This window comes from Platichthys flesus, chromosome 5 (assembly GCF_949316205.1).
Source record: "Platichthys flesus chromosome 5, fPlaFle2.1, whole genome shotgun sequence".
Lineage (NCBI taxonomy): Eukaryota > Metazoa > Chordata > Actinopteri > Pleuronectiformes > Pleuronectidae > Platichthys > Platichthys flesus.
The window spans coordinates 19,356,810-19,414,200 of record NC_084949.1 but is presented as its reverse complement, the minus strand read 5'-3'; the positions used below and the strand labels follow the sequence as shown (position 1 = coordinate 19,414,200).

Below are 57,391 nucleotides of genomic sequence, written 5' to 3'. Positions count from 1 at the left end.
TTTTATACACACTATACTAACTATAGTGTGTATAAAAATGTGTATTTCAAAGAGGAATGTGTTTTACAGTACTTTTCCACAATTGTCCAAGGTTTGTGGAAGGAGTACTCAGGTACTACTACGAAACTGACGACGTGGTTGTGAAGGACTCTGAGCTGCAGGACTGGATTCGTGACATTTTTGAACATGGATTCCTTTCTCAAGAACAAACAGGTGCCAAATACCAAAAAATACCATGAATCATAGATCACTTTGTCTGGTCATTTTAACATTAGACATGTTCATCGTTTAATAATGCAATTGATTCTCTGTTCTCAGGAATTCCACAGAAATTTTCCACCGTTGCTGAGCTGATCAAGTTTGTCACCATGGTGATCTTCATCTGCTCATGCCAGCACTCAGCTGTGAACAGTGGACAGGTGAATCCTTTTAACAAACTGGGATGATCAATTGTAATGGTGCTGAATTGTTAAGGTGGATGGACATGGATGAATGAATTCTGGTCAAATAGGTGATATCTGACCTTAACAACAACCTTGAACATAAATGAAAAATGTCAGTGGTCAGATCATAGCATTAGGTAATTAGCCCAAATAATGAAAAGTATTGAGCAAAAAAGTAAAAATAAGAATAATTTAGATTGTTATATGAAAACCTAGAGGGTCACCAAAGTAATTGTAATTCATCCTGAAACAATATTGTCTTGTCCAAATTCATTGGCAATCAAGCAGAGCATTGTTTGGAGACATTTCTCTCAAAACCTCCAGACAGCATGGTGCTGCTGTAGGAAAGGTCAAGGGATCACGAAAGATCCATGAATGTTACTACAAAGTATAAAAAGCAACTAAAAAGTAGTTGAAATATTTATTTCTGGAACTAAGTATTGGAACGACTGATCTAGAGACTGACATCCCCACAGCCAAGCCACAAGCATTTCTGAAAACTGCTTTAAATTTTTCATATGGTCTCAATGCTACTGGCTCAAAAAGTATTAACCAGTTATCATTTCTTCATTGTAGTATGACTATGGTGCCTGGATGCCCAACACTCCCACCTCACTGCAGCATCCTCCGCCAACAACAAAGGGAAGAAAAGAAGACATTATGATGCAGACATTGCCTGACATCAGCACCACAGTTAAGGCCATGTCCATCTTGTCTTTGCTCAGCAAGGAGTCTTCTGACTTTGTAAGTATGCAAGACTTCATGAAATATTATATACATCATACCATTATTATATAAATCATATTATTATACCATTTTCTTTTTTTAAATTCACTGAACATCAGGTCCGGCTTGGCCAGTACCCGGAGCAATATTTCAGTGAGGGTTTTCCCCGCAAGCAGATTAAGCGCTTCCAGCGAGAACTTCACAAGTTGAGTGTTTCCATCAAAGCCAGAAACGACAAATTGAGTCTGCCGTACACGTACTTGGATCCAGCCAACTTTGAAAATAGTGTTGCCATTTGAACACTAAAATGAGCAGCCTCGTCAGCTGTTGGCCTATTTCAGCGTCACATCAATAAAAAGGGAAAGAACTTCTATATTCTGTACTTTTCAATCTTACTATATGCTGCTATTTGATTTATATACAACTCTTCAATCAAACTACAAACTTGGGTGAAAAATTTGCTTTAAATCTTTTCCTCATCCAAAATAGAATTGATAGAGATAGGGTTAAACAGAAATCTATCAAAGAAATAAACATTAAAATGTGAAGCTGTTTGCATTGTTTTCTGACTCGACATAAATTTAATAAATCTGATATTAATCTACATCATGTATTAAACCATCTGTGTTGAGATTTGCATGTGAGCTTCATTGCTGAATTAATCAAGTCACTTTTGTGAGTAACAATGGAAATGGGCAATAATGAAAATTGATTTGCTGTTTTCCTTTTGAAGTGTTACTGAAAAAAGGAAACAACTTTCTTTTAAGCTGTTCTTAAATGTGTTTTTGGGATAAAAACATCATGATGGTTTATATGAATATCAAATTCATGTGGCTTATTTACTAATCACAGCAAAAGCCTCTATAAAACCATACAAAACAACATCTTGATACATTGTCTCTTTTCATTGTTCTTATCTTCACAGATGGATCCTTTGGTTGTAATGTGTAGTTTTACATTGTGAATTTCTACGCTCATATTTCTGAGCAACCGTCAGTACACTGTACTAAGATGAGGAGCCAAAAGCAGAAGCCACAAGGCAAGACATTAGGCATCAACATCAATCTATTCTCAGAGTCCTGGTGCTGGTCAATTAATCAACCAATGAAATAATGGGGTTGGGTGGGTCTATACATGAAGCATATTAAATATTGCTGCCTCTTTATGACCTACGACAGCAGATGAGACGTTCACGGAGAAAAAATACCTTTTTCTATAAACTATTGTCAACGTCTGGTCGGGACGGTTTACTCAAGAGGTCAAAAAAATGATTTGTGAAAGTCATAAGCCTCTGTTTAGGCAGAAATGAGGTCTGTGTTTGCAAGTAGCATATTCAACAATTTTATAGAGGGTCTTTTTGTTATTAAAATAGATGAATAATCAGATACAAATTTTCAAATGTTTAGCTAATCTCAAACTGGTTGACCCAACATAATTTAAAATGCCAGTCTTGCATAATTATTATTAATGACAGTGAGGATTTGGATGTTTCAATGAATCTTTCCAATTATTCAGAAAACTCCATCTTGATACCAAGACTTATAAATTAAGCTAGCTGCAACTGTAATTTCAGCAAATATAATCTTGAAAAAAGATTTGAAAGAATAATTTCAAACAAACTAGTTGGGCCAAATCAATGCAAAATAAAGTAGGTTACTGGTTTAATACTGATCTTGAAGAACTTCAAGAAAAAAACATGGGTTAATCGTGCTTGATTGTCCCTCACATATCTAGATGATGTAAGACAGAACATTTATAACACTGAGAGAAATTTAGTCTCACAATCAGACACCTTTTTCTTGCTCGTGTTTCATGATCATTCTATATGACCTGAAAAGATGTTTGATATTTCCTTCTCTTGTTGTGTGCTCTGTTGGTTCATGTATGTTTGTGTGCATTTGTATGTGAAAACACACCAACACTGAGATGCAGGGGAGCACACACATTTGTAGTGGCCATCGCCTCTGCCCCCTTCCTTGTTGCAAGAACATTGGCTGATTTAAATGTTTTCACTTTGGTGTTACTATATGATAAGGTATACTGAAATTAGAAAATGGACAAGGTCACTTCCTGCACAGATTAGGTTATTTTTCTTATATCATGGGTCTGTGTTGCCGTGGAAAACAAGTGGGGGGGTTGTGTTTATATCAATGTGTTCGGTTTGACCCCATTAAGGACGTGGATCTTCATCTCATTTACAGTGGTGATGGAATTAATGATTGTAATGACTTTCTCTTCAGTTTTGTTGTTGGGTACCTGCCAGCCTTCACACACACAAATGCTCCATGGCCATGGTGTATATACAGAAAACGCATCTTTAAATGTCAGTTAGGATATCAAATGTCAACTCAAAGCATGTGTCCTACAACCTTTTATCTGTGGACTTATTTTCTTCTTCTCCATAAAGGAACTTTTGATCTAAAAAAAAACACAGACATTTTCCAGATCCAAGCAGCAGAGGCTGCATCAGACACGGTTCGTCAACAAATGTCAGAGTGGGAACAGTCAATCGAATTTTTTATTTTACAATCTCCAGTTATTAAAACTGACCTCTGGTGAGGTTTTCAGGGCCCATCCTATATAGCTCCTTCACTGAGGGCTTCACCATCCAGATTCTGTGGCTTAGTCCTTGATAATTTTCCTTTTTATTACTCTGTCTTTTATCACTTTACTTTAATGTATTTATTCAAATTCCTTGGATCCAGGTTATCCCAATTTCTCTCTTTAACTCAATCCCTGACTATGCCTTAGCAAATTGTAAGACATGGTTAATACACACATGTCTTACTGTTAAGACATTTAGGTACCATTTTTCTTAATCCTGCACAGTCATTTAACACACCTGATCTTAATAATTAAGCTATTCTAAACTATGTACTGTCTTCACCTTATTTTTTGCCTTTTTCCACTGTTATACCTTTTCTATAATATTGCCCCCTTTTAATTGCGACTTCGCAAATAAAATGTCGCAAGGAGCTTCACTTCAAACACTGACATAACAAGACATGTCCCCAAAAACAGGTCCTTTAACGGTGTGACCAACCCACATAGAACAGTCTAGTGAGAAATACAATCCGTGGTTGAAGTCATCTGAAGATGCCGTAGACACAGCTCGACCAAGTTTGTGACGCCAAGTTCTATGGTATATTCTATGCAGCCGAGATGTTGATGTTGTTGAAGTTGATGATGTTGAGGGAAGTACACCGCAGACTCTGTACTTACAAGTATAATAATGTTTATTACACAAAAGTAATACAGGTCAGGACGAGCTCTAGAACTCGGAGGAATCCCCCAGGCCAAATAGTGAAGTCTGCCATGCCTCTGCAAGGCAAGGCTTTTTATAGGGGATCTTTTGACAACAAAACTATAGATAAAATGATGTGGCACATAGGGTCTCTGCCTAAATATGGACATGTTTTGGTACCTTAAGTTTGAAGCTGCCTGCTAAATCTTTACCCATCAATTAGCAGTCAAAGATCATTCCAAGAAGAGGGAGAACTAACCTAAACATATGGAATAGTACTTACAAAGCCTGAGAATTTCATAATCAACAGACCTAAGATGGTAACATGTCATCATGGTTTATAACCATGTTAGAAAGATCCATCAGCTGAATTTACGACAAAAGTTTTTTTCCACACTTTAACTTCCCACAAAAATAATTCAACACATTCAAATAAAATCAGCCGTATTCTTTTAATTTGCCTCAATTGGCACTTCTCCTTCATATACTGCCTTGTATGCAGATATAGTTATCATCTCTGATGCTGAATATAAAAGTAATTCTTTCCATAAATTTAATTCTGAAAATTTACCAATTTTGGTCAATTGCACTGAATAAAGCATATTGCCTTTTATGAGTAAACAAACAGATTAGAGAAGAAAGTTTGTGAACTGTATTTTATAAATCAGCAACAGTACTTTATCATGATGCTGACATAAACAAAGAGAAACACAGTGATTTGACACTTTGATCATTGGGCTCAGTCTCTGCATAAGGAAAGTGGTTTAAAGTTTTTGGGGCATCATTATATTAAAGGGTTCCTTTTGAGTCTTTACTCTACAGAAATACTGTTTTGTTGGCAATTAATGGGTATTTCCTCCCTTTGCATTTAAAAGAGCCTGAGCTTTTTGTGTTGTGGAATATTCTTCTCTATGTTGACATGAACTCATCACATGATTTCTATAGATGTGTTGCCTGCATGTTTGGGATGTGGTAGAACAGTAGATTGGTATCAGATCTGGTGACTGTGGATGCCAGAAATCAGTAACTCACCATTTTCTCCAGTTTGCAGTCACCTAAACGTAATTTCCAACGTGACTAGTAATCAAATGCTAAAAGTAAAATAGTATTGGGATGTTAATGTAACCAAGAATTTGTAAATTAAACTTTTTTTGAATGTATTTTTTATTCGTGAACATGCAGGGGCTCTACCATCCAATAGAGGTTGCTGCAGTGCCCTCTGCTTTGCTTTGTGTCATGGTGGGTTATCATGCTGGATGTAGCCATTAGACGATTGTGGCAATAATGAGATGCACAGGGTCCGTAACAATACTCAGATTGTGAGTGTGGCACATGACACAGTCATGTTTTGGTATTAAAGAGGAATTCCTGTTAGGTTTTGTTTGGACCCCAAAGCAGAGACTGACACAGGTAGGTAGAAACATAAAATTGTTTATTGCTCAACAAACAGCAAAAAAGAAGCCGGCAGTGGAGGCAGAGAGCAGATTCCCAGGGATAGCACAAGAGCTGACGAATGGAAAAAAACTCTGCACTGAAGACACAAATGCAGGCGGGTAGCAAGGCACACAGGATTACCTGAGCGAACGAAGAAAACACAGGTAAGGTATGTCATAAACACTGAGGATTCACTGAGGAAAAAACCCACAGAGCACTACTGAACATGAGGAACTAGGTGGCAGAGTAGTGGACCGAAGACCAGGCTTATATAGTCAACTTGATGAGCTGAGTGGAAGCAGGTGTGCCTTGTCTGCTGCAGGAGAAGCCAGCCACGCCCCCTGCCACACACATGCCCTGCAGGAGAAAGAAAAGAATGGGGAGAAAGAGAGAGATAACAACAAAGACGTACTGCAAAAACAAAACCGAGTTTACAGTGTTCTCAATCTAGGCCCAATGTTTATAAATGTTGGTTTGTAAATTAATGCTATGTACAAAAAGATCTGGAATCAGCCCAGTAGATCGCCGCCACTGAAAGCTGCAACGTAATCCAATGGGGCAACTGTGACAGTCCACAAAATCAATCCATCAATCCAATATTATTTGAATAGCCCATATTCAAAAATCACAATTTGTCTCATAGGGCTTAAACAAGGTGTGACATCCCCTGCCTGTAACCCTCAACAAGAGTTAGTAAAAAATCCCCCCCCCCCTCCAAAAAACCCATTAATATTGGAAAAAAAACACAGAGAGAGACATGTGAGGGATCCCTCTCTCAGGATGGATAGCAAAAGATGTCACATGTACAAGAAAAAAACAGAAGAATGAGTATTAACAGCATTGATTGGAAGAAACTCTGGATGATGGAAAGTACATAAATGAGAATTTATTGTCAGTAATGGTATCTGAATAAAGACATATTTTATATCAAGCAGAGTTGTTGTTCCATAGTCCAGGATCAGGATCCACCACCACAATCAGATGCCACCATAATCCACAATCATGATCCATATCCGCCATCAGGATCCATCATCAGCTGCCAACACGATACAGGAGCCGCCTAAACTATCGCCATCTCTGATTCGCGGTCAACCATCATAATCCAGCTGCGGCCCTGGATCTGCAAAAAAACGATCGAGCACAGGGACTCTGGGGAAGAAGTCAAGTCAGTAACATGTATTTATGAGATTGTTTGATGTCTTTAATGTGATAAAGAGGGAGAAGAGGAAAGAGAAGCTCCATGTGTCATGCGTCCCCAGAAATTCTAGACCTATAGCAGCATAACTAAAAGCAGGTCTAAGACAAGCTTGAACCAGCTCTAACTATAAGCTTTATCGTAAAGGAAGGTTTTAAGCCTACTTTTAAATGTACTGAGGGTGTCGGCCTCCCGAACTGAAACTGGGAGATGATTCCACAGGAGAGGAGCTTGATAGCTCAAAGCTCTGGGTCCTACTCTACTTTTTTAGACTTTAGGGACAGCAACTAAGCAGTGTCTGCTAAAATGCTTTAATTGTTATTTTGGGCCTTTGCTAAGGCAACATCTCGCTCAACGAGAAGTCTTGAGACTGTTGATGCCAAATTCTGACCCTAATGTCCGCAGCCTCAGAAGGCTAGCCACCTGTTGAGTTCCACTGCCTCGTCAGATTTCTGTTGTTGGCTGACGTCGTCCTCTGATGTTGATCCTCAAGGTTGAGCATTCTGCGATCCTTCTCTGCTCACCACTGTTTTAAACTGTGTTTATCGGAAGTTAACGTTGTCATTCTGATTCCGATTCTGTCTGCAGAGCTGCCGCCCACTGGATGTTTTTTTGTTTCCTCTGCGCTATTCAGTGTAAAAACTGTGGAGACTGTTCTGTGTGAAAATCAAAGGAGATCAGCAGTTTCAGAAACACTCCAACCAGCACTTCTGGCACCAGCAATCATACCACAGTCAAAGTCACTGAGATCACATTTTCCCCTTATCCTGATGTTGGATGTGAACATTAACTGAAGTTCCTGCCTTGGTTTATTCATTGCACTGCTGCCGTAGGATTTGCTGACTGGATAATGACGTGAATAAGCATGCATGCCTAATTAAGTGCTTGGAGACGGTCATAAAATCTGAATTGTTAACATCAGATCGCTGTCCTCTCCTTCTTCTTCCCATTTATTCATCCTTTGTGGCATCTACTGCTGCTGATAGCCCTGTGCTTGTACTGAGTGTGTGTGTGTGTGTCAATGAGGAGCTGCTCATCAAAACATTATACAACAGCATTATTAGTAGTAATAAACTTAACAGGATATCATCAATGTATGTACCCTAGTGACAGGTGTGGCTATTATCAAAGAAGAAGAATCTTGTTGGCTTTTTCAATACTAACAATGGAGAAACACGCTGCCTTGACCATATGGTTCTTTGTCTTTCCTTCTCCTATCTCCTCCTCCTCAGGTGCTGCAGAACCTGAAGCCCATTTACAATTAAGATAAGTGATAAGAGGCTGGAGACGCATAGACGCCTTTCTCTCTCGCCCCAGCAGCAGCCTGCAGCTCACCTTGGTTTGCCCGGAGTTTTTCCCCCGACATACATGTTAGGTCTTTTCTTATTTGGTTGTTGTTTTAGTTTGAGTTGGAGATCTCCAGTACTCTCGTTTTGGTGGTTTGGTTTTGATCTAGATTCAGATTCCTTATTTATTATTAGATTTTGAGGATGTGCTGGGTTCGACTGCAAAACTGCGAGGTTCGCCCAGAGCCTTCCTCATCTTTTGCTCATTTTGGCCCTGACCTCAGTCTCATTTTGTTTCAGTAACTTATTCTCTTTATGGTTTTTGCTTGTTTGCAAATAAATTATTATTCAGTGCATCCACCGGTTTGTTTGTGGTGTCCCTATTATATGTTATGGCCTCATCTGAGACATTGTTTGTTTATAGATTTTTGTGGGGGCGCAATCATACAAATTTGGAGCAGGAGTCTGTGCGCTAGTAGTCGGGGGATGGATCATGACACTTATCCCCATTTTATAGCATCAAATTACGAATTAAACCAGACAGAAACCATCCAAGCTTTACTTAAGTCGTCTTCTACTTCACTTACAAACATTTCAAAAACAAAACATGTTTTGTTTCTTAATATATCAGTCAAATGTATTTTATTTACATACTGGTCTAGATAAATCTGAATTTTGGTGAATGCACCCATGCATACAGAACACCTCTAAATTCCAGCCAATGCCCTTCATTGTCACAGCATACAATACGCAACTACGTGCCTTGCAAGTTACACACAGAGCACTCTACCATAACACATGACATACACATTTTGTGCACTTTAAACTGCCTTGTACTACACAAGGTTTCAATCTGTATACATGTTCTTGAATCAAAAAGTTAAAATACCAACCATTTTAAAATCCAATTAATATCCATGGATGGATTAACATAACAAATAAACCACACAACAAATGGGATTGTAGAGTATGTACACGCAACTACATTTACAATAATACAAGTGGTGAAAAGCCTAAAAAGTTGTTGGTGTCGTCTTTATAACAAAGGGCACTTAATAAAACAAAGCACATACTGTATCGTAGAAAGTAACAGTTTGGTTTGCAAATGTCAGACACGTTTCAAGTATATGAGAAACATGATAGTGGAGCATTTGAACAACTTTAAGAGGCTTCAGAAAGAGAACCAGGTGGACAAGATGCTTTTGTGACTGTTTTCTACCAAACAAGATCTCTGAAATACTGTGACAACAAAAAGAAAAACTGCAAAACTGTGCTATAGAACAGTAATGAAGTCTCAGGCCTGACCATACTGACTGATTCAGGTTTGGAGAAATCACATCATAACACACACATTTTGTCTTTTACACCTTTTCTTTTTTGAATATTTCTTACCTTCACAAGAAAATGCAAATGTATAGTACCTCTGATATTCTGCTGATCAAAACATTTCCAAATTTGCCCCTGGCTGCACGTTTTAACATCAGGCAAAGGAAAAGCAATGGCTCGAGGTTTAAAGGATCAAAGCAAGGAAAAAGCCTACTCCTGAGAGGGGGAACCAGACTCCCTCTTTCTTCAGGGAGAAATTTAGTGAACATGGCCCTCTCACTGGCGCGGCTGAAAGGCTAGCGCTGTGTTAGGTGGAGCAATATCTCCGTGGTGTTCAGGTACGTGCAGGTTTCAGACTAATGCGGTGATGGTGTATGAAGAAGGCTGAGAAGATGGGAGTGTGCCGCTGAGGATCGATCCATCAGATTCTGTTCCGGTCCCTTTATTTGTAGACAGTTGAGAAAGAGAGACCCACTGTTCTGCAGACGCACAATTTTTCGGACATCGTTCACAGGGTGGATGGGGGCGTGGGTTCCTGGCAGAGTGGGGGGGGGTGTCACTACAGAGTCACTTCTCTTTGAGATGATATTCCCTCGTGTTTTCGTCCTGACTTTTCCCCCTGCTCTGTCAGTTAGAGTCTCCTCAGATTGTGCTCCTCCGTGCAGGAGCCTTTCCTCAGGGTGATGTCGTCCACGGCCATCTCTCCACTCCTGCCTCGCCCACGCTCCCCCTTCAGGATCACCTGGGGAACAACAGCACAGTTCACAGTTATGTACTATTATAGACAAACAATAATAATAATAATAACAATACAAAGTGTATTTCTATGGCAACTTTCCAAAACAAAATATGCTTCACAAAATAAAAAGTGTAATGATAGCAAATTTAAAAAAAGCCAAACCATACTCGATGAAATAAAACTAAACAGATCAACATTAAAATTAAAATAAAAAGACTAATCAAAATAAAAACTGTTAACGTGCTAATCTATACAGCTTTTTTTTTTAAAACACTTTTTTAACTGAAGCACTGATTATTCCGATCTAATGTTTATAGATTTTTGTCAGAGGTAAAACCAAAAAGGCATGATCCACTTTATTTCCCGCATCGATAAAACTATGATGAAAACCTATGGAAACAAGACTATAATAATTACAATTTGCGTAGGAGCTGCATGACACATGTGAAACATGTTTGTCGTTACTTACACTTTCCAGGCCTGTGCCCCATAATGTGATTTGGGTGTGCCTCCAGCCGTTTCCTCCTGTCCGGCCCCAAACTGCTGGACTGTACTGCTTCCCCTTCTTCACAAACACCTGCAGCATCCCCACGTGGTGGCCCGCCAGCTTGTGCCGGAACGACAGGCACAGATTGCCATCGTTCCAGGGAGGGGTGAGCGGCAGGACCAGCCGAGCCCCTCGTCCAGTCCTCTTGTTTCCTACATCAGGTATGGTGAGGTACCGTCCACCTGGGGGGGAGGGACAGGGGTGATAGAGTTAATTAATGAAATTAAACCAGTGGGGCACAGTTATTTAGCATGTGTTCCATACATCCTCTGCTCATGTATGTCCAATACATCTATCCTTCACAGCAGGTGGTGAGTATAATAAACATCTGGGGCTCATTCAGTCAGCAAACAACCCAGAGCATTTGGATTTCTTTATCCAGTAATTCTGATTAAAGGGTTCTTCTTAGGGTCATGCCCCGCTGCTCAACAAAGTTTGATGGAAATAAGTTGTATTTTAGAAATCCTGACAACAACAAAATTATGCAGATCCCAGCTTCAAACCAAGTTTCGTTAAAATCAGTTCAGTTGTTTTTTTTCTGAATGGCAGACAAACAGCAATGGAAACATAACCTCTTAGGCAGAGATAATTAAAAGAAGAAACTTTAAAGTGAGCATTCATTAAATTTTTCAGTCAGACACCAATGAGTAGAAAAATCCTGCTTGAAAACCACTTGAGTTTGTGTTAGTTTAAAGCTGCCACTCTCCCCTGAGTGACGTTTCATTTGTTAGTATATTTGAGTGTATTCCATAGACTCACAGTTTTCATTTGAGCAAAGACAACTTTCCATGCCATCTGCAAACAATGTCTGTGCATAATCCTGAAAAGTTGAACTCTTTTCTGTACCTGCACTTGAGTTTTACAAAATGCAGTTATTGGATTTCTTTGAGCAGCACAAATGAAATCTGAACGATTTGGGTAAGAGTTGGACAAAAAAAACAAATACATATTTCATCCTTTCCATCCAACTGTGGAATTTGAAGTGATACAAAAAGAAGTGGTGAAAAAGCCTTGACCTACTTAAGTATGTTTCTTATCCTAAAAATGTAGCCAGTTACCCATGGACATTTTTTCATTAATTCATGCATTAGTTAGTGATGGAGCTGTATAGTTTAAAAAATGTCAAAGTAAAAGTGCTTGTGGCTTATAGGTGATTAATGTTGATGTATTTTGCGTATAGTGGATCAGTGTATGGCTGCTGTTAACCACAGGGGGTCCAGTAGCTACTGTATCTGCAGGCCACACAGACTTTCTGCATAAGTTATGAGCCTCCTCCAAATCTGTGCCAAGCTTTTAAAGCCATGAGTGTCTGCCAGTGGCTGTCCATCAATAGTTACATATTTCACAGCCCACTGAAGATGTAGGTGGACACACACGCACCATAAATAAGACATAATTCAAATATTGCGATTTAACATATTCACCACACGCTGCAGTTGATTGAAATATGTTTTTTAAGATGGATTACTCTCACTCAGACCTTAGTTTATGATTTACTATAAATCATTTTCCAAGTCTGGGCAAAAGTATTTACGTTCACTAATGTGTGAGCACAAACTTGGCGGAAATGAGGCCTGAATGTCTGGAAACAAACTTGTAACTGCAGGCCAGTTGGCTGTGGAGGCCACATGTAGCTAGTGCTGCCTAAACATTGCCAGGACGCAGCACGGTTTAGTCTCCCTCTCTGCCTGTGCTGAGTCGTCTCAGTGTAATTCAACAGAACTTCCCTCTCGCCTGGACCCAAACAAAAGCAGTGTTGTGTTTCCCAGCCACAAGTATGAGAGACGAGTCACGTAATTCACTTGTCATCTGCATCGCTTTGTAAGGCCGCAGAAAACACAGACTACTTCCCGCAAGAAACTCCTCATTCTGACCTGTGATTGAGCAGAACAACGGATGTCGTGGTGCCGATGAGTGTAACAAGGACTGAATCTGTGACATGTGGGTTTATTGCAACAATAACCAGATCAGAATAAAAGCTGTAACATCAGTCTAGGCAGACAATTCAGATTGAAATGCGTATGCAGGGTTAAATGTGTTTGCCAATGATAGAAGCATACATAAGCTCACATCAGGAAACACACCGATCCTCACACACTATATCTTCCTCTCTATGGGGTTCACTGGATCCCCAAACAATCAATGCCGGTGAGGTGAATAACCATCACGATCCCGAAAGCACTCCAAGTCAGCTATATGGGATATCACGTTCTCTGCTAGATCATTATATATATATACTGTCGATATATATATATAAATATACAATGCTATATATGTTGATAAGGAGGGCAACCCTGACTCTTCATAAACTGATGTTACAGCTTCTCTATAAATATATCGCAATAATTCTGATCGGGCTAGTTTGTTGCAATAAACTCATTCAAACCCACAAGTTGCGTTTAAGTATCTTCTGGAGTCACTTGCGCCGCTTAGATGTTCAGACTCTGTGTGTGTGTGTGTGTGTGTGTGTGTGTGTGTGTGTGTCTGCATGTTTGTGCGAGCCAAGAAGTTTAACACAGCTCTTCTCATTTTCATTTTTCTCAATGTAAAATAAATTTGAGTGTGCGGGTTCTGCAGTTACCTGACGGATCAGGTGTCGTCTCCCAGTGCAGGTCTCCGTCTTTGTCCCTGATCCAGCCGCAAAGGCCGTCATCAAAAGAGCAGCTCAGATACCCTGACTCTGAAGAGGATGAAATGTTTTCAGAGGAGCCGAGGGCAGACACACACATACACATACACATACACATACACACAAAGACACACACAGAAAAGGTTTCAGTCTGCTCTCTGTGATGCTTGACAGGAGCCATGCTGTGTGCCTCTAACCTCACCTAAGGCCAAAGGACTGCTGATGCTCTAGTGAATGAGATGAACACAACAGAAGTGTAAATATTTGTTATAATATAATTTCTGAAGAGAACTGATGCCATGAGGGAAAAATCCAGTGGGAAGCTACGTAAACAAGAAATGGGAAAAACATCATCATTATTTGTATAATTTGCTGGCATTGCGATAAAAGTGTATATAAGTGCATTTACATACCATAATAAAATATCTCACGGTTACGACTTAGCCATAACAATGGACTGCTCTGTTTATTTATTTATTTTGTTATTTATCCACCACTCCAAAGTGCAACATTTATTCTATTTATCAATGCATACATTATCGACTGACAGTCTAATGTGTCTCTATTTTGATTCCTTGTATATACATGTTATGTAGATATATAAAATATTTTATTCTATTTTAATATTCTTAAAGCACCTATTTCACTTTTTATCCTTTACTTCGTAGTCTCAAGTTGTGTATATGAGCTAATAGGGCATTTACAGGCTTACCCCATACAAACTTTCAATGTACCTGTACAGTGACAGTAAAGATCTTTCGAATCTCAAATCTCTTGAATGACTTTATATTGTGACTGAGGCAAAAATAGTCTCTCTCTCCATGAACTGCTGTACGAATTTTGGATCCAAGATCAAAATAACCTCAATAATTTGGTTCATGAAGCCCCGTTTCCAGAAAACACTTCTCAGTTCCTTCTCTGAGCCAATGAAAACGCCTTCTCTCTCGACAGTGTATGACAAATGATTCTCTGCGAACCAAAAATAAACATGCGACTAAATCATTAGGGCAATTTAATCTGCGCGCCATTGACAACAATAACTCACACTGAGCAAATACGACAGACAAAATGCTGTCTCCTCACTAAATATTTTTTTTGAATTGTTATTGTAGGAATTCTACATCGAGAACAATGTCGCTTATGAGCGGAGATGTGCCTCCAAATGATCAATTCATCTTTCAAACAGTCAAGCAGGCTTCATGTGAAAATTTAGAAAATCTGGCAGTGCGTCCTGGGCTGTGAGCCATTATTTAAACGGATATGAACAGACGTCACGTGTCACCTCGCTGTGAAAGGCCTATCAAAACACATCTGTTCACTGTATTGCTTCGCCTCGGCAGGGATACTACAGGAGCTGATTGTCACTTTCATTTCGCCCGTGACAAATGTGGCTCGTCCGTCATTGTTTGAGCTCAGCAGTCAGCCGCCGCTGATTGTCTTTGTCAAATGTGTTGTTTACCTGGGTCGTCTCTGGCTTCATCCGCCGTGTTGCCGAGCTCAATGTCAAAGTCGATGCCGAGCACAGTGTTGTCTCCGTTGTTCCGAGGGACTGAGGTGAGAGAGACGCAGGGTTAGATAAAGGATTAACAAAGGTATTATATTTTCTCACTGCTTGTGGCTCTCGTGTGGATTTGTTTCATTACTCCACAAGGATGAATCAATGTCATGGTTTATTGCCCTTGTATCTAAACACATTTAACCACACAGACCAGAGAAAACCTGCACAAACACCAGAAGTCAAATATGAAAAAGGGCAAAGGCTCGTCTGAGGCGTATTTTGGGTAAATGTTGCTGCTGCACAACCAGGAGCTTACACTTACACACACACACATAGACACACACACGGTTGTACAGCTATCTTAGTGAGGGCATACATTGGCATAATTCATTCCCTAGCCCCTAGCACCTAATTCTAACTCTTAAACCAAGTCTTAACCCCCAAACAGTCCATTAAAGAGGGGTCACAAAGTGAGGACATGCCAAAACATGCCTCACTTTCCCAAAATGACCTCACTCCGTAGGTTGTAGACACAAAGATAGCTGTACAAGAGCACACACACACACACACACACACACACACACACACACACACACACACACACACACACAGTCCTGAAATAGCCTCTTTCCTTCTCCAATGGGGTCACACTGCCCAAAATACCATAAGCCAAGCTGTCTTATGAAAGGTCAACTGACAAGCGATGCCCAGAAAGTTGGTACAAATCTTTTTGCAGCTTGAGATGCTTTGACCCTTTGGAAGGAAAGTTGTCTTTTCTGGTTTGAAATCATTTTAACAAAGGAAAGTCATTCATTTATTTTCTAACCTGCAAATTGGTGGGGTTTGCTGATGAGAAGAAACATCTGTGAAACTACTCACAACAACCTGCAGAATCTTGCTCCTATGCTACAAATGTGCTGTAACCTGCACTTGAACCGTCGGCCCCCCAGAGTCGTCCCCCCACCCCGGGCCACACAGCCCCGCAGACTGCAATGTAGTCTTTCAGTCGTAGGAATCTCAGAGCAGGGAGGTCACACTAACACCAGGCTCTCCAGCAATCCCAGGCACCCAGGTCTGTGTGTGCGAGTTTGTGTACGTGTGTGTCTGGGCTTTTAAGGAAATAGCCACCCAGGAGTTATGCATCCGGTCGTAGGTCAGAAATATAGAGTGTAAATAAAGTGACGTGCTTATTAAAGGAGCGATAATTTGAGCTGTGGCACTGAGGCGAGTAGCAAAATATAGCTTTGATATTCTGTCTCATCAAGTTGGGCTGCGGATACTGTGAAATGAACTTCAATTATTTGGCTTAGGTTTTTTTTTCTTTAGTGCGATTTTGAATCTGTAAGGGTTTAACCAAATTACAAAATAACATTGTGTCGAAGATTTCTTGTAATTTTGGATTAATAGGACAGTAGACGAGAAATGGAGCGAGAGCGGCGAAGAGACACAGCAAAGGGTCGGGTCGGAATCAAACCTGCGGACCCTGCAGGAGGGCTCAAGCCTCCAAAAATATTTTAACAGATAAATTGTGTTTATTAAGAAGAAATAGGTGATAATTTCCTGCAGCTATGTCATATTAATGCAAATAAAGAAAAAAGACTAATTACAATTTATAATAAACATACAATTTATTTCACAGAGCCTAACTGGATAAGGACATGTATGTATCACAAATAAACATGACATTTTAGTTAAACTATCGGATAAGGAAACACAAATACCTATCAATAGTTGTATTGACGGGTGTCTGTGTCTCTTAATCCGATGACAAGAATTGTTACAATCAGGTTAGGAGGCACAATCACCTATATTCATTTTGCATTATATTAATTAACGGGAGAATGACTAAGAGTAAAACCAAAGTTTAAAATCTAACCCTATGCTCCAATACAACTGAGGTGAAGGGAATTCTGTGCTGCTTACACCATTAAAAATGTAGATTGGAGCTTGTGAACCGGTTACTTTGTAGGACCCACAGATCTCAATGTCAACAGTCTGATGTGAGTTCTTCTTTAGGAGAAAGTAGTTGAAATATAAACTATTCCACAGTCAGTGGATTGCCAGAGCAAGTCTGACATTGTGTCTGTAAATACAAACTGATCCAAATAAGCAGAGCAGCTAAAACAATATAACACAAATATTTGAGGGAAGTAACCCTGTATAAAACTTCATACTTAATGTTACTACATTAGTAACAGTTGTGCTTTTACCTTTGAGGCTTTGTGGTTTATTCTAAGCAAATATTTAATTCATTATTTTATTCAATAAAAGCGGCTTAAGGGGGATTTTCTATGATTTGCTTAAGCGTTGAGCAAATACACTGATCAGAGACGACTTTTCTTTCCTTGTCTCTTTATGTCTCAAGAGAAATAGCATATTTCATGATTTGAATTTCTTGAAGTAGCAGTGTGAGGAACATTACATGAAACCTTAAACACTTCTATAATATGGTATGAGACAAACAACCTGTAATTAAACACATGGTGCTATATTTTTTTTAATTATTAGCATTTTGTAATTTTTTTTTTTTAATTCGCAAGTATATTTTTGAACTTTGCAGAAAGCCACTACTTCTTACTAAGATTAATGCTAAGCTGCGCAACCTTCCTCCAAGCTCAAGTTCATACTTGTCACAGAAACGTGACTAATTAACAAACTTTTAGTTGAAGTTTTCTGAATTTCCACTGTGAAGCAATCATGCTGGTGATTGAAAAGGTCCAGACTGAACAGGAAACCACAAAACTCAGAAAATTGCTCTGGCCACAGCACACATCTGCAAAGCTGAGATGTTCTTCATACCCTGAGGCTCTTATTCAAATGATTCCTATTTCAGACTGTGGTGTCTCTGCTCCTTCCCTTCCTCGTCTTGTACAAACCTTCTCCAGGAAGCTCTGATTTCTCGAACTGCTCTGGTGCAAACCATTAGATTGATGTTTCCCTCAAGCAGTGCAGACAGGTGTTAATGTAATTTCTCTCCTCCTTCCTTTTTCTAATTATGTGCTGCCATCTGGCAAGGTGAGGAGGAACCACATGATCTCACCTCTTATCCTGTACTTTGCTGTTCTCTCCAAACATGTCAGTGGAGCTTAATGTTGGATTTTAGATACACTGACTGTTGCTGTGCCTACAAGTGAGCATGACACAAAAACATTTCTATTTATGTTTGATTACACTTTCTGTGTTATTCATGCTCTTGCTGCATCTGGACTTGACAGTCCTCACCTTCTGCTGCTTTTTCAGTTTGGCTGTACGCTGCATCATAATGTGCATATTCACCAAAGCTGCCTTTCCGCCTCAGGGACTTTACCCAGGAACCTTTGCAGGAACTCTGAGTTGCCACTGCAGGGACCAGGATCCAATTTAAGTTTGGTGGAAATATTTTTAACCTATAAAAAGTCCCTGCTCAGGGGTTGAGTACTTTACAAAGGGGAGGGGCAAGCGATGCTGAAGATATCTGCTTGGTTGAGTGCTATATTTTTAATTAGTTCCAGTTCGATGTTCTTATTGTGTGCATAGATAATTTAAAAGATATGAAAAGAAAGTTTTGGGCACTGGACAATATGAAGGACATCATTCCTAATTTATAACAATATCAACAAATCCTATAAAAAGCATTTATACCTTAGTCCTTTTAAATACTTTGCAACATCCCAATCCTGTCTTTAGCTATTGATCCTTTAAAAGGTAATTTTTTCCTACTGAAGAGGTAAATCTTTTAAAGTGCATCACAGCTTGATAAAAAAATAAAAAAGTAATTTTCAGGAACAGTTGATAATTGAAGTTCATTTCAATTTCAATTCATTCAAATTCAAGATAAATAGTCCATTTGTTGGAGACTATTTAGACCGGCGGATGAATATGCAGTAGGTGTGCTCTTAAGAAATTTACGTTGCCCGGATGTGTGAATAATGAATAATTCTCTGCTACATTTTTTTTGTAACAATATATGCTAAATTCTCCCAGGCTCCAAAATAACTCAATGTATCTCTGTGTCAAGGTTCTTAAATATTTAACATAAAATTTCTGCTCCCACACAATTGCGGTGGTGTTGGAATACATTGTGTTGTCACCCAGTGCAACGGAGTGGCTCGGCCGTGGAGGCTTACGGCACAGAGAAATGCACCGTATTAGAGTTATGCACACAATAGATCTTAGTGAGATCAGTTCATTGTTGATTTTTATGGGGTATGTTGACAATCTGGAGTAATATGGATCGTGCAATAAATCTGGCGGCTGTTCCTAAGTGATCGGTCCTTTGCTGTCAGGGCCCCAACCCAGAATTCCAACCTAATGGCTTTTGTGGTATTTTTATTAGCGATTACTTATGTGTTTCTTTATCATTCATCTTATTTGTTCAGTTTATTTTTATTTATTTATTTTTCTAAACATTTCAAGTTTAAATGATATATTAAACTCCTTTGCTTCTCCCCTTTAATATTAAGTTTTAATTGCCATCTTTTTGAAGCACTTTGTAAAGGCTGTCTTTTAAAGGAATTGCATAAATAAAGTTATTATTATAAAAAGGTGTTTAACTGCATACAAATAGATTCACAGAGGTTATACTGTCCCTGCGGTTTTGGACCAAAAGTAGCAATTCCATGCTTTTAATAGGTGAAATGAATTCAACACTGTGAGAATTGCAGTGTTTACCTCCTTTATTAAAGTGAAAAGAAAAAAAAAAGATCTCAACCGGCTCTCCTTGCTACAGTATTTTTAATTCTGCTCTGTTATTTGGTTTCTGTCAAGAATGTCAAACTAAATCAAAGACGGGTAAAGCTCCATGCTTGGCAGAGAGCACGATGTGGCATGTGAATAAACAATAGTCAGACTGAGCACCAATCAGTTTTTTAACTTACCTTGAGATCAAAATATCTTATATATTACCTATTCATCATGTTTAAATCATATTTATAGAGGGTCACATATTAAAGTGAGAGCCTTAGCCTGGCTGATTTGACAAATCAAGCACTTTGAGCTGACATTATAAACATTTTTAAAGTTTCTAGATACACTGCGGCCCGATGCAAATTGCTTGGAAAAATTGCATCCACATGTTCATGAGTTTGAATACAAAATAGATATGATAATTCACATAATCAGACAGGTGAACATCACTCCTGATTCCCCAGAATGTGTCATGTTTTAAAAATAAACGCAGTGTTCTCGGATTCAGATGAAGAAATATGCAAATTCTCTCCAGCGATAGACCTGTCAGGGAGTTGATGAAGACGAATAGCGAGACAAATAAGAGCCTTATAGAGTTAAAGTCTGTGAAAGCAAACAGGAGCTTCACTGCACAATTAAACAGCAAAACCCAGAGATCAGAGTCTCCTACTGCAGCGTTACTATGTTAGAGCTGCTCCAATCAATATATCTTTATATGAGTATACTGCATTCGGTTGAAATGTTAACAGTGTTGCTTCCTCTCTTCACTCTCAGTTATGTATTGTGTATTGGTGTCTTTCAGGTCAGTTATTTTGGATTTTACGGCCCATCACTCTACTGTTTTGGTTCAGTTTTAACCACTGTCATCATCATCCTCTCCAGACACAGCAGCATCTGTTGTTATGGAAAAAAAGATTTAACAGCTAAAGAGGCAGATATTTCCCCGAGGAGAAGATTAAAACCAAAAGTGAGTGAATGTGGGGCACGGCTTCAAATGAATGTGTTTCTGCATCTCCAGGATGTGGGAAAATGCAACAGTTTGGAAGCAGGTTCACCAGATGTATCACGTTAAGAGGTGAGAACATGTTAGAGCTGTGGTTTGCAGATATAGTTGAACTGCTCCCATGTGGCCAGAAAATGAATTGAATGCAGTTATAAAGGTCTGCGTATATTATTGGTATTTGTAGAAAGGTTTATAATTGAATATATTTTATATCTATATCTATTTTCTATCTGCAAATCTTCAATAACTCAACTGCAGCCCATGAGGTCTGCTTGTGCTTGGATTTTCTGTGATTGTGACCGAGCTTCGATGTTTAGTTATTTTTGTACAGATTCCTTCAGTCCAGCTTCAGCTCTTCTCCTCGTACCTCGCGGTGCGGACATGAAAAGTCCATTCCTCATCTGCTCTTTGATCTTTTTTCAAAGTTCCCAGAAGGGTTAGTATAAGAAATATTCTAAAATCTGAATGTGATATCAATAAGTGCTGCTCTCACACTGACAGAGCACGCTGTTGAATATAGATGGAAAATAAAACAAATTAAAAAGGTGTGATAGGCGTTAAAATTTTTCTTTTCTACGACAAGAGTGGCATTAGGTCACCAACAGTTCAGAAATATAAATAAAATAATGGAAAAATCGAGCTCTTACTGTGAACGTCCCCTCTCTGCTTCGTGACCTCCTTCTGGATGGTGTTGTCTACAGGGGTGGGTGGTGGCGGCGTCGAGGGGCGACTGGTTGGAGCTACTGTCCTGGGTGGGACGTAAGGCTTGCGTGTTGGTATCAGAGGCTTCCTGGTGGGGACGAAAGGCTTCCGGGTGGGAACTGATGGTTTTCGTGGGGCTGGGGTGACCCGACGCGGAGGAGGAGGTGCCTTGGTTGTGGCGGTTGTAGTAGTTGTGGTTGTTGTGGTGGTGGTGGTTGTAGCAGTTGTTGATTTGGGGATAACGGGGAAGATTCTCCTTGGGGTCTGTGGAGGGCGGATGGTTGTAGTGGTCCTCCTCTGATCCCGGTCGGGGATGTGGTTGTGATGATTTGGGGGTCTCGGTGGGTCAATAACCACTTTTGGAATGGCTGGAATGAGAAGAGAATGCAGATGGAGCACTGAAATATGAGCACTTAAGTCTTAATGAGGCGTAGAATTGCAGACTAACTGCAATGATTAGCTTGACTTTTGCAGAGAAGGGCTTTCTCTCATCTCCTGATATCTGTTAACTAAATGTTAGCAGCCTAAAACAAATTGGGTGTCTCAAATCACACCGACGTAAAAGCTCACATTTGCGAAAACAGGATATGAAACCAGCTGCAGTTTCACATTCATTCATTCAATTTGGAGCTTTTTAAGGACAGATCTGCCACTGTGAAGGCGACCTGCTTTCAAATGAATATCTGCTGTTTTTTAAAATTCATATTGCTTTTTGGCCGTGGCTTCTTATTCACGCTCGTCCTGATTAGCGATTCTTTGTGCGCTTGTAGCCAGAGGCTTCACAGCATCGGGCTAAAGCTGTTCTGTGTGTGTGTGTGGAATGATCTCTGCTCTCCAACAGGCTGCGGTGCCCTGGAGATCACCCTCACTCTGCAGACGTCATCAAAGTAACACCTCCCATTTCCCCTTTGTTCCTGCGCGCACATTCTTCACGTCAGGGGCAGAAGCAGAGACTGGGCTGGTGGTGCTGGCTGGTCGGGGGGGTGTCATGAGTGAGGAATGAGCGTGGACAAAGGCAAGCGGTTTGAACTCAGTTATTGCCTTCTCGGGTTGCAGGCGACTTTGATATGTGATACACAAATAGGATATTGCAACTCGAGTCCCAGAACACTTGGGGCTCACACCCTGTGGGCAGGTGACAGGGTGAAATATCTGCGGCGCCCTACGCCAGGAGGCATCCTCTCTGCTCCATGGATTGTAACACCAGTTGTGTCCGTTGGATGATTAAATAACTGTGGAGAATAAATGACTCCTTGTCCACTGAGCTGAAACTGCAGACGCACTGACTAATAGACTGTGTGTCAGCGAGCAGAAAGAGACAAACTGCCGGGGAGAGAAATATTTCACATTTGATGCAGACTCCTCTAAATTGGCTGATTAAAATGGCCAGATGTCAACACGGGAGTGGAGGATCACTCTGGGCGCATGTGATAAGGGAGCAGGCGGATTTAAGTAAAGACTGACAGCCATGACAAAGAAAGGAATTTCAGTCCAAGCTCTTTGCTCGCGAGGCTATTCCTCCCTCTTACTTGCTTTCTGAAACACGCTAGCAAAGAAAAGAAAAATGTGGGGCCCTGATTCTCCGCAGAAGGGAACACAGGGGCCAGGGTTTTGTTCTCGGTTCTTACGTTTGCAGTCGTGGCCCATCCCCCTGTAGCCGTCTCTGCATTTGCACTTGTATGAGCCCGGCGTGTTGTAGCAGGTGGCGAAGCTGCTGCAGTGGCTCTGACCTAAAGAGCACTCATCCACATCTGAAAAGATAATGGAAACATATCAACATTCAGGGAGTGGGTGCAAGTGTAAAACGCTTCAGACAAAACAGCAGAATATCAAAGGCTAATTGCTTCCCATCCACTTCAAGGAGGGTTTAAAGTTTATGTCAGGTGCGCTGTTAGCGAAAGCATTTAAGTGAATAACAGTGATCCCTCCATGAATGCCAGAGCAAAATCATTACAAGGAGCTGCAGGGTCCTTCAGGCGAATCAGATGCGACAGCCACCAGCTCCTCCAACTGCCACTGCTGCCCTTTCTATTCTTCACCCTCAAAAAAGTTTGTTCTGAAAAAAGATTTCAATAAAGGAAGACTGGAGAGTCCTCCACATGCTGCCAGGATTCAAGGGAAATATGGGTGTCTGTGCACAACCAATTCAAGTCTTAATGGCAGCTAGTCTTGAGTGTAGTTTCCAGTTCCTCTTTAGATAATACAAAATAAAGGGGAAGGGACAATTAAGTGAGATATTTCCATTTCAATTAAACCAAAAAATGTTTTGTTAAAAGATGCTACATGCTTGTATTCTAAATACTGTCACACCCGATCCCCTTTAGGGTCATGGATGTTACTCATTATTTTTCTTCAGCAATTCTTCTGTATGAATCAAAGTAAATTTAATAAATTCAATTTAGCTATTTTGATTTTTAATTACATTTATAATTCTTTCTTATCCTCAGCAGTGGAAGACGTATAGTGACTAAATACTCCATTAAATGTAAAACAACAGCATTTAAACTACGATTTTAACAACAATACTGTAAAGTAAATAATGCCATGGAAGAAGAACTTTAATGTTATTTACTAAAGAACTTATTTGAGCTGTTTTTTTACAGTTTACATGCACTTTAATCTGTAACAATGAATTATATGTTTACGTTTATGTACATTTTGTACATAAATCTTGATTTGCGAAAAGATAAGAAACTGTAGTAAATAATTAAATGTAAGGGAATAAAAAGTAGTTTATATAATGTTACTGAGCTTCTATTAATATGAAATAATCATAATAATTAATGTGTTCCTGCAACACTGATAATGTGCACGTTTTCAAATGTACATTAACGCTCCCTCAGTGTTAGTCAAACTCACCAATAAGAACTTATCGATTGGTCAAAACATCTCTGCAGAACCCTAACCCTAACCCCAACCCTAACCCTAACTGTGAGTTTATATCTGTGGACGCCTCTGTGCAGAGGCCTTGTGACGCTACCTGTGCACTGGTATTTCCCTCCAATGTACTGCAGGTCAAAGCCATCGTGGCACTTGCAGATGTAGCTGCCGAAGGTGTTGATGCATTTCCTGAACCGGGGACACACGGCGATTCCTGCTGCGCACTCATCCACATCTACAAATGAAGACAAGGTATTACATACAGGAATGATTCCAATTCACATACAGTAGCCTACATATTATGTACACAAGATAACACAATGTACTAATACCTTTGGATTCAAAGTGGCAATTTAATTCAAGACTCAACCAACATTTCCAATGCGAAAACTTTTTTTCCTCTGAACAAAGCCCATTATGTATTCTGTTCAGTGAGCAGAATCCGGTGTACAATGCTTTGTTCCATTATTTAATGAGCTACTCTAAGTGTCTTTGTTTATCACCTTTGCAGACATGGGGGCATTAATATTTAGGCACTGAGAGGCTCAAAGCATCCGCCTTAAAATCATTAATGGGTCCACTGCTGCTGAAGCATAGTGGAGCCACAGGGACTGTACTTTCAAAAGGACCTTAAAAATGCACCTGGACCAGCTGGGAAAACAAGCCAGTGCAGGAAGTGGGCAGAGCTCCCTTATCTCCTGAACAACCACTGTTGGGGTTCTCATCAGCAAGGCACACTGCTCCAGTGGAGCTGCTAAATGGACAACGTTTGGAGGCTGCCGCTGCTGCTGCTGCATTATTCAGCTTCTGACACGACAATGGTAAATTATATTTACACAAGCACACTTTGATGCAGGTACTGTACAGATTGTCTTTACACACAAAATATTGCTGCTTATAAAGCTCTGGATTTATGAATATATGAATATTTACATCTGGCTTTGAAGAAAACTCTGACTTGGCAAATAGTAGCAAATCTAGAACGCATACTCTCTCTCACACACACACAGACACACGCACATGCACGCACACACGCACCAGTTTGGTTTTATATTGTCAGTTCCATAAATGTCCTGTTATTTCATCCCTATTAATACTTTAGTACCAATAATTAATAAATACAAATTTATATATTATAAACCATATTATGAACAATATAAGCTTGTAAATCACCACTCCTCTGAGGCAGGAAATAAATGTATAAGAGTAATGTTACTGTCTCCACTTCTCTCCATAAAACTCAAATCTTGCTTCCAGACGGATCAGGAAACCCTCCGTGTCCTAATTCCTGTTGGAGGCAACCTCTCTGTCCTCTCCTGTATCCTTTTCATGATTTATGTTTGCTGTCTTTCGGAGATTTGCCCCCCTATTAGCCGGCCCCGAGTTAAGTGGGACTATATGGCAGAATAACAGGAACGGCCCACTTTGGAAGAGCCTGTCTTTAAACTTGACACAGGTTAACTGCCTCAACTGGCCCCCTTCTTCTGCTAGTTACTCATGTGAGGAGCTGAGTCGGTAAAAGAAGAAGGGGATGATGGGAAGGGTTGAGGGGGGGGAGCCGGGACTTCCCCTGAGGACATTTCTGCTGTGAAAGCTGGAGGAGGTAGGAAGTGGAATCAAGTCCCTGTTTAGTGACACACTGTTTAATTGCTGGGGTCCTTGATCAAAGTAAACAAAGATGTATTAGTTAATATTTGGGACGAGTTTCAACTTTGCTCACTAAGATATTTCCTTTCAGCTCAAAAATACCATTTTCACTGCCAAGCCTCTTTCTCTTTGCCTGATTGTCCCTCAGCCCATTTAAAACCCGAGAACAACACATTGCCACAGTCGACTAAAGAAGAAAGAGGGTAAAATAAAGACAGAGTGTTCATGCCTCTTGTACGGTGGCCCTGAGAGCTCAATGCACTGCAACTTCAGAAAGCACATGCAAATAGACGCAACGAGGGAAAACGAAGAACACGTCTGGATCAATGAAGACACAGCACAGCAAATAGAAAATGCATTGCATACTACTGTGCGTGTTTGGTTGTGTTTTGGGTATTTGTTTGTGTTTGTTTGCAGAGCATTTTCTATTCGCTGCACATGTGTTCTCAAATTGATAAAGACGTGTCCATTTGCGTGTGTTGTGTCTATTTGCAGGTGTTTCCTTATATTGCAGTTCATTGAGCCCTCTAGGCCACCATACTCTGGAGATAAACAGTGTAAACTGTGGGACGTACCCACACAAGTTCTTCCATCTGGAGCCAGCTGCAGCCCGGGTGAAGGACACTGACATCGGACCTCTCCTTTCATCACCTCGCAGCCGTACTGGCAGTTGGCCATGCCACAAGTGCGAGCGTCTGGAGGACACAAGGGGAAGACAACACATATTAACACATGCTGATGTCACAATGGAGAGCGAAGGGTGCACTGTTTATACTTCCTTCACTCCCACCCACACTTAATAGACTCTCAAGCTTGGTCCTTATCCTCCAGCCAACGTGTACGAGGCACACTTGCCTGACTTTTCTGATATTAGCCAGGTTGATCCTGGGGTGCAGACAACAGAGCAGCACACACACTGCCATTATTAGATTCCTGTGCTTCACAATCGCCCTGTGTTCCCACCTTGCCCACGCAATCCTCCCTCACCAACTTTTATCCTCTTCAACCCTTGAAAACTAATAATGCATCACCGACATATCAAAGCGCCAGTCTGCAGCATCTCTGTGGTCGAGCCGCGCCAGGCAGATCGAGACCCTCGATTTCGCTCAGCCTCTCTCGATAGCTTCGGACCTTTCACAGGAAATTAAAAGCGAGGCTCGTGCTGCTGCTGCCTCAGCTGCCGTGGAACCCTGGAGTACAGCGTAATGACTGAGGTAATCCAGGATGATTAAAAGCTACAGTGATCTATTGATCAGAGCAGCAGCCAGGGAGAGAAGATGGTGTTTAACACTATCGTGCTATCATCACACAAAAAAACACCCCAGCATATCTTGGTATTGCCTCCAGAGGAGAGTAATTCAGACTCAGAAAATGTATTATCTTCTGATAAAAAGACAAATGAGGAAAATTGTGGTACTGGGATTTACCCATACCAGAGAGGAGACATGATGCGAAACTAGTTATCAGGTGGGGAAACAGAATTTACAAAGAGGCTTCTACTCTCTTTCTGTTAAATACCTCAGGGCAAACAATAAGACTACGGCTCTAAAGATGGAGTTTCTTTTTCATTTAAGAGCCCTTTAGGTTCTTCACAGGGGTTCTCCACTGTGTAGTGCAGCTATAACGAAGCATATCAACATGGGCCATTAATCAAAAAGTCTATCAAAGGATTGTAAGGCTGCTGTCAGAGGTAGTCACAGAAGCGGGAAGAGGTAACTTGCAACAGAGAGCATATGTCATCAGCTCTGCCGTGTTCAGACGTTCAGATGAATACGGTTTTAGTGAACATAGAAAAAAGCTTTCGCAGAATCACACCCGGGCTCCAGAGCAGAGGAGACAGAGGAGGGAGAAGACAGAGCAGGAATGTTTTAGACAACAATGCAAGAGGAGTGTACAATCATTGTGTGTGTGTGTGCGCGTGTGTGTGTGTGTGTGTGTGTGTGTGTGTGTGTGTGTGTGTGTGTGTGTGTGTGTGTGTGTGTGTGTGTCTGTGAGTGAGGGGGGGGGGCACACTCACTTCCACAGGTCCCGTCAGGCAACAGCATGTAGCCGTTTAGGCAGTAGCACTTGTAACTCCCGTATGTGTTCATGCACCTGTGTTTACAAGGCCTCGGCTTCAGCCCGCACTCATTCAGGTCTGCAGAGAGAGGGAGAAGGAGAGAGAGAGAGGCATAAATGGACTGAACAAGAGAGAGAGAGAGAGAGAGAGCGAGAGAGAGCGAGAGAGCGAGAGAGAGAGAGAGAGAGAGAGAGAGAGAGAGAGAGAGAGAGAGAGAGGCCCTCCGACTCAGGTGAAATTAGTCAGAGGGCAAAGGTGGAAAGGTCAATTGTGTTAAACCTCACCCATCCATTAAGTTTGGGCTTGAGGTGTCTGTGTGTTTGTTTGTGTGTGTTAATGTGTGTGTTTGTGTGTGTTTGAGAGGAGGAAGGAAGTGAAGCGTTGCCGTGTTCCGACAGGCCCACAACTCCCCTCTTTGATGATATAACAGGAAGCCAGCGTTAACCGTCACCCTGCCGATAACAGATTAAGTTATTACCCTCTGACTCACCACAGCTTAATGATAGACACATATAATTCCCATTTTTTCTTTTTCTTTTTTTTTTTAATACGCAGGCATAAAAAGTAGAGCGAGCTCGAACACAAGAGCCGGTGAAAATGATATTTGTCTGAGTGCGCGGCAGGGAAGGCTCCAGGGAGAAAGGAATATGCCCAGAGACAGCCCCAAACTCCGGGCTAACTGAGAAGGTTATTCATGTCTCCATACTCTTGGTGGATCCAGAATCTGTTTTTTCAGTCACTTTGCAGAACTCCTTTGGTTTGTTTGTTTGTTTGATTGATTGTTAGCTGGATTACACAAAAACTACAGGAGAAGGAAGAAACTAAGTTTTATTTCAGATGTTCCACTGTCTCTGACATTGGGAGATAGGGCGTTTTTCAACACGTCATTGATATCTCAGAGAATAATTCATGGATCTTGATATTTACGAGTAGGTGGAATTTGGTGCAGATCCTCGTAAAAATTCAGAACCAGTGAATTTAAAGTGGTGTCATAAGGAGACTGTAGGGCATTGGAGAAGAAATATGTATTTAACTGAGTACCAGTAGTTCTAGATTTTTTTTTGTATTCCTCTTACTGTGAATCAACAAAACCTCTCATTTAAGGAACATCACAAAACATTTTTTAAAGAACTGTAGCTAAGCAACCGCTTAATAGCTCTTTAGTCTTTTCATAATGTCTGAAAGTTTGAGGTGTTATAGCAAGAAAACCACAGCTATAACTAATAGCATTAATAATGTCTGCATTCCATTCAGGTATTTTGGTCCCAGGGCCTTGGTGTTTCGCTCCAGTGACTTACAGACACTCCTAAACGGAACAGAGCAGTCGTTAATGTTATTAGTTACACTCGTCCTTCCTGCTATAACAGAATGTCAAGCTGTCCTTCATGAGTCTACTGCTGCCTCTGCACCATCTGTGTTAAAGCATGTAACTGACATAGCATTCACAACATCCAATTGTTATGAAAAACATTTTTTACAGTTAGATAGATGGATACTTTATTAATCCCGAGGGAAATTCAGATCAGAGTTAATCGTGGGAAAAGGCTGAATGTATCTAACAACATTACAAATGTTGGTACTGATATTAGGGGTTTCAGTTTCATGGATCTAATGTGGAAGAGGCATCAGTGCTCACCTATAGATATATTCAATCGGGAGAAAAACAATCAAAGAGCCAAAAGGAGTTTGATCAATTTATCTCCAGTATTTTCCTTTCATGTGATGTAACAGAAAAAGCACAGGTATCACTTATACCATCATTAAATTCATGAAGTCTATCTATGCACATCGCTACCAGGGCCCTGTTTTATTGCATAGTGGCTGACGGGCTCCAAAAAATATACATTTCATAAACACTGCTCTTGAGAGAATATATTAATCATGCTGCTATTAGTTGAAGTGAAATCTAAGTTTCTCTCAGTCAATTATTTATTTCAGAAGACTCCTTTTGCACACCAAGATTTTTTCACTTTAGTTTGCTTCAAGCTTCTTTTTACTCCTAAATCAATCTGAAGTTTTCTAATAAATTGTGTCACTGAGCTGAAGAGAACTGGACGTTAAGGAACGTTCATACCGAACTGGTTGTGATAAGCAGACGCGCTTTTTCATGACGCAGCTCTTTCTCACAGCCCTTTTCAAGAGTATATCATAAAAATGTATTTTTACCTCAGCAAAGAGGGGAGGTTTTTACCCCTTTCCGTTTGTGTTTTTGGTTTCCCCCGAACCTTAGGATGGGACATGTGCTAAAAGGAAGGCATCTAATTAGGGGGCAGATCCAGCTATTTCTTTTATCGCTTTCTTAAAAATAACAAGAGAGACCTGATGTCTATGGGTGACTGCACATTGGTCCAACTGGATGAATTTAAGGGTTCTGTAGAATGAAAGTGAAAGTGCTTCTACTTTACTTCAGTACATTCGCAAGCTACCTAACTGTGGGCTACAGTAACTGTTATGGATCCACAATAACTGTCTCTGAGGGAAAAAAATATATATTTTTAACGATCTGTAAAAGTTAATACACATTGAACCAAATTGTTTTCATCTAATGCCTTTGGGATATTAGGTAAACAAATAGCTATCAGTTTTAATTTCCCCTGATATAAAAGTCACCGCAGCATTTAATGGAATTTTTATCCGATTATAATCCTTAGGATTTAATAAAGGCCCACATTATGAATGGCTGGAATACTGTAAAGTTGTTCTAGGCTTAATTTAAGTGTAAGGTCCAATTCATTTTCATGTCTGATCAAGCATAATTTTGAATGAGTGAGTAGGTAGGGATTAAATATGTATGGATGCTGATGGAGACAGCGGGTAATGTGTCTTACTTGGCCCCAATCTATTCTTAATATTTCTTCCACAAATATTTCTCCTGCCCCTGCAAATAAAAAAAATGTCTGGTCCGTTGGGAGTTCCAGGCCCAAAAGGCGAAAAGTCAAATGGGAAACTACAGAAATAGACTTCAATGGAATGATGGAAATATAAATAACTTGAACCATCATCACCACTCTGTTTGTGGCTTACTGTGGAACCATCACAAATAGACTGCATCTCACTGTACAGCACATGCCGGGTCATTTCCATATTGGCTGGCTGTATTAGAAATGGTGCCACGTTTAGCCCTCCGGACATATGCAGGGTGCATTCTCGGAGTGCCACATACCTCCCACATTGAACAGATACCACAGATTAATACGGATGAATGACGGAGCAGATGCCTGGTTTGTATGCTGACAGACCCCGCCCTGTATTAATGATAGCCTCGGGTCTACTAAAGCCACGTCGGCTGAGAGAATGGGCTCGGCCGGAATTTAGAATGACCCTTCTGCTTTTTGTATCCAACCAAGTTCCATCAGGCTTAAAGTCGTGTAACTATACATTCTGGTGGAAATACTGTGATGAGTTTGTAAGTGGAGTGCATTAACTTTGCTGAAAACAAGAGTGAGCATAATAAGGGGCCTTCTAAACTGTCATACAAGACATCAGCTTAATTAGGCCGGTTTTAAATTACAGCGGATATTTTGTTAAAAGAATATTTTCCCCTCTGTTTTTAAACGGAACTCTGTTCACGAGAACTTCTTTTACAAAATATCTCAACCAAATGCCTACAAACGCTCTATCAAGCCGGGCCAGTAGGCACTGATAAAGTATTCTAAATTTAGCTGTAAATTTGTAATTAGACCTAACAATTCTCAACAAACGTAGAGAAACCGTCATATAGCCGCATTGTTACTGTTTCTTCTGGCGCATGATCATTTCACAAGCTGTGACTTCACAGCGTTTGTGTGACTTAGAACACGAGAATGACGATACAGGATTGTGTCAAATCTTCATAAAACTTTGTGCAAGTACAATTTCAAAGCTGGCGTGTGTGTGTGTGTGTGTGTGTGTTTAGCTCTTCAAGGTTACGGAAGGAGGCTTTCTAAGTAGGTGGTAACACAGATGCAAAGTCCTGCCAAAATGAATGGTGACATTGCAACATACACACAACAGGTTTTGTTTTCAGAACGCGGGCTGTGGTGTGTGTGTGTGTGTGTGTGGGTGTGTGTGTGCACATAGAGGTAGCTCTTTCAAAGCCAAGAGCCAAGATACTTTCTGTCTGGGCTGATATGATGCTTCTTATTTCTTTATCAATAATCAAACTAATTTATCCCGTCATTGTCTGACAGCAGGGTTATTTTCTCTGTTCCTTTTCACAAGCCCAAACGTTTGTACTCTCTCCTCACAAGACGCTGACCGACGTATACACAAATGCAAACACATATACACACATCCTAACTCTACAGTTCTTTTTAATTAGCGGTGTCACCCCAGCCCTGGTGTTCACAGTAAACAACTGCATTCTTATAACTGCAATCACAGAAAAACATAACAACACTGTCCACTGTCAGTGTGGCAGAGGAACAGGTCTCCTCCTGCCCGTTGCTCTGAAAAACAGCTTAAAAATGTAAAGTTAGGGATTACTGAAATTGTCACATTCTCAGAGAGAGGGGCAGCTCCGTGAGCATCAGCACATGCCAGGCACAGGAAGCAGCCAGGGCCTCCTGTGTGGAGTAGGAAAAGAAAAAAACAACAACACAACACACAGGACAAAGAGACGACAACAAGACAGGACTGGGCAAGGACACAGAGGGATTGAAGAGTTGAGTGATAATAGACGGATAAGAGCACCGCACTGACAGTTCGACATGGCCCCAGGACTCCAGAGGCCGGTGAGAGAGCGGTGGAGGTGGACAGCCGCCTCTGGGGTGTTCACTGTACAGTCAATGAACTGCTAGGACACATGTGAAGGGATGCAAAGTGGACTGATTTATTGGGTCAGCTCCACTGAGGTATGCTTTGCTGCATTCTCGACACGCCTCTATCACTCACAGAGAGATTATCAGGGGTCTCTTTCTCAGGGGATGTGCGTGTCTCTGAAGAAGATAACACTGGTTAAAACTGGGGGGGGGGGGGGGGTTCTAGCAGTATCAAGGAGCGGTGAGTGCTGTGTCCATGTCGATGTAGGTTTTAAAAAAAGGAAGGAGCAGCTCCCTTTTCCAGGTGCTCAAAAAAAGAAACTGGAAAGGAAACTGATAAAAGAAGAAGGGCGCAGGTGCAGTGAAGAGAAGATTGTGATGGCTGTCGGGTTCTAAGGGAACAGAGAAAGAGAGGCAATGGTGGAGTGGTAAAGACTATGACATGCTTGGCATTCACGCTGGCACTTCTTCTGAAAAGCCGTTCCTGTGGTGCCTCTGGGTGGCGGACGACAGAAAGCAGTGAGGAATTAGTCGAGATTGACATTCACTCCTCGCTCTCGCACAGTGCTGCACCATGCATGTTGCTAAGATGGGGGGGGGGGGGGGGGGGGAGAGAGAGAAAAGGGAAGCCGCTGGGTGGGGAGGAGGTCGATCGATGAATCTCACCCTCCAACACCACTCTCGCTGGCTGATGATCCACAGGTAGAAAGATAGGGAGGTGACTGGCCCACACTGGTGGGGTTAAATAGTCCAGCTCTTCTTCTTTGTACAAAAGGAAATGGGTTAGAGAAGAAAGGAGAGGGTGGGATTGGGGGTATTGAGGGGTTTGATGGAGATAGAATAGTAAAGAGAGGAGGATGAATAAAAAGGACAAAGAGACAAGAGAGAGAGAGATGTGAGGATGACCAGCACCAACCAATGGATTAGAACACCTCTGACCACACACCACATTCCTGGAAAGTAAAGAGGACAATTATGCATCAAAGAGGATTACACTTGTGGGAATTGAACATGAGCTGAGCATCAGGTCTGGAAAAATTGAGGGCTCGTGGGAGAAAGAGTGAAAAAAATTTTGAGTCCCTTCTCCTCCTCATTCCCTTTCTTTTCCTCTGCGCTCCATTTTCTTTTAGTCAGGAGGATGAAATAGGATCTTGGAGAATTACATATATATCGTACCTCGCGGATTCAAAGGATCCATTCGCAATTTGTACGAGAAGGTTCAAAGGTGGAGAGGCATCGGCATTTCAACCGAGGCAAAGGCGAATTTCAGCCCCTCCCCTCTCTCGCGTCTGTCCACCTCTCCTCTGGCGCTGAGCTAACAACACCTATTGTTAAGTGAAAGCAATATGATACAGCAACCTGTGACTGCTTTGCACGCTTCAAATCATTCAAGCGTGTTCCTATCGCAGGGTTGTGGTAATTTAAACCGAGAGGTTATGCAAGCCCAGTGCATTCTTTCTAACTCTGCCCAGTACTGAAACAGTTGTTGTGGACAAAGAGGCACAGTTGGCGGGTATTGGTTCGAGAGGTTTCAGTGGCTGAGGATAAATATTCACTGAAAAAATCACTTCACCAGTGCAGAGCAGTCGATTCAAAGTTTGTTTGTATCTCAGTTGTTTGTATACCATAATGTAAAAGCAGTTTTCATTGGTGTTTGTTTGTCATTTACCTGGATTACACAAAACCAACTAAACCAATTTCCAATAATATTTTGTGGAGGGGTGGAGCATGACCCAGGTGAGAAACCATTACATTTCAGAGCAGATTGGAATAACCGGGATTATCCAGGATTTCTTTTTTACTTTCTTTAACATGAAGAGGAAGGAAGTTGGCAGAAATATGTGTGCGCCTCTAGTTCTGATTTAAATTTGAGTTCTGATAAACGATCGATCCACAATTGATCAAGAAATTGAAATAGACGGTTGTCTGGCTCACAACAGACTGGGTTGGGGAGATGTGAGCCGTAGATCAAGGATTTATTTTGCAGTGTAGAGAACATTTCTCAAAGAATAATTCATGGTTCTTCTTGCAAAAATCCGACATATTTAGGTGACTGATAAATATGAGTGTGCACAATTAAGTGAGGATCCAAATACATACTGGAATATAGTGAATTCAAATTCATAAGGGGACTGTGTCTTTACAGGGAAAATGTGACTTTCCGTTTGCATCATGACTTTCACCTCTCAGAGGGCAATTAGGATGAGGTCTGTTCTTTCAACGAGATTCTGTTTCCTGCTCCTTGCATGTTCTCTGTAGATCAAATATTACTTCATACCACCTTAATGACCTTGTTTTAAAACAGAACATTGATCAAACAAACATAATTTGGAGCAATTAGATGACAGCAGAGAGAAAATACACAGTACGATGACATGCATGCGATACTTTAAATACTTGCAGCTGTTTGAGCACAGCCAGGAACACAAACAGTGACGGAGAGAGAGAGGGATCCGTTTCTAAACCAACATCTGTGTCGTATCTGTCCACACGAACGCTGAATTAAATTCATGAGGAGATCAGTGGAAGTAGCCATGAAATGACAGAGATGAAGCGTCACCAGGATCAAGCAGTTAAGGTTCCAGATATTACCCAATATTCTAAACACAGATCTAGGATCAAACCACGCTACCACAGTCCAAGACGATCACACTTAAGGTGGAATTAATTATACAGTTGGCTGACAAACAAGGAGTGAACAGAAGAAGAACAGCATCTGGAGACAAGGTAGCTTGTTTCTTCTGATGTATGAGAGATTATTCCTCCAGCAAGATTTAATAGCGTCTTAACAGCAGGTCAACTACACCTAATTAAATCCACCTGCACGGAATAATCGGTGTAATAAAAGGATTGGATCAGCAGGGGAAGAGTGCGGCCAAATAGTTAAACAGATTATTCCGATAATGAGTTTATTTGTGCAGCGGGAGCGTGTTCATCTGTTGTCGCCGAGCTGCTTGACAGATGCTTTTCTCATCAGTAACGAAGGTGAAGCACTTCTTCTTTTTCCCCCAAAATAAAAGGGATTCTTCAACTAGAGGTTCTCATTCTAATTTCTGTTTAATTCAAATGATGAAAAATAATGAGATTCATTCAAATCACATCCTGTTCTTAAAGTTCTGAAGTGATGAAAGTTAAATTAGCACAGAGGGTAATTTATTTGTCAGGTGGAAATTACTGGCAGTAAAAGTACTGCAGATTTGGAAATACTGAAGTATTCATATTTTCCTAATGACACGGCCTCATAAATATGGCCTTTTGTTCTGGAAGTGATTTAATCAATTCGGTATTTGCGTTGCTTGTTTTGTTGTAACAATCCTGTTTCCTCTGTGGTTTGTTTTTGCTCCGTACACACCGGTGTTCCCAAGGTGTTTAACGCTTGTCTTAATCCCTGTGCCTCCAGGGTCATGCAACTGTCCACACCTCCCACTCGGAGCTAAAGGAATGTGCATACGTTGATGTGAGTTTTCCCCCAAAAAATTCTTTGCAGATGGTAATTTAAAATGTCGATATTTTAATGATTTATGACCTCCGCAAAGGAAGTCATGCTTTTATCTGGGTTTGATCTTCTATTATTTAGCAGGATCACAACAAAAAAGAACTGTTTCCTTCATATGTTCTTTCTTCAAAGTACAGCAAAGAAGTGTTCGTGGAGAGATTTAACCAATGCATGTCATTGCTTATATGCTAATGATGCATCTTTCAAAGCTACATTTCGTTTAAATGAACACTGAAATACGTCCAGAATACTGTAACAATAATAGGAAATGAAAACGTGTCATTTTAAGTATAATAACCTAAAGATGAATCCATAATTTTGCTGTGCATCCTGGTCACTTCTTGACTTTGAGCAGCATGAAGGTTGGGGAAGCAGCTCTGGGCATCTCACTTCTCTAGCTCCTGCAGTTGACTTGTCAAGATAAATGTGAGGCTCCGCAGGGACAGGATATTGGAATACTTGAAAACATTGGCCACCTGGCACATCAATAGTAAACCTCAAATCAATGTTTAACTGGGGCTGCATTTAAATGAGCAAATCTAATCTATGGCTCCTGAATAATTAAATTGGTTTTCATAGCGTGCAGTAGTTCAAAAGCAGAATCCAAGGTTATCTCCATCCCGAACAGGCTGAAGGGGCAAGTCCGCCATTCAGAGCGTACGTCAAAAACGGACGTCCCGAGCTTAATGGACAATCGTGCGTTGGATGGACACTTTAAAGTACAGTCTCATCTTGAAAAGGTCTCTGGTATCACATTTGTCAGATAAGTCCGTCTGAATGGTCGGCGGCAGCGTCTATTGTAGTTGGATATGGGACATGGATCCTTTTTCCTCTTCCCTTTGTTGCGGATTAAGACAAAGTGGAGCCGTCTGGCCGGGCAGACAGGAGCCACCTATAGCCTCGAAATGCATGATGAGTCATTTGGAACATTCCGGAAAGGATTTCAACACCCCACGCCCTCCCCCCATATCCCTCCCCATACCTCCCCCTTGTTTTTAATTACACACTATCCTATTCCTGTCTTAGGGCGTGAATTCCACAAGTATAGACGCTCTAGTGCTTTTCAACATGCCCAATCTGTCAATAATGAAAAAGCAGAAAGCTCAGGCATCTATACACACACACACACACACAAACACTCTTTCAATAACATTGGTTGCACTCAGCCGGTTGCACTCAGTTATCTCAGGTCAGTAATTGAGATGTTATCTTGACGAGAGAGGATGCACTCCGGGCATCATTCAACACGGCCTCACCACTCATTTCCATTTGAGCTGAATCAGCGTTCTCTCTCTCTCCACCTCCTCCCCATTGTGATTAAAGAGTCTCACTTCTCTTGGCTGGTTGCGAACCAGCTTCTGTTCGATGAGTAAGTAGTAACTGTAATACGCTGGGTGTTGCCGCGGTGAAGACCGGACCACTGAAACCGTTGCCGATCATCCTGCGGCTGCTCGGTGCCTGCAGGGGGGCTCTATCAGGTTTTCATATGAAAAACGTAGATGTCGGCAGGCGTGTGTGGGCTCAGGAGGTTGAGTCATGCTCGCTCTTTCTAGGAAGTGTAATAAAAAAAAGTTTTCACCATAAGTAGCATGTATGCACAGGTTATTTTAAATGCAGGTAAACCGACTAAAAACAGGTGAACTCATTTCCCGTAGCCAGTAGAGCAGTGAGATACGCTCGACATCATGAACGTGCTGGAAACTGAGAAGCTCTCTCACCTCACTGTCAGTGTCGGGTCTCGCACAATACGAAGAAAGAAATCGCTGTTGCACGATGTTCCCAAGATGTAAAAAAAAACTTATAAATAATTCAACATTCACAGCTATGTGTAAATGAGCAGAAGTTCCATGTGCGTCACTACATCACGCAGAACTTTGCTCGTTCACCCAGGGGTCATGTTTCTGTCACGGCCGATTCGTAGCCGATAAAAACCAGTGATTCATGAGACCCAGGAGTGAATGCAGATTGTTTCCTGTCCCGTTGCAAACAAAATCCAGACGTTACTGGTTATTAAAGTGGAAAACAAGCGTACAATGTGCACAATGACATACAAAGTCACACAGGACACTCACCTTGATTGCAGGTCTTGCCAGTGAAGCCCGGGTGGCACTTGCACTTATTGGGTCCCACGCAGTCTCCGTGCTTACAGCCCGGCTGGCACACAGCTGTTCAGAGAGGATTCAGAGAAGAGGAGACAGATCAGTGCAGCGCCCCGGCAGACGTCTTGTACCAGATCAGGATGACAAAGCACTTAATCCCACTGCGCCCTGACTTCCACAACCCCTCGGCTGTAAATGATCTGTTTACTCCACATGACAGCAATGAGACGGCGTGATGTAGGATATCGAATCGTTAAAGGAAATAACTCATATAGGAAATGTGTTTGTTTGTCGCTCCCCGTGTGACAGTGTTATTATCACTAACGATAATAGAGAAGCCATTTTCAGCTAACTAGTTTTTCTTTTTCACATCGGCAAAGTTGTTGGGAAACTTGGGATTTTTCCAGTTTTTAAATGCGGCACTGATATCAACACTGGCACACAGCCAACAGGAAATACTTAGGTGAATAATGTTTCCTCCTCAGACTGGAGACAAAACAATTAGAGCACCGAAATAGTAATTTATAATTAGTGCCTCCGTAACGACCTACCCTCGCTTGGTATACTGTGCGTGGAAGGTGATATTTTGAGTGTGTGCAGAGACGCGGTAGCTGCAGGAGCCGTGCACAGCCTCAGTGACTCCCTGGGTTCTGTCTCAGTGAGCTGGAGGCCTGCCCTGCTTATCTGACTGTGCTTACTGCAGCCCGCTGCTGAGCATGTCTGATACATGGGGCCGCAGCCAAGTGTTACTAATTTTCATTAAAAGCTTCATTAATTCTGTCATAATACAGTGCAATCAGAGGACTTAATTATCACTGTGGTGGAGGACGCAGTGTGCGTGTCTGTGTGTGTGTGTGTCAGACAGAGGGAAAGCGAGAGAGTGATTGTGGTGGTGAGTGCTTATCACAGCAGCCAGTTTGTTGTGTAGTGGAAGGAGTGATGGTGAACTAAGTTTTATTTGTGGCAACACAGCTGCAGGCTATACTATATTGTTGTGTCAGCGCTGCCTTACATATAACAGCCAAACAACCTTCTTGGTAAATGACCTGTAAGAGGGAGGTTTTGTTTTTGCAGCCTCCTGTTTGTCAGCCTGACCTTTAGCAGCCTTGCTCAAAAACAACCTAATGGATTTCAGTTATAAATTGGTTCACGGTGCGATAGACAAACAGATTAGTAAAAGTTCAGACCCCAAATAGCACTACATTAAACATGTTGTGTTGGTAAGGATGCTGTGTTGGGTTTGGGTGAGAAGAAGACAAATGATCCTCAAATGAAAAATGAGGAAGTCCAGTATTAAACTGGAACTACCGCCCTGCTGCTGTGTGTCTCTGCCAACTAGTTTCAGCCGCCATAATGTAGGCTACATTTTTCTACAGACTCATTTGACCTTTGACCGTTGAAATATAATCTGTTAATCTTTGAGTCGAAGTGACAACCGGTCAAAACTTGAAGATTTCCCCGAGGGCAGACTAGAGATATCATGTTCAAGAGGTCAAAAACATGTTTTATGAGGAGACTGTGACCTTGACCTCTGACCACCAAACTCTAATCAGTCAATCTTTGGATTCTATGTGAACATTTGTGCCAAATTTGAAAGGATTCTTTCAACACGTTCTTAAGATAAAGTGTTCAGGAGGTCAAACATAGATTTATGAGGTTACAGTGATCGTGACCTTTGACCATGAAAATGTAATCACTTCATCCATGAGTCTGAGGAGTTATTCTGTGTCCAAGGGTCAAGTTTGAACTGGATTGTAACGGAGCATGATCTTACTTTGGCGCGTGAATAGCAGCAACATAAAGCACTTTTAACAATGAGGTGACATATTCACATGACACATTTGCAGCTCTATATCAAATGAACTGTGCAGCCTTGGTGAGGATATCGCCCTCTAATGCTCTAATGCTTTTATAACTACTCATAATTTGGAGGCTGTTTTAACACATATTGACACATATCACATGTTCAACTATATTAGGAAATCTATGGACCTGAAGAATAATGGGTTCTTTATATAGGAAATACACACAATCAGAATCAAGTTACAATCTCTGAAGTTTCCATTTGTATACATTCAGCTTGTGAGGGCCGCAGGGAACTAGAGGAACAACTTCAGCTCCTTATGTTTCAGTCTCTAACACTGAGTTCACAGGCAACGCTATGAGATGAATCCTAGCCTCTCCTGGAGTAGATAACATCTCCAGACTCATTCCACTTTGTTGAGTGATGTAATGAAATAGGAGGAAAGTATTGTTGGCCGATGTTGTGAAGCCTGTGATATGAGCCAGGGTGTCAATGCAGTGGGCAAAGTTCACGTAAAAAATGGCCCAATTTGGCGAAAGAACATGAAGAGAGTCATACTTTTCCGGAGGCGGAAGATTTTTAGACCTCAGTGCGGTCAGATGATGAAAGGGAAGAAGTAACTGATGTTGTTCGTTAGAGGAGAGTCAAGTGGAGGGCTTTCTGTTTGTCTCCTACATGGGGAGGATTTGATGAGCGGGATCAGAGGGGCCCATCAACAGGCCGTGCCTCTGGGGTTCATTTTGAGCCTCTGGCCTGGCAGAGAGATCAGGAAAATGGCCAGTGTTCATTAAAAACACCAAAGGACACGGAGGTCTAAAAATGGCTGTGCCAGCTGGAAGGCCAAACATAGCACGTACGACCCTTGGTCCATGAACATCTCTAAAGCACGCCGAGTGATGACACACTTTCACTCTGATTTACATCAGCCATTCCTCTGGACACGAGGCGTCTGGTACCGAGGCAGACTCTTTTGATTTATTGTCCTTCTGTGAATATCTGACTGTAATTACAAAGGAAAGTATAATTTTTTTAATTGATACTGATACTGTGTATGAATCTTAATACCAGCTTAATGAAGTAAAATGGGAAAATCATTAAATAGTTAAATAGAAGTTGCATCAACTTACAATCCACTAATTAATCACACGAGGCTGATTCTAATGATTATTTAATTACGGGATGATTTTATGAAATGCAAATTTTCTCTTTGAAAACTTCAAATGAGTTCCCACAGACGAGGTGATAGTTTATAATAGTGTATTTGTCAGCTCAACAGTCCTGAACCCAACAACTGTTCGGTTTACACGCACATAAAAAGTGAGAAAAACAAACAATGGAGGGAATATTTGGCAATTTTAGCCACATTTCAACCTTTTTAGCCCTCTGACCTTTTTTAAAGGAACTAGATTCTTGCAGACCGGTGTTCGCCTGTGTTTTCGTCTCAGTCTAAAGACCAGAGGAGACCAGATAAATATGGATTCAGAGCACTAGCAACTAACATACTTAACAGGTTTTTAAAAATTGGGGCTGAAATAAGCTACACAAATCAGGTATGTCTAGCCCTACGAGCCCCAACTCAAAGGTCCCGGTACCTTCGCAAAGTACCAACCCCCCCAACACAGACTTATTTCAGGATAAATAGAAACTTAGTTTATACCCTGGTCCCGGTCGTGTTCCTTTAAAAGGTTCAGAGTTCTGGATTTGTTTAATTGTGAAAGCCTAGGACAGCAAATTTGATCCGTTCATTTCTGTGACCTGGCAAGCCCGTCAAAAACAGATCACATGATGACAGAAATAGCCAGTGGTGATTACATTCTCAGCGGCTTTGCTGCTTGTAAAAAGTGCCAAAATGTATCAGCTTTTGATAGACGCAAGCTAGCCCCCCACGTCACATTGACAGCTGCAGTTTACAGATACCATTACCATGAACACACCTCAACCACCTAAACGTGAGGACAAGGAGCCCCTGAGTATGACGGGTGCAGCTGACAGGTCGGGTTGCGGGACATAGGCTGACAGTTCCCGGGCAGGTCTGGATTTGACTTGGAGATGATTGCAGGTAACAGGACAAAGCTTTGCGGTTGTGGGCGGTTGCGGGTTTTGCAAAAATCAACACGTGCAGGATGTTGCACTCAATCAATCACAAAGTAAAAAGTACACAGATAACAGAACAGTCTTACCTTTTGGTGCCTGAATTAGTTTGATTTTGGTTTGTATTGAGTTAAAAAAATGCCACTGATCCGCCTGGTGCTGTCGTTCATGCTGTTTAAGTGAAGTATGAAGTTTTCATTCTCAACCCGACTAAACCGATCAAGATGTGAATGTGTTCAGAGCCTCTCTCGCACCGTGCAGATAGATCTATTATATATTGATGTATTAATTAAAAAACATTATGGATTTCAGCTTTGGGGGTTCATTAGCATTCAAAAGGGGTTGAGGGGGGGGGGGGTGAATCTTAATAAGCCACTAAAGAACCGTAGCATAATTCATGTTAGACATGTCTTCGGGTGAAAGCGGGTCTGCTGAGCGTAAGCTGTTTGCATAGATCTGTGGCCAGAGGGAAGGCGGTGCTTCGCTGCCAAGGGGTGTGAGGTGTTGGGTGTTGGGTGTGGAGCTGAGGGGGGGGGGGGGGGATGTTGGGTGGAGTGGGCTCGGCTCTATAAATAAGTGAGTGAGCACAGGATTCAGAGGATGTGCCCCCCAGCAATACATGTCTAGCAAGATTATTTCAAGAAACATGTGGAGCTAACCTTGGGGCTGGCACCTTATCCCGACTACTCTGTGAGTTAAGGCGAAGAGAGCTGCAAAACAAATAGCCACACAAACAAAAGGTTGCAGGTGCTGTTTAGTCTTTGAGAGGGAAGAAACAAAATTAAACATGATGTTAGAGGGCAGAGCGGGTCTCTGTCACTGGGACAGGCAAACATTCCTGGAAAAATTTAAAAGAAGAAAAACACACACTCGCACACACACTCTGGAGTTTTGGAGTCACACATATCCCCAGTTGCCTCAGGGCAACATGTACATTTTGAATGCGTTTACAATTGAGTTTTATTAATTGAAATGAAGTTTGACTGGACCCTGTGTCTGCAGGGGTGTTTTTCTCTCATTCTGGAAACTGTTAGCTTCATATTCCATATCACTAACATCTAAATGGGGCTGAATAAAGTAGTTTCCCCTCACACTCTGCACAACAGTAAATACCTCCATTATCATCCAATGGGATCATGGTCCTGGTTTCTTCAATATAAAATAAATTCTCCTTTACACTGGGGATCGGATTTTCAGATCACCACATTTTTCACTGCCTTTAAAGCCAGAATTGTATCAAATAATTCCAGGCACGATTCTTTTATTTCTGCAAACATTCCCTCGACTTTCTTTCTTTTTACGAGCGACCCCTTCCATTTAGTTTTCACCTTATTACCTTAAAGAGATGAAAAGGCACCCTTTTAGCCGGGACTTTACAGCCCAGTGATCATGAAAGAAAGAGGGAGTTGACGAGGAAACCGCACAGACAATCACGATAAAGTGAATTACTTAAACTGAAGTATCTCTTCTATTCTTTCATCTCACACTTGTTAGCTCACATTACCGATTCAGGAGTCCTGCCTTAATCCTGTTCACTGTGTCTGCAGAAACAAAGACTCCACACAATTACACTAAATGTTGCTCTCAGTGGATCTGGAAATTCACCGGGATCAAATTATACTGCGTGAACGATTTAATTTGGAGGTATGGAGAGGAAATCAATGTCTTTCTACCTGTTCTAAGTCTATTATACAATAGTCTCTCGTCCTTTGAGACGTCCAAGTCAAGTCACAGGTCTTCCAGGTCTATAACAACAACACAATATGTGGATAAGTTATTTTCATGTAAATAATTGCACGTTTTCCTTCATTGCGGATATGTAAATATTAGAAATTGGTTAATTGAGATAGACAGCTGGTGACTAGACTTTTTTCAGTCAGTTACCCAAAAAGCATAGCAGAGGAAGAGGGTGCGATAATATCACAAGTCTTAACTTGGACACTTAACTCACAGACTGATCTTGTGAAAGATATTTTAAGTTCTGTTTAATTTCGGCAAAATATCAGGACTTCTCAATGTTTCTAAAAGATCAACGATAAAAAATGTATTTCCTCAACATCCGCACATTGCAGCTATGATGTGAGTAATGCGTTAGAAAAAGTTCCCAAATAAACATAAGGTTTGTGTCGAATGGTGGTATGTTTATAAAAAGAACCAACATTTGCAGGTCTGTGACCGGACACAGATTTCTGTCTCCTGTCTGAAAGCTGGAGACACTCAGAATATACGACACCAACTTTTACAACCTTGGGTGAGTCTTATACTCATACGTGAAGGTCCGTGTGAGGACTGCTCGAGTCTATTAGGGTCAGCTGAATGTAAACTTTTTGCAGAAGTCCATATACCCACCAAACGGTTGGGTCCACATTTATCCTTCAAGGGCACCAACTGCTGATGCATTGTGGGAAGTGTTTGGGTTTTTTAAATTTCAAGATATTGATCTTTTTTCATGTTAAGATTTGGCCCTTGAACTGATTTGAATACCTTTTATTTTGATTCGTTAAGTTCGCGAACGGCTAACTTAACAAATCAGTTTTCATATTATGAACGTGAGTGAAAGTCACGTTCACGTTAATTTTTTAAATCATCATCGTATCAGGCCGTCATGAAATACCTGGAGCGGGCGATGTGTGTGTGTGTGCGCACCCGCTCCGAGATAGAGACTGTGTCTCTGAGCGAGTGAGCGGGGCGGGGAGCGGAGCACACAGTGAGATCACAACTCGTTCACGAGAAGCAGTTGCTCACTGACTGACCGGCTGCTTATTATCAGTGGAAACAGTGAAACACTTAGTTTCTCTGGTCTAAGCTGCTCAGAGATCAGCGCCGCAGCTCCAGAAGAGGCGCAGCACCGATGCTAACAGCTGGCATCGGCTCTCACCCTTCTTACGGTGCTTCAAAAAAATGGGCATCGTCTGTGTTTTGTTATTTTAGTATCGAAAGGTATCGTAAGTATCGGTCCCTAGTCAGGACCTTCCTTTATTTTTTAAGCAAACATAATTTAAATAAAAAGTAATACATTAAGTTAACATAACTTTTAAATTTAGCATTTTAATTATATGTGTTAATTTTTGTGCTGTCAATTTAAGTATACTTTAAAGTTGGTTCAACGATTATAGTTTCTCAGTGTATAATATGATTCAAACCTTTCTACAACCACACATTTTGTTTGACCTGACATCAAATGTTACAGATGATCAGAGTGAACCACTGGATTTTAAGACTAGGTGGCAACATGTTGATTAGACAGTTAATCATCCTCATCAAGAGAAATGGAAATTATTCGACTGTTATTGACCTGAAAACGCAGTTAGGACGGCAAATGCTGAACAAATGTTCATATGCTCACAGTGACAGTAAAATGTTCCTGATGGCAGCCGGTTAGAATAAGTAGCTTCAAGTGTGGCTCAGCCTGCCTGATGGCCTGTCAGAACATTATAAGTGGAGCTTGAGTCTACTATAAATCTAAAGCTCTGCTCTCTCTCTCCATCTGCCTGATTTTCCCACTTGCCTCCGTCTTCCCCTCTCTGCCAGCAATCGTCCTTAACTCCTTACCTCTAAACCATTTTCCTTTCACCTCAGGATTTCTACTTTCTCCAGCTCTTAGTTCTTTCCTCCCCTCGCCCCCGCCTGGCGCTTTCAATTCCGGTAGCTTTAAAAAAAGTCAAGGTTGATTCATTTCTCATTCTTTGAGAGAAGCAGCACAAACTTATCACTGAGCTCTGTGGCCGAGAGAGCCACAATCCTACGGCTCAAATCTAATCTCCTCTATCGCCTCAGAAACTGAAACCTGAAATCTGTGATGACTGCATCCTCTCACATGCCTGCAAACACACACACACGTCTGTTAAGCTCTTAGTGAGGACACTTATTGGAATAATGCATTCCCTGGCCCCTTACCCTAACCATCCAAAGTGAATGCCTAACCATGACCCTTAACCCAACATAAACCAAATTCTAAACATAACCCTAAACAAAGTCTTAACCCACAAACAGTCAACCGGTCCTCACAAAGACAGATGTACAAGAACACACACACACACACAAAAAGAAAAAGAAAGAAGTAGCACCTAGATATTGTGGTTCAACTCAAAATTAGCTGATATTTTGGGTTCAACACAGAACATGTGGGACTCCAGAACAACAAAGAAAACATGTTCACACACTGCTTCTTGGGTGGTTGAGTAACTTGATGTTACACTAATGCCAACTGTGATGTGTTATCACTCCCAATATCTAAAGGCTAAGCAACTAGTGCGATCCTAATTGAACTGTTACCAGGCTACAACATGTGCTCTGTGCTGTGGCATCAACGTTTGGGTTTTAAGTGGTTGGAATATCAGCAGATGAATCACATCTTGCCTCATAAGCCTCTGTGTTAATCATCGTCATCTATTTTGTCCTCGTCCAAAACCTACATCTATTCCACTTTGAAATCTTCTGAACATGGGGTGCTGTCAAGGCAGACAGCCCAGTACATATGCACTGGGAGGAATTGGGCATTGAGACGGCTGACTCATGCCAGGATTGCTGCTGAATCTGGCCCCATGTTCAGACAAACAGTATCCAATGATGCAATTCATATATATGTATATATATATATATATATATATATATATATATATATATATATATATATATATCAGTCCAGCACAGACTGTGGGGATCTAGTGTCAAGGCCTGGTGAAAAGGTGCGTTTATTCGAACAAGGCCGACTAGTACAAATAACCCTCCAATTTCCAACCATGAAATCAACCCTTCCTCAAAGGTCTGTCCCATAAAGCATTAGCATAACTTGTTTTTCTAACTCCGAGTGTATGTAAGAATAAAATTATCATATTTTGTGTCTAACCGACATGAAGCCAGAAGTGGATGAAAAGCAGATTTGCCTTGCAAAGACCTTGGGGTAATCTGGAGGAGCTAAAAGAAATACAAAGCACTGGGGGCCATGACCTGAAGTAATGCTGTTTGTTTTCCCCAGGATAATATGAGAAATAGTGCAGTACACTCAAATATGAACATAAAGGTGGTATTCTGCCACTTCTGTGTGGAAATCAGAGTGAAGAATATCTGCTAATACCAGCAAATTCAGCTAACTTTAGGATGCAGCAGATCTGGACCCAACAAGCAGTGTGTGACATATTTTCGCACAAACAAATATAAAATACAATGAGTTAAACAAAAGGTCAATTAAGGCATGGCATGATGAGTGTCAACACATACAAACATTAAATCATATGCGGCAATTGCAGCAATGAAAAACACAAAATGATGAGGATTAATAAACATTATTTACAAACTATAACATGGAGAACGAACCAACATGCACCCTCATGAACCTATATAAGCCTTTTCCACAACAGGAACTTAACAGTCAGTAACTCGGAGCTTCCAATAACCCGAACTTTTATGAACTTGTAAGACTTTGGTGATAAGTTCTGCCGTTTGTTTCTGCTGTGTTTAACACAGAGTGATGACGATCCTGGGATACTTTAATATGCATGAGGTTCCCTTGTTTGTTGCATTTGGTTATTGCAATTGCTTGTGTTATTTGTGTTCATCATCAGTTCCCATTTGTACAATAATTATCCTATTTCTATGATAATTTTGCCCTCTGTACGATCAAAGACACATGATGTACGATAATTGGATCGTTTTGTGACACGTGGTATTATCAGTTGTAATCTGAATGGTGAAATATGGATCACGTCTTCCTTTACGCATCTCTTCTCACGTGATGTCTTTCTAGCAAATAATGCATGTTGTAATAATGAACGTAAACATTCAGGTTGCAGTTTGTTTAATTTTCCTGCGATGGAAAAGGTATTTTTCGTGCTTCACCCACTTCCTCATGAAACCTCAACAGCAAAGCACCAGCTATACCATGAAAGGCCACCAAGCCATGCAGTGGGTGTGGCATTTGTCAGGCAACTGGCCAGAGAACCATGTAAATATATTCACACCTCCCCTGGTTAAGGTTTCTTACAGTGTTACACACACATAGTGCTGTGATACTATAAGAAGTAAATGACACATCCTCGAGTGGCGCTGCTGAATGTACGAGTTGAGCTATGTAAACCTGACAACACTGTGGATTGTGTGCACACAGCCGCGGCTACGTTCCGTCTTCTGTCAGTGTTAGCGAGCTTGTTTTTTTTTTAGATTTAATCATTTATAGTCCACCTGCAGCTACAGTCTATACCTCATTATTGACACATGCAGCCGGTCCTCCATTCAACCGGCCATAACCATCAATCTTTAGTCAAAGACCTTCCCAGGTGCGATGCCCCATTAGCTTTATGTTTCTTTTGTGAGAACGTGCGTGTGTGTGTGTGTTTGTTTCCCTGAGCCTTTAGCATTACAGCGTCCCCTCTGTCTAATGGTGTCTGTGACCCCAGCTTGGAACCTCGCAACCTTGTTAGCCCCATTTGCCCCCCCCTCCAGCAGCAACGGCAGGCATGGTGGCACTCACGCTGGCAGTGACTCCAGGAGCGGCGCGTCCATCCCCAGCAGCAGTCCACCCTGGCCCCGTATCGACAGAGGCCGTTGGATGAGGCCATCTGCCGTGGCCACCTGTGTGGGGAGGACATAATTAGTTCACGGCCAATTAAAATGTCTCTGTGAAAAGCAGGGGTCTTTTCAAAGTGGTTTGGGGAGCAGCTTAAAAGTTTCCACATGATTCATTTCATTCTTCTGCTGTAGAGAGAAAAGAAGAACATCAACTGTAAACATGATATGTTTGCTTTCTTTATAGATTTTGTTTTTTGTTTGAAGATGGATGGTGGAGGCCACAGATGGTAAATCCATATGAGTTTTTCAGTAGAACCTTAATTCTGTCACATGTAATGTAAATGAAAGAGAAAATAGGGCTACAATATAGTAAAGATATTTTTATATTATCAGTAAATAGTGAAAATATCCCATTACAGTTTTATTATTTCATTACAGGCTTGTGGAACCAATTAAGTCATTCACTGCCTGGTGCCCCTGAAAATACGTATGTTACCATTTATTAGAGAGTATTTGTTACAGTAACCATACAATTTGACGACAGTGGTAGATAATATCGTCCCTACGACAGAGTAAACTGCTTTGTATTAGTTTCATACAGACACAAGTTATTTGCCCTAGCACTGAAATTCCTCTTAGAGAAATTACAAATGGATGTTTTTGTTACACCATGTTCTGTTCAGCTCCGAGCAGGGAATAGCTTCTTGGCAGACAGTGCATGTGGATTACCTTCTTATCTGTACCAAGGCTCACCACATATTTATAGAGAGAAAAGGGTGAAGGAATGACTCCATTTAAGGATACTGATGAAAATCCGAGCTGCATACTTTGGGCGCCAGGCTCTGTGATGTTACCTCAAATCTAGCAAATAATAAATGAATCTGAAGCGAGGAGAGACTGTGCGGGGTGACTTTTCCTACAGTACAATAAAGAAAACTATCTATCTCCTTAAGCGCGGAGACTACGCTTTCCCTTTATCTCTTTTTATCATTATAAAAGGTCTTGAGGACACAAGAGTTTTGCAGGGATCACTGAGTAAGTCCAGTATATGAAAACTGAATGCCCTGAACTGACTATGCAGATTTGAAGCTTCACAGAGGTGCTGCAAACACTGTAATCCACTTCCAAAACAAAGAAGTTCTTCTTGAAATACCTCCTTTACACAAAAGAAGCCTTCTTGTGTGCCTGAATGTGAGAGTGAGGTTCACGCTCAGTATTCAAGGCACATCCTTTGCCGCTATCCCTGCCTAGTTAGTGTCTCAATGCCAAGATGAAAAAATGCTAATGCTTGCCCCCGCTGCCAATCACCACATTGGAACTAAACCCGATGGATGCTAAGTGAGAGTGGCAGATCCAGGGAAAATGTTTGTCTGCTGCCCGGCAAGCAGCGACGCAGTCAGGTAGGGATAAACTGCAAGCACATAGGACAGGAAAGGAAAGGACACAATAGGAAAGGAAGGGAAAGGAAAGTAAAGGAATTGGAAGGAAATGATATGATACAATACAATGCAAGACTGTTCGATGAGAAAGGAAAGGAAAGGATTGGGTAAGGGAAATATAGGAAAGGAAAGGACGGGAAAGGAAAGGATACGGTATGATACGATACGTTAAAATATGATTCAATATGAAACGAAAGGAAAGGAAAGAAAAACACAAGGATAGGAAGTGAAAGGAAGGGAAACAAGAGGAACGTAAGCAATTTGATACAATACAGTACAATACAATACGATATGAGAAGAATGGATGAGAAAGGAAACAGTGTAAAGGGAAAAGAAAGGATGGGATAGGAACGGATAGGGGAAAAAGGAAAGGATACAATACGATAAGATCAGAAAGGAAACAATGGGAAAGGTAAGGAATCGAAATTTACGATACGAAAGGTGAGGGCATGACAGAAGAGGAAAGATGTTTATTCTCAATATCCACACACTCATAGAAACCCACTGTCCCTCCATACTCTACACTAGTCACATTAAACAAATCAAGAACCTCTCTGCATGTGGCAAACGTCGCTTCAATGGGAGATGACACATTCAGGAACATCTGACACTCTCCCATTTTTATTGATATTTAAATCTGGTGACTGGAAGCTGACTTTCTCGTCCACGCTCTTGAATTTATTCATTGGTGTGCATAAGGTAATTACCATCTCAGCGCACGGAGGCATCAAGTGGGAAGAGTTCATGCTGCTGCACCTGCTCCCATTCAACCCAACGGCCTCACATTCCTCTGAATAAACATATGACATTACTAAATGATCACCTCAGCCCCAGAGGAAAGCTTAACATGCAACTGCAGAATACAACAGCACATCGGCTATAGGAGTGAGCGTTAAATGGTGTAAGAGAAAAGCAACATTTTGATCATGCACAGTGAAATCATGTTAATTTCCCCTTCGATTAATTATGATTGAATCCTATACAATGTAAGCTTGATCATGCTGTATCTTGTACAACTGAATGAATGTTGGCCTGATTGCCTAAACTAAGGCATTTCTGCCTTGACGTCATCAGAGGATCCTGCCCCTTGGCTTAGAAACAACCTCAACCAGAGGGGGAGGAAGGAGCCAGACGTAGAAAGAACAGCCAGACGTAGAAAGAACATCTTCCCAACTGTGTGCATATTACAATCCAACCTTATTCTTTTGCACCATGCTCTGAGCATTATTGTCAGCAAGTGTGACAATACTGTAAGAGATTTGTGTCTCGTTCCTCTTTGTCAGAGTGCGATTGCAGAATTGCCACGACAATTGATATTTTTTCCAGGCAAGAACGTTAGAGCTCATAAATGAAGGTTTTTGTCTTCACGTACTGGATTTGAATCAAATACATTTTAACCCAGGCATTCATGAAAGAAACTCTGCCATAGATGTATAGAAACATATACTAATAGTATCTTCTCAGACAGGGATTAAATGGTGTTTATCACACTACTGGTTCCTTGATTTCTCCATCTAGAAATCTGCTTTCTTTTATTTTCGCAGAAGTTTTTGGTTAAAAAGCAAATTGTCAGACTAACATGATTGTTGTTCGGCCACCTCTCCCACTCTCAGCCCCTTGAAGTATATCTGATGCCACAAGTTGCTTTGAAAATCACATCTAACGGCGGTGTTTGCCAGACGTTGTTCAGAGGCAGTGTTTGCAGCTAATTAGCGTCAACTTCATATAACTTGCCAAAGTAGCTGTCTTGTTCCACTGGGGTAGTTATGTGATGGAAATATCCTTATTTCTATACCTATTGTTTAGCTCATCTATTTGCTGTTCAATCAAATAGCAATGTATCACAATAGCTGACTGACGGATAGTTGGTTTTATAAAAGTGAGCCCTTCAAAAAACATCAGCGTGATACAAACAAACTAAAATGACAGAAACTATGATAAAATGTATTTGATGTGGACTTTTTAGTCTGGTCCATGTCCCTTCCATTGACAAGGAGGAGGCAGGATTTATGACCTATACTGCAGCTAGCCACCAGGGGGTGACCAAAACGCTTTGGCCTCACTTTTGGGGTGAAGAAGACAACAGGTGCACTTTGCTCAGGGAATTACTTCTGTAGTTAGTCGGCACATTGAGAAAGATTAAAATTGACTACTAGTTACAACCATGTCTTTTTTGACCCACTATATATCGAGCCCATTGAAATGTGAAATCATTATTATTATCTGAACAGACAGAGCAGGCTGCCTCATCATGGAACCAAGAAATGGCCTAACTTGGCATTGAAATATAAAGCAGGAGGAAATAATATAATTACCTAGAGGAGTTTACATTTTCTTATAAAAGCATATTTCTGGTTTTCTCAACACGTGCGGGTTAAAAGGGCATGAGATATGACTGACTCAGAGCAGAGCAAGGGTTTGAACTCCTGAGGGCTCCCACAGGACGGTGGGCGGGGGAGTGTCTGTGTGGAAACAGGAACCTCATGAGATGCAACCGACTCTGGATTATTGAGTCAAACATTTTCTCACACAATAATACATTAACACACACACACAGAAAGTGAATATGGAATCAGGTTTCATGTTCTCAGTGCTTATTTCAGTCCTCTTCATGCGGAATTTACCCTGCGGCAGTTGTGCACGGCAACACGCTCTCAACTTGAAACTGAGGATTTAATGTTATTTCTGCGATCGCAGTTTCTTCACGTCAACCCTGCAACTATGTCAAGTGCCTATTTTTCAGTTGTTGGAACAGTAAGTGTTTGAAAATTACAACTTATCTCAATCAACAAGGGAAGTTACGATGACACTGCACCAACAAAGCTGCTTTTTTTCAGCTGTAACTTGTCCTCAGTGATATTCCACTGAAAGGGAAGCCAATATATCAAATTGAAGTTTACAGTATATTTATTACCCTGAGGCTCAGAATAATCTTCCTAAATTGCACAACGCCTTGAGGGAACTCAGGCAGATAATTATCACCCTTCATGCACGCTGCGTGACACCTCTCTTCAAGCACAGCCAAGGTTCTTCCTGCAGAACCTGAGAGGTGGATATCCACAGTGGGGGAAACCATCCTTCATCCATTGTTTTACTACGGATATAGAACTGGCCCATCTCCTCTGCCTGACAGTGAGGAGCAGTCAGTCCATCGCTCACCGGGGAGCAGTGTGGGGTGTAGCATGCTAATCAGAGCTATGAAGGAACAGTCCTCATTCAGAGCGATGATAATTCAATCTATCAATCTATCATCCATGCATGAAGCCGTACTGAAGCATGCAAAGCATGACAGCCGAACGGAGCTTTCTCACAAACACCCACAGATTTTGATTGCTTGACTTGTAGCATCTTGGGTGAGCGACGTGCTCCGACCTGCAGATCTCAGCTGAAGATATGAGCCTGTGGAGACAGAAGGTGTAATGTAATGTAATATATTTACAGATTATACAGATTTGAGGATTTGCTGCTTTTCTCAGTAACTTAAGTCGTTTTCAGAGATAAACTCAGAAACATTTTAGGACAATTGGGACAAGACTTTCTCCGGAATTCAGCCTTTCAAGAACACAGAAGCAGAATGTCCTGATAAGACACGTTTAATATAACAGGAAGTGCGTTCAGGTGAGGAGTGAAGTCTGGGTAAAGAGCATCATGCAGGATGCAGGACGTGTAATATCACATGCTTTTGTTTCCTGAACGTCAACACTGGCATCTCGAAATTTTCTTCATCATCTTTGTCTTCCACATGTAGGACACCTCGTTTCTAACCTGAGATATAAATATTATTTGTATTCTTCTCGTGCGTGGTGAAGTCTCTGCATATTTTCCTGTCCCTCACCACTGTTCAGAAGCAAACAGAGACGCCGGAGAAGTTGTAAATAAGCGGACCAGAAACCGGACCACAACTCTGCACATGAATGCCTGGCCCTGTACGTAGGCTACATACATGCATACGGCGCAGCTGCAACACTGAAGCATGAATTGGCCTTTAGTTGGGGAAAACAAAACCATTAACATGGGAGAAATCTGTCAGAAATGAGATAATCAATACTGAAAATAATTGTTGGTTGCATCTCTGATTGCTTGGCTTGTCTGTGTGCAGCTGCTGGGCAGCAACTCCGCTCTACAACCCCTCTGACTGCAGCTTGACAAATGACCGTAGAATTCACTGTGGCTCATGATTAACATAGACTCGTATTGAATTGGCAAGTGTCTGGTCACACAGTGTCTTGTGGGGCAGTCTCTCTCTGTCTGTCTTTCTATAGAGCATGTCTTTGCCTGTATACGTTAGTTACACATACATACTTCATTTAACAAGACTTCTCTACATTGATCTGGGAGTCAGTTGCTGCTGGTGTCTAGAGGCAAGTCTTCCATTACTGCATGTTTCTCAGTAGGAAAGTCAGTGGAGACTTCACTTCTTGTTCAACTGCAGAAAACCTACAAATCTTGTCTGAGTAGAAAACTATAAATGTGTTTTAAATTTTTTGATCTCATACTACTTCATACCATTAAAATGTGACTCAGGGTTTTAGCACTCTCATTCTCAAAGGCCAAAAAGTGGGTCTGGTTTTACAACGCCAACATTACCTGGCACCAGTCCACGACTTTGGCTTATTACTGAGGAGGTCTGGTATGTGCTGCTTGGCTGCGTTGGGCTTAACAGTTTGGTGACATCACTTGGGAAGCAGATCCTCTGGTCTACTGTATTTGTTTTGTCTTTTGTTTTGGAAAAAAAAACAAAAAAACATCTTCTTTGCTACATGACAGTAAATCTGCATCATTCAGTCCTTGGTTGGGAATAAAAACTGGCAACAACAACATCTTCAACGACTGCACAATGCTCTTAGGCACAGATTTGCAGGAAAGCAAATTATGTGAAGCCATGGGAGAACAAAATCATCTTGCCAATGATGCCCGTGAAGGACCCTTCAGGGCGAGATGAATAAGCCTGTTAGGAACGCTCTCTAAAAGGCAATAAGTGAGGGAGACTCGGAAATAAATGGCTTTCTTGCTTGTGCTCGGGCTCAGGGGGATATTCTCTCAATGAATTAATATTGAAGCACAGTCTCGGGCCGGGGGAGTTTATACCCATAAAAATTGGCAAATTATGGCCACGGTGACAAGCCACTCCATCAGCAGGAATGTTAATAATGAACAATATGCTGCTGCATGGTTAAAGTAAATGATCATTACACAAAGGCAAAGCGTGAAATAAAACTTGAGGCCCAACACTTCTCATCAGGCTGCGTCCTGTCACACAGACATTAGCCACGGTGAAAAATGTCCTAAATAACAATTACACATGTGCCGGCAAATGCTTAACTCTAATGTTCTGCTCCGTGTTAGCGTCTGCCCTCTCCTGCTTCACACTCTCTCACAGAGACACATTCTCTTCTTGTTGAAACCTTTGATTTCCAAATCCCTTCTTTAACCACAGTTTGCACCACAGCAGCAAACTGGATTTAAAGAGGCCGAGGAGGGAACGTGTCAGAGTCTGTCAACAAGCAGGTGGAATGGCTGGGAGTCTGGAAGGGCTTTTTCTTTTAGATGCGTGCACACTATTTCAATAGCAATTACCTTCACAGTCTTCAAAGTTTATTAATTCATTTGAAGATGAAAGAACAAGAGAGGGGAGCCGGCTGCGGGACTCAGCCTGTCTGACAGAGATCCACGGGGAAGAATAGAGAACAGGCGGTTTTCTCTGATGCAGATGAAGGAGAGTTGAATGAATAGGACTCTGAGTTACTCTCTCACAGGTAAGGTGGACTTCAGTCTTAAGCTGAAGTCTAATCCATCTCAAAATAACACAACTCATAACAAGAGGTAGTTTTCATGTTACTTAACTCGAAAGGTCTACGGTCTAACAGAATCAAAAAGCATCATATATATACAATTTTAAAGGTGTTTTAAAAATACTTGTATGGGACTTAATTACAATATATGGATGTAAATAAAGGGCCCAGCATCATCATTCACTTTAGGACCTTCAACTCAGATGCAGCCTGCTAGCCGATCTTGGACATTCTTCGGGGTCTGGCGCGTCTCCGCACCTCTGTCTTCACATACTTCATCGGATTCGTGTTTGAACATGAACCACCGGGCAGCGGGCTGTCACATCACTTCATAATCTGTCTGCCGTTTGAGCAAGACGGGGAGCGCATGTGAGGTTTCTGCACGTAAACATTAAACACGCACACAACACGCACACACGGCTCCTGTGTGCCGTGCGCTCTGAGGCGCCAGAAACCCAAATGCGCTGGATGCAGTTTGATTACAACTGTTTTGCGTAAAGTTGGAGAAAGAGATAGAGCGGAGATGCCACTATTCAGACTCTGCACATGAGCCCATATCGTGTATATTAAATAGGATCTAATGCACAGTTTGGAGGTCTTAAAAGAATCGTTTAGGTCAAGTGTTGCATCAAATCAGAGGCAGTGTTGTTGCAGGAAAAAAAAGGTAAATATCATAAAAGGCTCTCGGTCAAATTCAGCGTCATTTTTAAAAGAACCATGAGCCATTACCTGCCGTCAAAGTCAGCACTCGCTCCGAAGCAGCAGCAGCACAACAACACCGACAACTTTATCCATAATTCCATGATTCCGACAGTCACGCGTCCACGCCGCTCGTTATTCTCCGTAATCCACGAGCACCGGGTGGAGGGAGGACCGCGGAGGGAAACCAGCGATCGGCAGAGTTTCTTCCTAGGACGCACGCTTGAAGCGCACAGGTTGGAAAGGTCCGCTGGTCACACACTGTGCATGTGCGGTGGAGACAAACCAGTCCGCTGCCTGGAAGAAGAGTGACCCCAGTGAGCGCATGTGGGAGTGTGAGAGTGTGTGTGCGTGTGTGTGTGTGCGCGCATGGGGATGAGAAGCGGGTCGGACTCCTCCGGGAACAAGAGCGCGCACAGCTCCCTCTCTCTCCTCTGCTCGTGAGTTCAGTGCGCGGCCTCCCTCCCCAGCTGCTCCCACACTGCGGTCGCACCTCGTCTCGCCTCCGTTCAGCGACAGCAGCGCCTGATCTCCAGCCGCCGGCTCTCCAGGGACTTTTAACGCGTCGCCTCACGACCCCGCACACGGCAGCTGCGAGGAAAAGCGCAAACACTCCGCGAGCGCCTGGGTTCCACGCGCAGCCTGCCGAGGCACGCGGGGGCAGCGGCCACCCAGGTAGATGTGCTCGCACACGCACGTAAG

At 41.6% G+C, this 57,391-nt stretch overlaps 2 protein-coding genes across 6 annotated transcripts in view; one reads left to right on the top strand and one right to left on the bottom strand.

The window, feature by feature from the left end:
* Positions 1 to 1,773, top strand: part of LOC133953748 (hydroperoxide isomerase ALOXE3-like) — a 7,404-nt gene extending 5,631 nt beyond the window's left edge. The window contains exons 11-14 of the mRNA XM_062387813.1: positions 92 to 213; positions 319 to 419; positions 1,020 to 1,187; positions 1,289 to 1,773. Of these exons, the coding sequence (XP_062243797.1) occupies positions 92 to 213; positions 319 to 419; positions 1,020 to 1,187; positions 1,289 to 1,468 (571 nt within the window). The 3' untranslated portion in view covers positions 1,469 to 1,773. The remainder of the gene's footprint in view (positions 1 to 91; positions 214 to 318; positions 420 to 1,019; positions 1,188 to 1,288) is intronic.
* A 7,100-nt stretch (positions 1,774 to 8,873) lies between these two features.
* Positions 8,874 to 57,154, bottom strand: npnta (nephronectin a). 5 transcript variants are annotated; one of them, XM_062388802.1, is made up of 13 exons: positions 56,720 to 57,154; positions 48,722 to 48,822; positions 42,912 to 42,962; positions 38,331 to 38,423; positions 27,982 to 28,101; positions 26,540 to 26,659; positions 24,418 to 24,552; positions 23,066 to 23,188; positions 21,383 to 21,805; positions 15,029 to 15,118; positions 13,522 to 13,620; positions 10,863 to 11,122; positions 8,874 to 10,396 (listed from the first exon to the last, which is right to left on the bottom strand). In XM_062388802.1, the coding sequence occupies exons 1-13, from the start codon at positions 56,791 to 56,793 to the stop codon at positions 10,286 to 10,288; spliced, it is 1,800 nt and encodes a 599-aa protein (XP_062244786.1). In that variant the 5' UTR covers positions 56,794 to 57,154; the 3' UTR covers positions 8,874 to 10,285. The 5 variants fall into 5 exon arrangements, with proteins under 5 accessions (XP_062244786.1, XP_062244788.1, XP_062244787.1 ...); XM_062388804.1 differs by lacking the exon at positions 27,982 to 28,101; XM_062388803.1 differs by lacking the exon at positions 42,912 to 42,962 and having other exon boundaries at positions 56,720 to 57,153.
* Between the last annotated feature and the right edge of the window lie 237 nt (positions 57,155 to 57,391).

Bases quoted from the DNA above. Each gene is read 5' to 3' on its own strand.
- npnta (XM_062388802.1), bottom strand. From the start codon at position 56,793: ATGGAATTATGGATAAAGTTGTCGGTGTTGTTGTGCTGCTGCTGCTTC. The intron at 48,823-56,719 runs GTAATGGCTCAT...CTCCCCACACAG, and splicing joins AGTGCTGACTTTGACGGCAG to GTGGCCACGGCAGATGGCCT. The intron at 42,963-48,721 runs GTGAGTGCCACC...TTTGTTTTGCAG, and splicing joins CTCCTGGAGTCACTGCCAGC to CTCTCTTCGCCTTAACTCAC.